Source organism: Pan paniscus, chromosome 8, assembly GCF_029289425.2.
Source record: "Pan paniscus chromosome 8, NHGRI_mPanPan1-v2.0_pri, whole genome shotgun sequence".
NCBI classification, from domain to species: domain Eukaryota; kingdom Metazoa; phylum Chordata; class Mammalia; order Primates; family Hominidae; genus Pan; species Pan paniscus.
The window spans coordinates 25,771,552-25,832,499 of NC_073257.2; the positions used below are offsets into that span (position 1 = coordinate 25,771,552).

The 60,948-nt window shown below is 45.1% G+C and overlaps 2 protein-coding genes and 1 long non-coding RNA gene across 6 annotated transcripts; 1 reads left to right on the forward strand and 2 right to left on the reverse strand.

Annotated features, from left to right (window-relative positions):
- Nucleotides 1–26,819: 26,819 nt before the first annotated feature.
- Nucleotides 26,820–50,460, reverse strand: PHYH (phytanoyl-CoA 2-hydroxylase). Of its 3 annotated transcripts, XM_003806764.6 has the most exons (9): nt 48,970–49,106; nt 47,250–47,308; nt 44,540–44,650; nt 43,471–43,639; nt 40,871–40,952; nt 37,414–37,595; nt 32,721–32,870; nt 29,995–30,129; nt 26,820–27,375 (listed from the first exon to the last, which is right to left on the reverse strand). In XM_003806764.6, exons 1-9 carry the CDS (start codon nt 49,087–49,089, stop codon nt 27,322–27,324), a joined length of 1,062 nt encoding a protein of 353 aa, XP_003806812.2. In that variant the 5' UTR covers nt 49,090–49,106; the 3' UTR covers nt 26,820–27,321. The 3 variants fall into 3 exon arrangements, with proteins under 3 accessions (XP_003806812.2, XP_063463332.1, XP_024786252.1); XM_063607262.1 differs by lacking the exons at nt 47,250–47,308; nt 48,970–49,106 and adding an exon at nt 50,442–50,460; XM_024930484.4 differs by lacking the exons at nt 47,250–47,308; nt 48,970–49,106 and adding an exon at nt 48,422–48,802.
- Nucleotides 49,135–51,963, forward strand: LOC129393182 (uncharacterized). Its single transcript, XR_010113157.1, has 2 exons — nt 49,135–49,408; nt 51,058–51,963. It is a non-coding gene; the product is annotated as an uncharacterized LOC129393182 (long non-coding RNA).
- Nucleotides 51,964–57,158: 5,195 nt separating this feature from the next.
- Nucleotides 57,159–57,620, reverse strand: LOC129393155 (ribosomal biogenesis factor-like). Of its 2 annotated transcripts, XM_055092338.1 has the most exons (2): nt 57,324–57,620; nt 57,159–57,233 (listed from the first exon to the last, which is right to left on the reverse strand). In XM_055092338.1, the coding sequence occupies exons 1-2, from the start codon at nt 57,513–57,515 to the stop codon at nt 57,159–57,161; spliced, it is 267 nt and encodes an 88-aa protein (XP_054948313.1). In that variant the 5' UTR covers nt 57,516–57,620. The 2 variants fall into 2 exon arrangements, with proteins under 2 accessions (XP_054948313.1, XP_054948312.1); XM_055092337.1 differs by having other exon boundaries at nt 57,159–57,620.
- Between the last annotated feature and the right edge of the window lie 3,328 nt (nt 57,621–60,948).

Genomic DNA, 60,948 nt, shown 5'->3' on the forward strand with positions numbered 1-60,948 from the left:
ACAGTCCAATCAGAGAGCTAATTCTCACTGGGAACAGTGCTTTTTGTTTTTTTGGTTTTTTTCTTAAGAAGTTTCACTCTTTTCACCCAGGCTGCAGTGCAGTGGCACGATCTCGGCTCACTGCAACCTCCGCCTCCTGGGTTCAAGCGATTCTCCTGCCTCAGCCTCCCGAGTAGCTGGGATTACAGGCACCTGCCACCACGCCTGGCTAATTTTTCTATTTTTAATAGAGGTGGGGTTTCGCCATGTTGGCCAGGCTGGCCTTGAACTCCTGACCTCAGGTGATCCACCTGCCTTGACCTCCCAAAGTGCTGGGATTACAGGCATAAGCCACTGCACCCGGCCTGGGAACAATGTTTTTTATGACATTATGGCATCCTGTGGGCACCAAAATCATTAATATAGAAAACTGTCTAAGGAAGAGAGAGGCAGGAAAACTGAGTGAGTTCTGGTGTAAATGCTGACTCAAGGATGAACTCACAGTTCAAGGAAGGATGAACACAACGTGCCTCCGGAGTGAGACCAGGGACGCTTCTTAAACTAGGGCTATTGGTCTGATCCTTTTTTTTTTTTTTTTTTTTTGAGACAGAGTCTGGCTCTATCGCCCAGGCTGGAGTGCAGTAGTGCGATCTCAGCTCACTGCAATCTCGGCCTCCTGGGTTCAAGCGATTCTCCTGCCTCACCCTCCCAAGTAGTTGGGATTACAGGCATGTGCCACCATACCCGGTTAATTTAGTATTTTTAGTAGAGATGAGGTTTCACCAGGTTGGCCAAGCTGATCTAGAAATCCTGACCTCAAGTGATCTGCTTGCCTTGGCCTCCCAAAGTGCTTGGATTACAGGTGTGAGCCACCACACCCAGCTGGTCTGATCTTTAAAAAATGCAAAAAATCCAAGAAAAGAAGGAAAGATGTGGATATAGATATACAAAAGAAGGAAGGTCATCTCCCTCATGCGTCCGACTTGGGGTCAAATTGGAAAGATTGTAAATTCAAGTCCATTTATTCTGAGCAGAGGAAACTTCAGGGAAAAATGGCTTCTTGTCCCATGACCTAGTTAGGCTTTGATTGGCACCTTCGTGAAAAACAGCCCAACTTACGGCACAACAAAGGCTGGTTGCTTTCTAGCTGAGGAGCTCAGCCTTTGTTTTGTTTTTATTTGTCTTTTGTTTTTGCCGAAGGAAAAAAGGAATTGGCAACTCCAGAATCTTAATGTGTCTTAACAGCATGAGATTCTGGTAAAATTATTGTAAATTTAACAAATGTTTTTACCTGTGTGCAGTGGCTCACACCCGTAATCCTAGCACTTTGAAAGGCCGAGGTAGGCGGATCACTTGAGGTCAGGAGCTCAAGACCAACCTGGCTAACATGGTGGAACCCCATCTCTGCTAAAAATACAAACAAATTAACTGAGTGTGGTGGTGTGCACCTGTAGTCCCAGCTACTTGGGAGGCAGAGGCATGAGAATCGCTGGAACCCAGGAGGTTGCAGTGAGCCGAGATTGCGCCATTGCTCCCCACCCTGGGAGTGCAATGTCTCAAAAAAAAAAAAACAGAGAAGACTCTGTCTCAAAAGACCAAAAAAAAAAAAATTTTTTTTTTTTTTTTTTTTTTTTGGAGACAGGGTCTCCCTATGTTGCCCAGGCTCGTCTCAAACTCCTGGTCTCAAGCAATCCTTTTCCCTCAGTCTTGCAAAATACTAGGATTACAGGCAGGAGCCACTGCACCCAGTCTTCTTGTAAGTTTTAAAGAGAAAAGAAAAAGGCCCTGAAATCCTTACTACTTGCACTTTTTGTCAGGGCTAGATAGGGGCAGGGCAGTGACCGATGGACAGGGCAGAGAAACAACCATAGACAGGCTGGGCAGGGGTGACACCGGCCTGTGAGTCTCTGGACCTTCTGGCAATAGCTGGGGAGAGGGAAAGGCAGAGACTGGCCGTTGTGGGGCATGAAGAGTGTGGGGAGAGAACTTTCTAAACTACCAGGGTGAGCTGTCTGAGAAAAGTGATGAGAAGGGAGCTCGCGTAGGGATTGGTTGCCTACAAGGTCTCAGGATGCCATTACCACATTTGGTTTCTAGTATAATCCCAAGGGACAATTATAACCATTTCAGAGATGAAAGAATTGTTGGAGGACCTCTTCTTTTCACTGGAATCTTGAACAAATTAAAGAATAAAGCAGAAAGAAGGATGAAGGTTAAGATGCCACCTTTATACTCAAAAGCTGACATGTGGGCCAGGTATGGTGCTCACACCTGTAATCCTAACACTTTGGGATGCCAAGGCAGGAGGATGACGTGAGCCCAGGAGTTCAAGACCAGCATGGGCAACATGGCAAAACCCTGTCTCAATCAATCAATCAATCAATAGCTGGACATGGTGGTACGTGCCTGAAATAGCTACTCAGGAGGCTAAGGTGGGAAGATCACTTGAGCCTGGGAGGTCAAGGCTACAGTGCTTCATGATCATGACATTGTGCTCCAGCCTGGGCGACAGAGTGAGATCCTGTCAAAAAAAAAAAAAAAAACAACAACAACAAAAAACAGGCCATGCACAGTGGCTCAAGCCTGGAATCCTGGCACTTTGGGAGGCCAAGGCAGGCATATCACTTGAGGCCAGGAGTTCGAGACCACACTGGGCAACATGGTGAAACCCCGTCTCTACTAAAAATACAAAAATTAGCTGGGTGTGGTGGCGCATGCCTATAATCCTAGCTACTTAAGTAGCTGAGGCACTAGAAGTGCTTGAGATCAGGAGGTAGAGGTTGCAATGATCTGAGATCATGCCACTGCACTCCAGCCTGGGCAACAGAGCAAGATTCTGTCTCAAACAAACAAACAAATCAACAAAAAAATGCTGGAGTCTGAGGAGCCGGCAATGTGTTAATGTTATTACATTATGTTTTTTGCATTTCTCTGATGACGAATAATACAAAGAAATAGACCATAAGATTCCTTATGTGTGAAATACCTACCCATTTATTTTGATCTTAATTTCTCTCTGGAATGTTTTGTTCCTTTTTTAGGATGCTTATGGTCCATTTCTTTGTATTTCTTTGTAAAGCTTCTGTTCATCTTTTGTCCATTATTTATTGGGTTGTCTTTTGATTACAGATTTTCCATGTTCCTCATACAACCCTTTGTCAGATGTAGGAATTGCTAAGAATTTTCTCTAGGTCTGTAGCTTGCCTGCTTATTTTCTTAACTGTCTTTTAACAATCAGCAGTTCTGTATGTGTTAGATTAGTGGGTTTTTAAAAAATTATTATCATTATTATTTTTGGAGACAGGGTCTCACTCTGTCACACAGGCTGGAGTGCAGTGGCATGATCTTGGCTCAATGCAACCTCCTACCTCCCAGGCTCAAGTGATCCTCCTACCTTAGCTTCCGAAATAGCTGGGACTCTAGGTGCATGCCACCATGCCCCTACTATTTTTTTTTTTTTTGTATTTTTTGTAGAGATGGGGCTTTGCCATGTTTTCCAAGCTGATCTTGAACTCCTGGACTCAAGCAATCTGCTTGCCTTGTCCTCCCAAAGTGCTGGGTTACAGGTGTGAGCTACCACACCTGGTCTATAGTCTATTTTCTCATGTAAGTTTTATATTTAGATCTATGAGCCATCTTGAATTGATTTTTATGTATAGTATGAACTAGGGATCAGAGTTTTTTTTTTCTTGTATATATTTAATTATTCCAGCACCAGTTGACAAAAAAAATTTCCTTTTTCCGAAAGACTGCTTTGATGCTTTTGTAAAAAATCAGTCGAGCATACATTTGTGGTCTTTGAGGTTCAACTTTCTAAGGGCTCTATGCTCAGTCAGGATCAGCTTGGAAATCAGACAAGCCCAGAGAAGGCCCACACAACACATCTCCAGGAGCGTAGGACTGGAAAGGTAACTGTTTCTTCCCCAAGTGGTGTGTGCTCTGAGATGGCCAACAAGGCTGCCTCTTGGTCCCTGGAACTACTCCTTTGGTCTCAGTTCCATTGACCTTTTTGTTGCTCCTTATGTCAATATCACACTGTCTTGACTTCTTTAGTTTTATAGTAAGTCTTAAAATCAGGTGGTCTAAGACCTCTAATTTTGTTCTTCCTTTTGCTATTCTAGGTTCCTTCTGCTATTCTAGGTTCTTCTGCACTTCTTTTTCTTTTTTTTTTTTTTTTGGAGGCAGAGTCTCCCTCTGTCCCCCAGGCTGGAGTGCAGTGGTATGATCTCGGCTCACTGACTGCAACCTCCGCCTCCCAGATTCAAGCAATTTTCCTCCTCAGCCTCCTGAGTATCTGGGATTACAGGAGCCTGCCAGCACGCCCAGCTAATTTTTTTGTATTTTTAATAGATACGGAGTTTCGCCATGTTGGGCAGGCTGGTCTCGAACTCCTGACCTCAGGTGATCTGCCTGCCTCGGCCTCCCAAAGTGCTGGGATTACAGGTGAGAGCCACCATGCCTGACCTCTTCTGCACTTCTAAAAATACATATATTTTAGAAACAGATTAGGGAGAATTATCATCTTAACAGTGGTAAGTTTTCCAATCAATGAGCATCAAATACCTACCCATTTATTTTGATCTTAATTTCTCTCTGGAATGTTTTATCCTGTTTTGTGTTGGTCCTGCATATCTTTTGTTGAATTTATTTTTTAAGTATTTCATTTTTTCCTAAGTGAAATATTTAAAAATTATATTTTCCAACCATTTGTGGCTACTATGTAGAAATGCTATTTATTTTTGCATATTGACCTTTTATCCTGTAGTCTTGCTGAATTCTCTTATTAGTTGTAGTAGGTTTTTTGTAGGTGCTTTAGGATTTTCTACATATGTACACAATCGTGTCATTTGTGAATAGAACAGTTTTCCTCCTTTCTTTCTAACCTGTGTGCTTTTTATTTATCTTCCCTTTTGCAACAGCTAAATAATCTAATGCAATGCTGAGTAGTAGTGAGAAGGCACTGTCTTGGGGGAAAGTGTTCATTCTCCCATCACAAAGTATGATGTTAGCTGTTGATATTTTGTAGATGTCCGTTATCAGACAAGATAGTCTTCTCTTCCTAACGTGCTGAGAGACTTGTTTTTGTTGAATTTTGTCAAATGCTTTTACTGAATCTATTGACAAAATCATATGATTTTTCTCTTTTCTTCTGTTAATGTAAAGAAGTACATGGATTGACTTTCAGATGTTAAACCAACCTGGTGTTCCTGGGGGTGGGGGGTAAACCCTACTTAGTTATGCTCAATTACTCTTATTATTTACCTCTGAATTCTATGGCTTATATTTTGTTTAGAATTTTTGTATCTGTATTCAAGAATAATGGCTTGTGGTTTTCTTGTAATATCTTCTATGGATTTTGACATTAGGGTAATTCTAGTCTCATAAAATGAATTGAGGAGTATTCCTCTACTCTGTTGTCTCAAAGAGTTTGTGTAAGATTTATTAGCCTCAAACTCTCAGGCTCAAGCAGTCCTCCCCTTTCATCCTCCTGAGTAGGTGGGACTACAGGCATGTGCCATCATGTCTGGCTAATTTTTAAAAAAATATTTTGGTAAAGCAGCATCACACTACATTGCCCAAGCCGGTCTTGAACTCCCGGGCTCAAGTGCTCCTTCTGCCTTGGCCTCCCAAAGTGCTGGGATTACAGGCATCAGCCATCACATCCAGCCTTATTTCTTCTTTCAATGTTTGATAATATTTGCCAGTGAAGCCATCTCAATCTGGAGTTTTCTTTGTCCGAAGTTTTAAGTTACAGCTGTAATTTCTTTAACAGATATAGGACTATTTGGATTTTCTACTACAGCTTGTGTAAGTTTCAGTAACTTGTATCTTCCAAAGAATTTCATTTCATCTAAGCTGTCAAATGTATTGGCATAAAGCTGCACACAGTTCTCTGATTAACCTTTTTGTGTTTGCATGATGTATATAAATGGCCACTCTTTCCTTCCTAAGACTGAACATTTGCATTCCTTTTTTTTCTTCATCAGCCTTGCTAGGTGTTTATCAGCTTTATTAATCTTTCCAAAGAACCAACTTTTTCTGTCAGTCTTGTTTTCTGTTTAAATAAAGAACAAACTTTTGGCCAGGTGCAGTGGCTCACATCTGTAATCTCAGCACTTTGGGAGGCTGAGGTGGGTAAATTGCTTGAGGCCAGGAGTTGGAGACCAGCCTGGGGAACATCGTGAAACCCTGTCTCTACTAAAAATACAAAAATTAGTCAGGCATGGTGGTGCATGCTTGTAATCCTAGCTACTCGGGAGGCTGAGGTGGGAGAATTGCTTGAACCTGGGATGTGGAGGTTGCAGTGAGCCAAGATCATGCCACTGTACTCCAGCCTGGGTGACAGAGCAAGACTCTGTCTCAAAAAAAAAAAAAAAGAAAAAGAAAAAAATTTTTGTTTTTATTGTTTTTCCCGCCCTGTCAATTGTCCATTTTCTATTCAATTGATTTATACACTTTTCTGTATTATTTCTTTTCTTTTACTTATTTTTGGCTTAATTTATTTTATTATTTTCTAGCTTTTTCCCGTGATTTCTTTCACCCATGATTTATTTAAAAGTATGTTGCTTAATTTCCAAATTAAGTATGTTATTAAGCAACATTAAGTGTGTTAAGTATATTAATTATGTTATTAAGCAACATACTTAATTTGGAAATTAAGTATGTAATTTCCAAATTAAGTATGTTGCTTACTTTCCAAATTTGGGGACTTTTCAGACATCTTCTCCTGATAAATGTTATGGTCAGAGAACATAGTATGTGTCTTAGTCTGTTTTGTGCTGCTATAACAGAATACTACTGCCTGGGTAATTTACAATAAACAGAAATTAATTTCTCACAGTTCTAGATGCTGGCAAATCCAAGATCAACATGTGGGCATCTGGTGAGGACCTTCTGCTGCTGGATCCCCTGGTGGTACAGCAGTAGAGCACATGTGAGAGAGGGAAGGGGGCCAAACTTATTCTTTTATAAGGGGTTTTCTCCTTCTGCAATAATGAACCCATTTCCTCAATAACAGCATTAATCCATTCATGAGGCAGAGCCCTTGTGACATAATGACCTCTTAAAAGTCCCACCTCTTAACAATGTTGCATTGGGGATTTAGTTTCCAACACATGAAGTTTTGGGGGCACAAATCACATTTATCTTAATTTATCTTACTTTTAATTTATCTTAATCTATCTCACATAGCAGTATGATTTTAGTCCTTTGAAATTTATTGAAGATTTGTTTTATGGTCAGCATGTGGTGTCTCTTGATAAAGGTTTAGGTTCACTTGTTGCTGTTGTTGTTGCTTTTTTTTTTTTTAAGTGTATTCTGCAGTCGTTGAGCATAATGTTCTGTGTTAATTGAACAGAGTAGCCTCTAAAAGAAAACACAAAATTCCGATTCTTCTCAAACATTTTAAGTTGAGATCTACAGTTTTGTTGTAAGTTTAAACAATTATAAATAATTTTAGGCATATTGTACGCATCAACATTTTTAAGTAAAATTGCTACATTGCTCTTCTGAATGCATCAAATGGAATCCAAATACAACAGTAGGTTTACAGCCACCATCATCCATTTTTTATAAACACATGAATAGGCTCTTCTTTAACAGTTCAAAATTTGACATATTTTTCTCTTTCTCCCTGATCTCTTATTTCCAGTCCACTGGATGAAATATCAAGGGCCTTTCTGTTCCACTTCTTCCCAAAATATTTTCCTAATGTAATCAATGTTTAAGCTTGTAAGTCTGATTTATCACCTTGTCATACTTCTCTGCCAGTACATATTTTTTTTCTGAGGCCATAATTCCTAATGTTAGATGTTTTCTTTTGGAGTGAGTTGTCATTACAATTAATATTAGTGCATAACTAATCAAAAAACCTAATGGTTATGTATTAAGTGACAAACAACAAATGAGTATTTATACATGTTAAGTAATCATTAGACAATCTTCATAAAATGAAGGCAGTTGTTTGTGAATTAGATTATGTATCAGTAGACAGCTATTCCTTCTTAATAGATTGAGAGAAGACTCAGCAACAATATTCTTCCAATTTTTTTGTCTTATTTGAATAGAAGAGCTGAGGAAGCTTTTTCTCAGAAATAAGTAGATTGTGAGGCCAAAAAATTTATTATAGCAATGTCACTCAATTCTTTGAAAGCTTTTCAGTTATATTTCAAAAACCATATAGTGATCTATCATCAAATATTTACTTTCAGTAAAATTAAAAGATCTAATAGAACTGTCAAATAATATAATAATAATATTCATTATTATATTATTTTATAATACCATATGTTATATAATTTTATATTATTATTTAAATATAAATAATAAATATATTAATTTTAATATTATAATTTATATTATTTGATAGGTCTATTAGATCTTCTTTCAATTTTACTGAAAGCAAAGAATGGGAAACAACAAAGTTGGAAAAGGATTTGTTAACTGTTTTTGTTTTTTGAGACAGGGTCTCACCCTGTCACCTAGGCTGGAGTACAGTGGCACAATCACGGCTCACTGAAGTCTTGACTTCCTAGCCTCAAGTAATCCTTTCACCTCTGCCTTCTGAGTAGCTGGGACTACAGGCATGCACCACCACACCCGGGTAATTTTTAAAAAATTTTTATTAGAGGTGAGGTCTCGCTTCATTGTCCAGGCTGATCTTGAACTCTGGCCTCAACTGAACCTCCCACCCTGGCCTCCCAAAGTGCTGGGATTACAGGCATGAGCCACCGTGCCCAGCCCCTGTTAACTGTCATTTGTTTTCCTAGATTCTGGAAAATTAAACAAGGAGGATAACTTCAAGTCTTCTAAAATTACAATCAAACACTTGCTAATAAAATATTCTTTTTTTTTTTTTTTTTTTGAGACGGAGTCTCGCTCTGTCACCCAGGCTGGAGTGCAGTGGCGTGATCTCGGCTCACTGCAGCCTCCACCTTCCGAGTTCAAGCAATTCTCGTGCCTCAGCCTCCTGAATAGCTGGGACTACAGACACACACCACCACGCCCTGCTAATTTTTGTATTTTTAGTGGTGATGGGGTTTCACCATTTTGGCCAGGCTGGTCTCGAACTCCTGACCTCAGGTGATCCACCTGCCTCGGCCTCCCAAAGTGCTGGGATTACAGGTGTGAGCCACTGTGCCTGGCTCTTAACAAAAATTTTATCGCAATTATGCTTTAAATATATTTTATCAAACACTGAAGCTGCATGTTTTGCTGACTACTTTAGAGGAAATCTTGTCACCTAACCACATTGCAAAGCCCTTTTTATCTTCTCATCATAAAGTCAAATCAGCCCACACCGACTTTCTGTCCTCAGAAGTCTGCCTTTATTTTTTAGACTAAATAAATCTGCGAATACATCTCCTGTGACATCCATCTCACTTCTGACTTCTGAGATAAATGGGTAAGGCACAGAGTCCTGCCGTGAGTTTGTCTTTGAAATGAAATCAGATCTCTTGCCTACAACTTTCCCCTGATGCTCTCTTTGCTTTGCTCTCACCAGACTTTATTCTGAAGCAGATACTCCTGGAGGTTTTTACTCCCTTGAGGAATGGACCTCAATAAGGTTCAGAAATTTAAGGGGCAATGCTTGTCTCTTTTTACAATTATTTTTATTGTGGTCAAATACACATAACCTAAAATTTACCATCTTAATCATTTTTTTTTTCTTGACACAGAGTTTCACTTTGTCACCCAGGCTGGAGTGCAGTGGCACGATCATGGCTCACCGCGAACTCTGTCTCCCGGGTTCAAGCGATTCTCCTGCCTCAGCCTCCCGAATAGCTGGGACTACAGGTGCACCCCACCATGCCCGTGTAATTTTTGTATTTTTTTTAAGTAGAGATAGGGTTTCACCATGTTGGCCAGGCTGGTCTTGAACTCCTGACCTCAGGTGATCCGCCTGCCCCAGCCTCCCAAAGTGCTGGGATTACAGGCGTGAGCCATGGCACCTGGCCTTAACCATTTTCAAGTGGACAATTGGGTGGCTTTCAGTATATTCACATTGTGTTGGGCAACCACCACCACCATCCATCTCCAGAACTCTTTCTTCTTGCAAAACTGAAACTCTGCACACATTAAACACTAACTCCTCATTTCTCCATCACCATTCTATTCTCTGTCCCCATTAATTTGACTATTATAGGGACCTCATATAATTGGAATCACACAGTAATTGTCCTTTTGTGTCTGGTTTAGTTTGCTTAGCACAATGTTCTCAAGGATTATCATGTTGTAGCATGTGTCAGAATTTCCTTTCTTGACCAGGCACAGTGGCTCATGTCTGTAAATCCCAGCACTTTGGGAGGCTGAGACGGGAGGATCGCTTGAGCCCAGGAGTTTGAGACCAGCCTGGGCAACATGGCAAAAACTCATCTCTACAAAAAATAAAAAACAATTAACCAGGCATGGTGATGCATGACTGTGGTCCTAGCTACTCAGGAGGCGGATGTGGGAGGATCACTTGAGCCCAGGAGGTTGAGGCTGTGGTGAGCTGTGATTGAGCCACTGCACTCCAGCCTGGGTGTCAGAGCAAGACCTTATCTCAATTTTTTTTTTTAAAGATCACTTTTCTCGCTGCTTCCCTGAATGCATGTGACTGATTGAGGCTATCATTCATCTCCACCCCTGCTACAGCAGTTTTCCTGTGTTGCGTCTCATTCTTCTCTGTCATCATTCTACAAGCTATTGTCATATTCATCTTTCCACAATGCAGCCAGGCACTGTGGCTCACGCCTGTAATCCCAGCACTTTGGGCGGCAGAAGTGGGTAGATCACCTGAGGTCAGGAGTTCGAGACCAGCCTGACCAACATGGTGAAACCCTGTCTCTACTAAAAATACAAAATTAGCCGGGCGTAGCAGTACATGCTTGTAATCCCAGCTACTTGGGAGGCTGAGGCAGGAGAATCGTATGAACCTGGGAGGCAGAGATTGCTATGAGCCAAGGTCGCGCCATTGCACTCCAGCCTGGGCAACAAGAGTTAAAACTCCATCTCAAAAAAAAAAAAAAAAAAAATGGAGTCTCAATCTGTCACCCAGGCTGGAGTGGCAATGGTGTGATCTCGGCTCACTGCAACCTCTGCCTCCCAGGTTCAAGCAATTCTCCTGCCTCAGCCTCCTGAGTAGCTGGGATTAGCATGCACCATCATGCCCGGCTATTTTTTTTTTGTATTTTTAATAGAGATGGGGTTTCACCATGTTGGTCAGGCTGGTCTCAAACTCCTGACCTCATGATCCACCTGCCTCAGCCTCCCAAAGTGCTGGGATTACAGGCGAGAGGCACCACACCTGGCCAAAACCATCTTCCCGCAATGCAAATTTGATCATATGACAATACCACCTACAATCCCCCAATGATGCACAGCACCCTACCACCCCCTTCTTTGACAACAGAGCTGAGATTCTGTCCAGTTCTCCGCCATCCATGTGCTTCAGAGACACCTGGACCCATCTCCTCATTGATCTTGATTGGTTAAGCCAGTCAAGGCAATCCCTTGCTAATCATTGACTTAAGAAGGGGTTTACAAACTTGAGGCAGGGAGGAAGACTACAGTAGTGCAGAAGATTCTGGAAAAGGATTCTTAACTTTTAAAAAGAGCACAAGAAAAGGATCCCTAGTCCTTAAAAGGAGACACAAGGAAAGGATAGAATTCTATTTTGCCTCTGGACGGTGTGTAGAGACACAATGCCTGGGGCCACTGCAGTCATTTTGTGATCATGAGAAGAATGACTGATCTGATGAGGACAGAATGTGCCCTACTCTGGGCTTCCAGTTATATGAGGTAATGCATTTTCTTTATTGGTTAAGCCTGTAGAGTTGAATTTTTCTGTTACTCACCACCAAAAGCATCCTGAGTTATTTACCATTGAACATGTTTTTTTCTTTTTTTGAAAAGGAGTCTCGCTCTGTTGCCCAGGCTGAAGTGCAGTGGTGTGATCTCAGCACACTGCAACCTCCACCTTCTGGGTTCAAGCAATTCTCCTGCCTTGGCCTCCCCAGTAGCTGGGATTACAGGTGTGCACCACCACGCCTGGCTATTTTTTTTATTTTTAGTAGAGACAGGGTTTCACCATGTTGGCCAGGCTGTTCTCAAACTCCTGACCTCAGGTGATCCACCCGCCTTGACCTCCCAAAGTGCTGGGATTACAGATGTGAGCCACTGCACCTGGCCTACCATTGAACATTGAATAAACTCCAAATTACTATGTGTGGTGTAACAGGATGTTCATTATCCATCCCTGTTGACCTCTCCAGTTGTCTCTCCCTCTATCTCACCCTCTGTGCTCTGAACTAACACACTCCTGCCATGCTGTGTGGATTTACCCTTTCTTGACATTCTCTCTCTGGTGAGCAGCCCTCTACTCCCTTGCCTATTGGACAAAGACTTTCTAATTCTTCCAGATTATGACTGAGCACCCTCTTCTCCTCAATGCCTCTCTCCTTTCACCTCTCCTGGTAGAAGTGACCTTCTCTTTCTTGTGTGCCCCACCCCATTCTCTCCCTTTTGCCCTCACTTTTCCTCGTACATGACCCCACTTCTAGGTTCAGCCTTACTCCATGCACATAGATTTGTAGGAGATTGCTCTCCCTCTGCTGCCCACTTCTCCAGTAGACTCTGAGCTCCTTGGGAGCAAAGACTATGTCTTATTCAGTTCTGTTTCTCCCAGGGGTTGTGATAGTGCCCGGAACATCATGGTCACTCAGTAAATATTTACTAAAGGGTATTGATGTGGAGAGCTTGGTTGAAAGCTGGGAGAAGTGGGAAGGGTGGCCAGGCAACTGTGAGGGGACAAGGGCTGGAGTGCCGGTGCGAGGTGTGTGGTGTGAGTGTGTGCACACATGTGTTGGCCGGTGTCTGGGTCTCTCTGTTGAGGGAACGCATGAAAGGGTGTCTGTGTGATGGTACAAGAGCGACCCAGTGGGTGAATGTGGGCTTGTGTGAGGCAAGTCTCCTGTGCAAGGAGGTATGAAAAGGGGGTTTGTTCCAGTGACTGGGGGCATCTGTGAGACTGTTGGGAGTGAAATTCTGAGGACTGGATCAGAAGTGCAGAAGGAACACATGTAAACTTTTCTGATCACTCGAAATTTTGGTCCGCTTAAGATCTTTTCCTAAAGCCATATTTGTCATTTTTGAAGCCCTAGCTTCTAACCCTTTAATTATTTTCATTCCTACTCAACCTGCCCATGTTTTCCACACCTCTTTTTAGTAACCAGAATGGAATGAGGCAGACTGTCCCAATAATAAGCAGATCATCACCTATTATGTATGAAACCCAGGGTTTTTTGGTTTGTTTGTTTGTTTGTTAGAGACAGGGTCTCACTTTGTCATCCAGGGTAGAGTGCTGTGGTGCAGTCATGACTCACTGCAGCCTCAACCTCCTGGGCTCAAGCAATCCTTCTGCCTCAGCCTCCCAAGTAGCTGGGGCTACAAATGCATGCCACCACACCCGGCTAATTTTTAAATTTTTTGTAGAGACAGTGTCTCACCATATTGCCCAGGCTGGTCTCGAACTCCTAGCCTCAAGCAGATCTTCCCACCTCAGCATCCCAAAGCTCTGGGATTACAGCGTAAGCCACTGTGCTCAGCCCAGGTGTTTTTTTAAAAAAACATTTGTTTTATACATTCACTCTTGTAAAATAGGCAGTGTATAGGAATTACCTGAGATCCTCCAGGCCACAGGATGATGGAAGATAACATGTGTGATTTTGTCTTTTTCTTGTTTTGGAGGAAGACACAGGAGCCCATCGGGGTAACGAGGAATCAACACAAGATTATGGGTGGTCTGGAGCTCTCCCCCTCCTGCCAGTTTCCAGCAACATCCGAGGCATAGCCGTGACTGATTTGGGGGTGAGTTTTGTCATATTCATTGATAAATACATCCTTATTTTTTGAGACAGGGTCTCCAGCCCAGGCTGGAGTGCACTGGTGCGATCATTCTCACTGCAGTCTCAACCTCCTGGGCTCAAGTGATCTTCCTGCTTCAGCCTCCTGTGTATCTGGGACCACAGGTGCACACCACTATGTCCAGATAGTTGTATTGTCTTTTGTAGAGATGGGTCTCACTATGTTATCCAGGCTGGTTTTGAACTCCTGAGGCCAAGTGATCCTCCTGCCTCAGCCTCCCAAAGTTCTGGGATTCCAGGTGTGAGCTACTGTGCCCAGCTCTAGACCCAATTTTAAGATCTTTTTTACCAAGTGAAGTCTGAATGGGTTTCTCCACAAATGATAAGAACCAAAGAGAAAAATATCCAGTACTCTTATTTACTTTGCAAAAGCACTCCATGCAGCCCTATTTTATAAATGAAGAAGCTAAGGTCTAGAGATGTTCAGTGACTTGTATAGGAAGGTACATAGAGCAGCCGGGGTTTCTCCTGAGGCCTGGCTGCGGGGAGCATTCGAGGGACTCTCCAAGGAGAGCTGGGGACTGAGTGTGGGGTTTGGTCCTTTTTTTTTTTTTTTTTTTTAATTGGCTCTGTCATTGGTCTAGGAAAAGACTGCAGACCAGGAAATGCAGGTTTCAGACCAGGAAGAGATTCTGCAAATCATGTGGTGGAGAGAAAGCTGTGTTTCCTGGGGGGTTAGCTGCAGCTCCAATGACCATACCCCCAGGGTCAAGTCACAAAACCCCCCAGGATCAATGTTGAACTGTGTCCAGGAAGAAGCAAGAAATGAAGAGTGTGGCCGGTTGCAGACACTCACTCCTGTAATTCCAGCACTTTGGGAGGCTGAGGCGGGTGGATCATGAGTTCAAGAGATTGAGACCATCCTGGCTAACACGGTGAAACCCCGTCTCTACTAAAAATACAAAAAATTAGCGTGGCGTAGTGGTGGGCGCCTGTAGTCCCAGCTACTCGGGAGGCTGAGGCAGGAGAATGGCGTGAACCTGGCAGGCGGAGGTTGTGGTGAGCCGAGATCGTGCCGTTGCACTCCAGCCTGGGCGACAAGAGTGAAACTCCGTCTCAAAAAAAGACTTTATGAGGTGCTCACACAAGGCACAAACAAAACAAACAGGAAAGATTCCCCTTCTGTGAATTTCAGGACTAACAGGAAAACCAGAGACCTTTTTTCCTCGGGCTTAGAGTTCCCGTCATCCTTTTAACAATCTTATGTTCTTTAAAAAAAAAAAAAATTGTGGTTAAATACACATAACATAAAATTTGGCGTCTTAGCCACTTTTAGGTGTACATTTGAGTGGCATCAAGCACAGTCACACTGTTGTGCGATCTTCGCCACCATTCATCTCCAGAACACTTTCCACCCTGCAAATCTGAACCTCTTTCCCCATTAAACAACAACTCCCCATTCTTCCTCCGTCCTGCCCCTGAGAACCACCATCCTACCTTCTGTCTCTATGAATTTGACTACTCTAGGGATGTCCGTTCCACGTAAGTGGAATCAGACCGTAATTATCCTTTTGCATCTGGCTTATTTCACTTAGCATAATGTCCTCAAGGATCTCCATGTTTGAGCATGGATCAAAATTTCCTTTTTTTTTTGAGACAGAGTCTTACCCTGTCACCCAGGCTGGAGTGCAGTGGCGCTATTTCGGCTCACTGCAACCTCCATCTCCCAGGTTCAAGCGATTCTCCTACCTCAGCCTCCTGAGTTGCTGGGATTATAGGCACGTGCCACTACGCCCAGCTAATTTTTGTATTTTTAGTAGAGACGGGGGATTTCACCATGTTTGCCAGCCTGGTCTCGAACTCCTGACCTCAGGCAATCCTCCTGCCTCAGACTCCCAAAGTGCCGGGATTACAGGCGTGAGCTACCTGCTCTGCTTTTTAAGGAACTGAGGCTAAGATAGACATTTCCTGTCGCATGTCTGCTGAAGTTCTACCAAGGAAGATAAACCACAGCTTGTGAATTTCTTTGCAATTATAAGCAAAAAGCATCAGCAAGTGATCTGCCTGTGGTATGATAGAAACACCTGCTCCAGAAATTAGAACTCCTGGATCTACAAACTTCATCTCTTACTCAAAGCAACTAAATTATTCTTCAAACAATAGGTAACCAGGCCAGGCGCAGTGGCTCATGCCTGTAATCCCAGCACTTTGGGAGGCCAAGGCAGGTGGATCACTTGAAGTCAGTAGTTCAAAACCAACCTGGCCAACATGGTGAAACTCTGTCTCAGCTAAAAATACAAAAAATTAGCTAGACATAGTGACGGGTGCCTGTAATCCCAGCTACTCGGGAGTCTGAGGCAGGAGAATTGCTTGAACCCAGGAGGTGCAGGTTGCAGTAAGCTGAGATCACTCCACTGCACTTTAGCCTGACCGATAGAGTGAGACTCGGCCTCAAAAAAAAAAAAAAAGAAAGAAAGTATAACCAAAAATGGAGCAAAACATACTTACCCTGCCTCACATTTGTGAAGATTAACAAGCATTACAACACTTTACAGCACTTACGGAATGCTTGCTCTACCATATGATCTCTTTCGATGTTCTGCCAACAAGCTAGATGTTTTCACTTTTGATTGAAGATAAACCTTGTTTTCCTTCTTTTGTTGCGATCATGGCTCACTGCAACCCCCACCTCCTGGGTTCCGGCAATTCTCGTGCCTCAGCCTCCCAAGTAGCTGGGATTACAGATGCTCGCCACCATGCCTGGCTAATTTTTTGTATTTTTAGTAGAGACAGGGTATCACCATGTTGGCCAGGCTGGTCTTGAACTCCTGGCCTCAACTAACCTGCCCACCTCAGCCTCCCAAAGTGCTAGGATTACAGGCGTAAGCCACTGTGCCCAGCTAAGCCTTGTTACTTCCATTTTTCAAATGAGCACTCTGAGACCCAGAGAAGTCAAGTAATTTACCCAAGAGCGCACAGCTGGTTAGTACGAGAGTCAGAAATTAAGCGCAGGTTTGTCTGACCTCAAACTCGGCATTGCTCCACTGTATTGTTCAGCCTGTCTGATTAGGTAATACAGGGAGGGATGTTCAGCTCCATAAAGCATAGTAAGATGTACCCTGGGAGCTGAAGACACAGCTAACTACATTTTTCCTAAGAAAGCCTGTGTTCTTTGAGGCCTTTTGTTCTGGAGGTGAAGCACAAAAATCAGTGACTCAGGGGGACAAAAATTGGGCTTTTTAATTTCTGTTCTGTCGGCCCGCAATTCCCTGAACCCCCTTTTTCCACTAGAGAGATCTCCAAACTCCATCCTTGCCATAATTGTTTAGATAGAGTTGGGGATGAGAGGGGCTGGCAGGAGGGATTACCCTTGCCGTGATGTTTCAAGTTGTCTCAAGCCCATGACAAAGGCTGGCTCTCTCTTATAAGAGGTATAGATTGTATCAAGGAATAGCAACTTTACCGAGAAAAAGGGATTAGAATGTTGGAACAATGAAGGCATATTAATAAAACTGTAATCATGCTTGGATAGGCATTACCAACCATAGAAGAAGTAAGTCTGAAAATCCCAAACCTTCATCGGCTGCTCAAAAGTTCCAAAGTGTCATTGCAGCACTACTGACAAGAGCAAAGATGTAGAACCAGTCCAGGAGTTCATCAGCAGTGGATTGGATAAAGAAAATGTGGTATATATACACCATGGAATACTATACAGCCACAAAAAAAGAACTAAATCATGTTCTTTGCAGCAACTTGGATGCAGCTGGAGGCCATTATCCTAAAGGAATTAACCCAAGAACAGAAAAACAAACACCGCCCACATGTTTTCACTTATAAATAGGAGCTAAGTACTGGGCACACGTGGGCATGAAGATGTGAACACTAGACAATGGGGACTCCTAGAGGTGGAGAGGGAGGAGGGGAAGCAAGGGCTCAAAAACTACCTCCTGGGTACTATGCTCAGTACCTGGGTGATGGGATTGCAGCGGCATAATTAAGGAATCAGAGAGACCGAGGTGTTGAGGAGGAATTATTTAATTATTTAGGTGCACCGACCCAGTCGGATTAACATCCAAAGGACTGAGCCCCGAACAGAGTCAAGTTACCTTTTAAGCATTTTGTGGGGCTGGGGGGAGATCTCTGCAGGGGGAAGCATATTACAGAAGCGAGAAGCAAAGACAGTTATTCAATTGAGACATGATTTACATCGTTTCTTACTTTTTAAGGAACATGTTTTATGACTTGAGATTATCTGCCTAGTGACCTTGCAGCTGCACTGCTAGAGAAGCAGAGTCTTCACAATGCCTGGGAAGGGAGGAGAGATAAGGCTCACCAGCCACAGAAAAACAAGCAGTTAATTTGAAAGGACTCCAGCTGTTTCTCTTCTTCAGGGGGAATTGGGTTTTCTTACATACAGCTGAGTTTTTGCTTACACATTCTTTATTTTCTTTCAATTCCTGTTTCAGGATCCATTGCACCCCAAACATCAGCATCATGGAAATATATCAAAACTGCATATGTACACCGTGAATCTAAAACAAAAGTTGAAATTTAAAAATTTAAAGAAAAGGCCGGGCGTGGTGGCTCACGCCTGGAATCCCAGTGCTTTGGGAGGCCAAGGTAGGCAGATCACGAGGTTAGGAGATCGAGACCATCCTGGCCAACATGGTGAAATCCCATCTCTGCTAAAAATACAAAAATTAGCCAGGCGTGGTGGCACGTGCCTGTAATCCCACCTACTCGGGAGGGTGAGGCAGAAGAATTGCTTGAACCAGGGAGTCAGAAGTTGCAGTGAGCTGAAGTCACACCACTACACTCCAGCCTGGTGAGAGAATGAGACTCCGTCTCAAAAAAAAAAAAAATTTAAAGAAAAAAGATCCAACGTGTGTGTTATGAACTGTGTCCCCCCAATTACAAGTCCCTAGTACCTCAGAATGTGATGTATGTGAAGACAGCATCTTTAAAGAGGTAATGAAGGTAAAATAAAGTCATTGGATGTATTCATTCGTTCTCACACTACTATAAAGAAATACCTGAGACTGGGTGAGGTGGCTCCCGCCTCACTTTGGGAGCACTTTGGGAGGCCGAGGCGGGTGAATCGCCTGAGGTCAGGAGTTCGAAACCAGCCTGACCAACATGGTGAAACCCCATCTCTACTAAAGATGTACAAAATTAGCTGGAAATAGTGGCAGGTGGCTGTAATGCCAGCTACTTGGGAGTCTGAGGCAGGAGAATCGCTTGAACCTGGGAGGTGGAGGTTGCAGTGAGCCGAGATTGTGCCACTGCATTCCAGCCTGGGTGACAGAGTGAGATTCCGTCTCAAAAACAACAACAACAACAAAAAAACAACGACAAGAAATAACTGAGACTGGGTAATTTATAAAGAAAAGAGGTTTAATTGGCTCACAGTTCCACAGGCTATACAGAAATCACTGTGACATCGGCTTTTAGGGAGGCCTTAAGGAGCTTTAACTCATGGTGGAAGGCAAAGTGGGAATAGAAAGTTCACATGGTTGGCCGGGCACAGTGGCTCATGCTTGGAATCCCAGCATGATTTTTGGGAGGCCAAGGCAGGTGGATCACCTGAGGTTGGGAGTTCAAAACCAGCCTGGCCAACATGGTGAAACCCCGTTTCTACTAAAAATACAAAAATCAGCCGGGCTTGATGGCAGACACCTGTAAACCCAGCTACTCAGGAGACTGAGGCAGTATAATCACTTGGGCCCAGGAGGTGGAGGTTGCAGTGAGCTAAGATCACACCACTGCACTCCAGCCTGGGTGACAGAGCGAGACTCCATCTCAAAAAAAAAAAAATAATAAAGTTCACATGGCAAAAGCAGGAACAAGAGGGAGAGTGAGGTGCAACGCACTTTTAAACAACCAGATCTCAGGAGAAATCACTCACTGGCACGAGAACAGCACCAAGGGGATGGTGCTAAACCACTCGTGAACTCGGCCTCCATGATCCAATTGCCTTGCTCCAGGCCCATCTCCGACACTGGGGATTACAATTCAACATGAGATTTGGTGGGGACACAGATCCAAACCATATCACTGGGATAGGCCCTAATCCAATATGACTGATGTCCTATAAGAAAGGAAATTTGGACCCAGACACAGAGGGAAGATGATGTGAAGACACAGACAGGAGACAGCCATCTACAAACCCAGGAGAGAGGCCTCAGAAGGAACCCACTGTGCCAACACCTTGATCTTGGACTTCCAGCCTCCAGAAAGTTGAGAAAATAAATGTCTGTTGTTAAAGCCACTCAGTCTGCGGTATTTTTTATGACAGCCTGAGCCAACTCCTACTGTGTGAGTCATGATCTAGACTAGTGGACTTCATACTTTTTGACTACACCCAACAGTAACAAATTTATTTTGCACTGTGATCCCAAATGAGCATGCACATTGGAAACCGAAGCATCACTTTCTCTTACGATGTGCAAGTCTCTCTCATCTTTTGCATTTTTTTCATTTTATTCTATTTTGTTCTTTTTTTCAAAACTGACGTTGTGACTCACTAAATTAATATCAATGATGGGTCACCACCGGGTGGGTCCCAGAGTTTGACCTAACACCAGGTGATGAGTCTGTGTCATGTAGGAGCCGAGACAGGGTGACAGGCCAGGACTGGGGAAGTGGACGTTTGCTCAGGGAAGACTCCCTTCTCCTAGTGCAGTGACCTTCATCACAGCCCTTCCCTTCTTTCTTCTCAGAATTGATTTTACCCTCTCCATGCAGCTAAACTATGAAATTCAGGTGTGTGGGTCAATGCTCGGTGCACCTGTGTTGCAGTGGACACAGCATTTGGGGCTATCTTCTTCCTTTTTGTAACCTGATCTTGCTTTGGGGCAATCTCGTTTCCTCTGATGTGTGATTTGGGGGGAGGTGGTGGCATATTCTCACCCATATTCCCTCTCCCCACCTCTGCGGCCACCAGGAGGCAGCATGTGGCTCTCACTGCCTGAAAGAGCCTGTCCCCGGTGCTTTGACTACAAATCAGGAGGCCCAGGGACAGGGGTGGGGGTAGAGGTCATCTCATCCCCAAAGCCACCGGCCTAGCCTGCCCCTTTGTGCTGTGCCCTGCCCCCCAGCGCCACTCATAGCACGTCCCCGAGCCCCAGAGAGCCTGCTGACACCATCTGTTTTCTGTTTCTCACAGTCAAGGGCAGTTTCTGTTGCTCGCAACCGAGATTCTGACTGCTACTGATAGGTACATTTAAATGGAATCCATGAAAATATCAACATCTCCCACCACACCCCAAAGTAGGTCCTTCGTGGGTTGCAAGTTACACTAGAGAGATCTGGTGGGGTGGTGGGGTGGGCTTAACATGTTGCCCTAAACTTAATCCAGATTAAACACTGGCCACATCAAGAAAACAAAACAAACAGCTGCGTATCACAGGTAAGCAAGCTCTTCTCCGCACCAAGGAAGGGAGGATAGCAGAAACTTCCTGCCCGTCTGTCAGAAGCTGTGAGGTGTGAGGCCCCCAAAGCATCGCTTCAGTGGTGCAGGGTGCCTCTTGCTAAGAGCCAAGGCACGTGTTGGCTTTACTGAATTTGTGCATTCATCTAGAGCGGAGTGGGCAAACTAGCGCCTCCGAGCCACATCTGGCAGGATGCCTGTTTTTGTAAATAGAGCTTTATTGGGTCCCAGCCACGCATGTTGGATTACATGTTGTCTCTGGACGCCTTCCTGCCCCAGCGGCACAGTTGAGCAGCTGCCTCAGAGATGGCCCAGCTGCAAAGCTGAAAATATTTACTATCTGGCTCTTGACAGGAAAAAGGTTGCATCTTCTGACTGAAGGCAGAAATACCCAAACAGGCTGGGAGACAGTGTGGCCTGTCCTGCTGGGTATCCAGCCCCCAAATCACTCCCAATTTTTTCCTGTCCGTTATTTTATTTTAAAATTTTATTTTAGCTTCTAAACGAGTAGTAAATTTCATGTGCTTCAAATCAAAATTAAATCAATGCAAAAAGTCCTGTTTCTTTGCCTCCCCAACAAACACCGTGTTCCAAGAAATGCCAAGCCTGAAGAAGAATGAAGGTAAGTCTGAAATTTTCAGAGGCCCAAGCAAGACTCTGGAATCTCTCGGAGCAAATATAAACCTCCCCAGGCTAGAGCACTATTGTCTCTGAATGACTGTGACTTTCCGGAGATGCTGGGCCAGGGGATCGCCAGTTTTGGAGCGCTTTAAGAATCACTGTACGAGCTTGGTAACAATGCACATTGAGAGTGCATCTCAAGCCCAGATCTTGGTTTCCAACAGTTCCCAACAGGTAGAACCAGGGCTCTTTGGAGAAATGGCTCATTATAGGACAAAGGGCAGGAAGATACAAAATAATCCTGGAGCACCTTGTAGTGCCAGAAAGTAAGGAAATAATAAAAATAAAATAAAACAATAAAAAAGCAAAAACCGTGTGGGTAGCTCATGCCTGTAATCCCAGCACTTCGGGAGGCTGAGGCAGGAGGATCGCTTGAGCCCAGAAGTTTGAGACCAGCCTGGGCAGCATAGGGAGACGCTGTCTCTACAAAAAAATAAGTAAATAAACAAAATTAGCTGAGCATGGTGGTGTGCATCTGTGGTCCCAGCTACTCAGGAGGCTGAGGTGGGAGGATAGCTTGAGCCAAAGAGGTCAAGGCTGCGGTGAGCTATGATGACACCAGCCTGGGTGACAGGGTGAGAGCCTGTTTCTAAAAACAATAAAGGGCAGGGAGAGAAAAGAAATATCCGATCATCAATTCCTGTCCCAGAGTGGCAGAGAAGGGGAGGGGAAATTGTCTGGGATTAAAAGATGGTTTAGATGACTCACGCAGTCATTTGCCGACAACTGTTTGAATACGTAGCAGAATCTCTTTTGATTTGTTTTACGATCAATGAGACCACTCTTGGAAGCAGTGATATTAAAATTTAGAATGGGTTGGGCGTGGTGGCTCACGCCTGTAATCCCAGCACTTTGGGAGGCCAAGGCCGGTGGATCACTTGATGTCAGGAGTTCAAGACCAGCCTGGCCAACATGGTAAAACCCCGTCTCTACTAAAAATACAAAAATTAGCCAGGTGTGGTGGCACGCACCAGTAATCCCAGCTACTCGGGAGGCTGAGGCAGGAGAATTGCTTGAACCCGGGAGGCGGAGGTTGCAGTGAGCCGAGATTGCACCATTGCTCTCCAGCCTGGGTGACAGAGCAAGACTCCGTCTCAAAATAAAATAAAACAAAACAAAATAAAATGTAGAACGGCCAGTGAGGCTTAGAGCAAGTGTCTACAACGCCAGGACAGGTCCTGGAGGCTCCTGGGCAGCCTGGCATTACCAGTTGGGTTGCTGGACTTGGGGAGGGAGGGGAGGAATCTCAGGAGAGGGGCTGGAGCAGGTGGGAAGGAGGGGCAGCACTTCAGGGACTGAGGAGCTCAAGATGAAGGCTACTTACCAGCCATGACAGCCCTTCTTTTTTTTTTTTTTTTTTTTTGAGACGAAGTCTCGCTCTGTCGCCCAGGCTGGAGTGCAGTGACGCGATCTCGGCTCACCGCAACCTCCGCCTCCCGGGTTCACGCCATACTCCTGCCTCAGCCTCCCGAGTACCTGGGACTACAGGCGCCCGCCACCATGCCTGGCTAATTTTTTGTATTTTTAGTAGAGACGGGGTTTCACCGTGTTAGCCAGGATGGTCTCGATCTCCTGACCTCGTGATCCGCCCTCCTTGGCCTCCCAAAGTGCTGGGATTTTAGGCGTGAGCCACCGCGCCCGGCCTAAGAGTCTATCAATGTGTTGGCGGCGGATGTAGCAGCCATGCTCCCAAGCTCAGCGCCAGCTCTGGGGAAAGCCAACTTCAGCTGAGGATACTTTGCAGCGCTGTCCTACAGCTCCTGTGACCCTCTTGTCTTTTGCTTTTCTGCACCCATTTTTCATCCTTCCCTTGTTCCCAAAGCCTGCTTTATTTCTTCTCTGGATGAAGAAGAAATGTCTTCACGAAGATATTAGGATCCAGTGCTGTCATTCCAGAGGTACTTGCATCTTAAAAGACAGTGTTGGCTGAGGCAGGAGAATCGCTTGAACCCGGGAGGCGGAGCTTGCAGTGAGTCAAGATTACACCACTGCACTCCAGCCTGGGCAACAGAGCGAGAATCCGTCTCAAAAAAAAAAGAAAAAGAGAATGTCTAGAAAGAGGCTTGGTCCTCAAACTCATGGTGAGTGATGGAATCTCAGACATGGGTGGGAACCTTCTCAACCCTCTTCCAAACATGCTGAGGAGGGGCCACCTGTGGGACCTGCCTTGCTCAGGACAATGCTGTTATCAACTGAAGTGCCACATTCCTGTACTCATGGTATCTGACTGATGGTCCCTCTGTTACATATTTTGAACATCATCAGGTACAAACCCTTGGCTTTTTCTTCCCCTCCCTTACAGGACACCTAACAAAGGCCTTCAGTGGGCTTCAGACTTGACATCAGGCGGCTTCAGGCTTGAAATGAATGAGATGGAAAAATAAGCTAAATCTCTCCAGACATTCCAGCTATATACGGCTAGTTGAAATCTGTTCTCTGGCTTTTCTACCACAAGGTATCCTCTTGGGCCTAAGAGACCAGCATTCAGCAAGTCGGCCACAGAACGCCCATAGCGATATGAAAACTCCTCTATCTCATTATGATCAAATAAATGCAAATTACAATAATCATATATACCGCTTTTCTATTAGATAGTAAAAAATAAGACCAGGCATAGTGGCTTACAGCTGTAATCTCAGCACTTTGGGAGGCAGAGGTGGGAGGATTGCTGGAAGTCAAAAGTTTGAGACTAGCCTACACAAAAAAGTAAGACTCCATCTCTTAAAAAAAAAAAAGAAAGTAGGCCGGGTGCAGTGGCTCACGCCTGTAATCGCAGCACTCTGGGAGGCCGAGGCGGGCGGATCATGAGGTCAGGAGATCAAGACCATCCTGGCTAACATCGTGAAACCCCGTCTCTACTAAAAATAAAAAAAATTAGCCAGGCGTGGTGGCGGGCGCCTGTAGTCCCAGCTACTCGGGAGGCTGAGGCAGGAGAATGGCGCCAACCCAGGAGGCAGAGCTTGCAGTGAGCCGAGATCGCATCACTGCACTCCAGCCTGGGTGCAGAGCAAGACTCTGTCTCAAAAACAAAACAAAACAAAACAAACAAACAAACAAACATCTCCCCCCCCAAAAAAAAACCAAAGAAAAAAGAGTGGGGAAGGCGGAGGTTCCAAGCACACACAAGGAGCAAAGGCCTCCGGTTTTCCCAAGCTATTAGTCTCAAAATTCACAGAAGAGGATCCTTGCAATTTGTTTTGTTTTGTGATTTGTTCGAGCACCTTATAAAGTCCTTTTAGACTAGACTCTGGTGAAATGGACATGAGCCCAGGACAAATCCCTTCCCACCTCCCCTCAGTCTGATGAAATCTGGTGGAATTCCTTCCCTGACTCTTCATTTTCCAGCCAACCCTGACTGCCACCTTTCACAGGACAGGTCCGCGTGGACAGTTTGAGGCACCCTACCTCATCCTGACATCTAGTCCCACTTCATAGAGTAGGTGCTTGGATATTTTAGCCGGGCGCGGTGGCTCACGCCTGTAATCGCAGCACTTTGGGAGGCCTAGGTGGGTGGATCACTTGAGGCCAGGAGTTTGAGATCAGCCTGGCCAACATGGTGAAACCTCGTCTCTACTAAAACTACAAAAATTAGCTGGGTGTGGTGGCGTGCACCTTTAGTCCCAGCTACTTGGGAGGCTGAGGCGGGAGAATCACTGGAACCTGGGAGGCAGAGTTTGCTGTGAGCTGAGATCACACCACAGCACTCCAGCCTGGGTGACAGAGCAAGACCGTGTCTCCAAAAAAATTAAAAAAAAAAAAAAAGAGTGGGTGCTTGAATATTTCTTACATGCACTAATGGACAAAAGGGACATGGATCAGATGGGAAATGAATGTTTCCTGATGGCAACCAGTTGGTTTTCACTCACAAAGGCACACAGGAAATAACAAATTGCTCTTCAATATTCCTACTGAAGTTTAGTTTTTCATATTCACTTTAAATTTGAAACAATTTAGAGTTTATTCCATAACAAAGCAGGGCTCCCCACATGTTGTTTACACAGGCATTCCTTTATTACGTTTTATTTCCAATCAGCCCATAATCTAATTCCCTTAGAGCCTGTCAGTGATCTGCCTTCTCCAGTTCCCAGCGGGAGCTGAGCTTCACTTGGCTGTCCTCACAAACAAAACGGCACTCATGGCAACACTAGATTTAGGAAAACTTGTGCTTAGCAGATTGACAAGAAAGGTACTCTGTTATTTCTTTCTTACTAAAGCCCTAACTAAAATTTGTAAAAATAAGGACTATGTCTCCTTGCTGCCCTCAGCTGGTACCGAAAATATGGTGCTGTCTTGAAATAAGTTTGTTCAGTCCATGCTCACTCCAAATCCAGGGAAAAGTATCTAAAAATTTCCCTATAGCTTGAAGGAGGTTAGGCTTCATTCATAAATGTGGAAAGTTTCCAGCAGCCCTACCCAATAAGATACATCAAATGAAGTCACCCTCATCTTCGTTCTTTTTATTTATTTTTCATTCCTTTTTTTTTTTTTTTGAGACAGGGTCTTGCTCTGTCACCCAAGCTGGAGTGCAGTGGTGTGATCTCAGCTCACTGCAACCTCTGCCTCCCAGGTTCAAGTAATTCTTCTGCCTCAGCCTCCTGAGTAGCTGGGATTACAGGTGCATGCCACCATGCTCGGCATTTTTTTTTTTTTTTTTTTTTGTATTTTTGGTAGAGATGGGGTTTTGCCATGTTGGCCAGGCTGGTCTTGAACTCCTGACCTCAGGTGATCCACCCACCTCGGCCTCCCGAAGTGCTAGGATTACAGGCGTGAGCCACTGCACCTGGCCCTTGTCTTCATTCTTCAGGAACAGAGGAAAGGACTGGAAAGAACAAGTCTTCTTCTTAAGGGAATGGTTGGGTTGAAGAAATCACAGGAGAAAGCCCTTGTCCGAGCAGGAATATCCACTTTATTTGGACTCCATGACACCCTTCCTATGCCCTTGACTAAATGTGAATGTATTATACATTGTTCCAGATTTGGGGGGAAAAAAATCTCTTATGACATAAAATTGGTAGGGAATGGGTTTATCAGAAAGGGGATACAAAACATACCCTAAGCTCCAAATCATTCACTTCTTCTTGGGTAAAGAGCTAACTGAATGAAAGAAATTGATTTAACACTTAAATTAGACACCAACCACCTTTATTGGCTGCCACCCTAAATTAGTTTTCCTTAAAACAGTAATATTTCACTTTTACTGTTTTTTTTTCCATTAAAGCAACACCATTGTGCTGCAAAACTAACACTATGCAATTAAGTACCTGATACATGTTTTCTGCTTTTAACAAGTGATAGAAAAGGTTACATCATCTCATTAAGAAAACATTTTCCTTAGACATTTTGTTTGGTTTTGGTTTTCTGTTGAAAGAGTTACAGCAGATGGCTATTTCAAAGATTGGTTCTTTCTCCTTTCACAAGTCGAGCTCGAAACATCCAAATATCCTGGAAATAATATCAAACAGAGTGAGTTTATGGAACACTTCAATCTGCCCTCCATTTACCTTCAATTTCACCATAACACAAAATTGATTTCTAGCTTCTATGAAAGGTTACATAGGGAAAATAATCCCTGTAAGTTATATTGATTAGTAAACAAAACAACTCAACTTAAGCTACTTACTCAACTCTTTTTTAAAAATTTTTTGGGGACACAGTCTCACCCCACTGCCCAGGCTGGAGTGCAGCGGCTCACTGCAACCTCTGCCTCCCGGGTTCAAGTGACTCTCCTGCCTCAGCCTCCCGAGTAGCTGGGATTACAGGTGTGCACCACCACGCCCAGCTAACTCTTTGTATTTTTAGTAGAGACAGGGTTTCGCTACATTGGCCAGACTGATCTCAAACTCCTGGCCTCAAGTGATCTGTCCGCCTTGGCCTCGCAAAGCCTCCCAAGTGCTGGGATTACAGGTATGAGCCACCACTCCTGGTCTACTTAACCGACTTCTAAAACAGTGTTAACTAAATTAAGTCAGTGGGTCCCCCAGCTGCTGTCAGTTCTGTTTTATTCAGGATATTTGTTGGTGCCAGCTAACATAACTGGGTCAATGTCATGTCAGGTTACAGAACAAACAGTTCACTGCCGTTTTTCTGCATAATTTTTTTTTTTGAGACAGAATTTTGCTCTTGTTGCCCAGGCTGGAGTGCAAATGGTACCATCTTGGCTCATTGCAACCTCTGCCTCCTGGGTTCAAATGATTCTCCCGCCTCAGCCTCCCAAGTAGCTAGGATTAAGAGGCATGTGCCACCACACCCGGCTAATTTTATATTTTTAGTAGAGACAGGGTTTCACCATGTTGGTAAGGCTGGTCTCAAACTCCTGACCTCAGGTGATCCACCCACCTCAAACACCCAAAGTGCTGGGATTACAGGAGTGAGCCACTGCACCTGGCCTGATGACTCTTATGTTACTTGTCTGAGCCTTTTTGAGTGTTCTACTCTTGATGAGATGATAATAGTGAACATGGTATCAAGGATTACTGCTTTGTTTGGTGGGTTTCTTCCCCCTCTGCCCTTAATAAAATAATTTAGATGTTCTTATTTCTTGTTTCTTGTTTATTTTTGAGCAAACAGCAAGGTATGGTGGAAAGAATAATTTTCAGATTTGACCTGACTCTGAAATCAAGCTTTGTCGCTTAGCTAGCTTAGATCAGCCTCTGGGATTTGTTTTCTTGTCATTGACAGCATGGAGTTTATACTGCCCCACTGGGTTTTGGTGAAGAAAATAAGAAAATGAATATGAATGTGCTTTTGTACTTTACAGAGAACTATGTAGCAGAGTTAATATTGTTATTCTAAATATAACTTACAGAGTAATTAAACTAAACGTGGGAGGTATTCATTTAGCACAACCTTGACAAACCTCAAACATAATGTACATATATTTGTTCTCCCTTAAAATTTAGGATGTTAGCTCAAAGCTCCAGTTGACAAAATGTATAGGCATTTTAGGTACTGAACAAAAAGTGAGGAAGGACAAGAATTTCTAGGACCTGCAAATGCAAAATCAGAGCATTTTCAGAGATGCGACACATTTCCAGGTTCTAAAGGGAGAAGCAAAATTCCTTTTGTTGTTGTTGAGACAGAGTCTCGCTCTGTTGCCCAGGCTGGAGTGCAGTGGCTTGATCTCGGCTCACTGCAAGCTCCGCCTCCTGGGTTCACGCCATTCTCCTGCCTCGGCCTCCCGAGTAGCTGGGACTACAGGCATGTGCCACCAGACCCAGCTAATTTTTGTATTTTTAGTAGAGACGGGGTTTCACCATGTTGGCCAGGAAGGTCTCGATCTCCTGACCTTGTGATCTGCCTGCTTTGGCCTCCCAAAGTGCTGGGATTACAGGCGTGAGCCACCTCGCCCAGCCATAAATACTCTATTCTATATTAATAAACATGGCCTATGATTGGATCTCAAACCTATAACTTTCCTTCTATCCCTTCAGAAGGCTTTTTTTTTTGACACATGGTCTCACTCTGTCACCCAGGCTGGAGTGCAGTAGTGCAATCAGCTCACTGCAGCCTTGACCTCAAGCTCCAAGTGAGCCTTTCAACTCAGCCTTCGAGTAGCTGGGACTACAGCTATGCTCCACCCAACCTGACTAATTTTTATTTTTATTTCTTTTTTAGTAGAGATGGAGTCTCACTGTGTTTCTCAGGCTGGTCTCCAACTCCTGAGCTCAAGTGATTCTCCTGCTTTGGCTTCCCAAAGTGTTGGGATTACAGGCATGAGCCACCATGCCCAGCCAGAAGGCAAGGTTTTGTCTTTGATTTTCTCTCATCTCAATCTGTAGTTTTGTTTTCCTTTACTGTCCTGTGTGAAACAGGACGGCTTGCACACCTCTGGACAGCCCCAAGACATAAAGAAGCAGCAGGAAGTTCTCAAGCCTCCTGCACGGGGGCACAAGTGTAAATGGAAATTCCATTGTCATTTTTGGTGGGGGCTCAGTGATGTCCCTAAAATGAATCTAAACCCAAGCACTATATACTGTCAAATAAACTAGGTATGAGAATTATGAAGCATCTGAAGAAAAGAAAAACCTGAGATTTTTACCTTGCTATCGTATACAAACATACCTTCAAGTCCACGCTATTTTCAGCTCCAAAGAATTTATGTGCTATTCCTACAACTTCCTTCTCGATGTTTTCTTGACTGGTGCCCTTCACGTCAATGTAGTGGCAATCGGCACTGGCGAAATGGCAGGAAATTGCCTGTGCAAAGTGAACAAATTGATATTGGAGAAAAACATCCCATGAATACCAGCGACCAAGCAGGGAGTCTTTCTTTTAGAAAGTCGTTTATTTCACTCAGTATTTGATTTCTAAGTGGAAAGTCAGGTCCATTGCATCCCGTGTCAATCTCTTTGTAACTAAGCCTGTTTTTGTTTCCAGCTAGAAGTTAATTGAGAAATTTCAAAAGATCGTTAACCAGATGTGACATGTATTTTTGAAAGGTATATATGGGAGAGGGAATGGAATTACGTCAGTAAGAGGTATTTAGTTTTTTTTTTTTTTTTAGCATTTTATTTTCCTAATGAATGAATATCCCAAAGTCTTAAGAAGGACTGCATTCCACGGCAGTTTATCTCATAAGTTAGTTACCTGGTCCAATTTGGGATGAATTGTTATTTCAGTGGCAATAGATTATGAAAAGAACTAAAAATACCTTGAGAAAGAAAATAATGCAGACACCTTCTCTCAAATCAAAAGGACATTTAAAAGCCAATACCAGTGACATATATTACCCCTCTTGCTTCCTTCTGAGGGTAAGGATGAAATTACTTGGTTCTCCCTATTTTAGAAAAAGTTATAAACAGATCTAAGCTGCAAGGCAATCGTTAAAACTTACCTTTTTTGTCACAAGTGATCACACTTGTCAGAAAGACTTTCTACTTTGCCCCAAACAACAAATTTCTAGGGAGTGGAGTCACAAACTCCATTGCCTCTGTAAGCCCTGGTGCCATACGGCACTGTAACAGAGCCCAAGGCAAAGGGAAAACACGCACCCCTATATCTGTATCTTTATGAAATTATAGTAATATTTTTCCAGAACATTAAAGTCATTAAGCCTGGGCACGGTGGCTCATGCCTGTAATTCCAGTACTCTGGGAGGCCAAGGCAGGAGGATCACTTGAGGCCAGGAGTTCAAGACTCGCCTGGGCAACATAGCAAGACCATGTCTGTACAAAAAATGAAAAAGTAAAATTAGCCAGGTGTGGTCGTGCATGCCTGTAGTCCCAGCTACTTGAGAGGTTGAGGTGGGAGGATGGCTTGAGCCTCAGTGTTCCAAGACGCAGTGAGCTATGACTGCACCACTGCACTCCAGCCTGGGCAAAAGAGCAAGATGCTGTCTCAAATAAATATATAAACAAATAATAAAATTTTTTAAAATAAAAGCATTAAAAAACATTGGGCCAGGCGAGATGGCTCACATCTGTCATCCTAGCATTTTGGGAGGCCAAGGTGAGACGATCACTCAAGGCCAGGAGTTCGAGACCAGATTGGCCAACCTGGTGAAACCCTATCTCTACTAAAAAATACAAAAATTAGCTGGGCGTAGTGGCGTGTGCCTGTAGTCTCAGCTACTCACGAGGCTGAGGCAGGAGAATTGCTTGAAGCTGGGAGGCCAAGGTGGCAGTCAGCTGAGATCGCATCACTGCAATCCAGCCTGGGCAACAGAGTGAGACTCCACCTCAAAAAAAAAAAAAAAAAAAGGAAAATTGCCAAGTCTATATATTAAAACCCACAACATGATTTGTGTTGTTGTGCCTGCACCTCGCTACTTGCACAGCTCTGAAGGTTGTGCTAGTGTGGGGTCCAATGGTGTCTTTTATTTAAACTTTTGGCATTGTGCGCAGCCAATACATTGGGTATTTTGCATTAATTTTGATTTTTTTAAATTTCGCATTAAAATGTTACTAAACTCGATTGCAGAGTCTTTTTTTGGCATCCCCTTACATTTTACCCCTGGAGAGAGTGCCCCAACTTGTCCCACCCTAATCCTGACCCTGATGAGGCTGGTGGAAATATGAATGAATGGAAGATGAAATTTGGCCCCTAACCCATGGCCTCAGGAGACAACAGTGATTTTTTTTTTTTTTTTAGTAGAGGTGGGGTCTCGCCATGTTGCCCAGACTGGTCTAGAGCTCTTGGTCCCAAGTGATCCTCCCGCCTCAGCCTCTGGAAGTGCTGGAATTACAGGCATAAGCCACTGCACCTGGCTTTCATAATCAATTTTTTTTTTTTTTTTTTTTTTTTTTTTGAGACGGAGTCTCGCTGTCGCCCAGGCTGGAGTGCAGTGGCGCGATCTCGGCTCACTGCAGACTCCGCCCCCTGGGGTTCACGCCATTCTCCTGCCTCAGCCTCCCGAGTAGCTGGGACTACAGGCGCCCGCCACCTCGCCCAGCTAATTTTTTGTATTTTTAGTAGAGATGGGGTTTCACTGTGTTAGCCAGGATAGTCTCGATCTCCTGACCTCGTGATCCACCCGCCTTGGCCTCCCAAAGTGCTGGGATTACAGGCATGAACCACCGCGCCCGGCCCATAATCAATATTGACAAGGTTAGGATCCTGAGGTCACCTGGCTTCTTACTGATAAGAGCACAGAAAGCCCAAGGTAAGCAAATATATTTCCTGGTAAATAAACTGGACTAAAGTCCAGGTTGGTTAAAAGCCACAAATCTTTAAAATGTTAATGCAATTAAATTAAAATTTTATTCAATTAATTTGAATTCAATGAATTGAATACAATTTTTGTTTCTAACCCACACTTCTGCAGCAGGTGCAGCAATGTGAATGCTTACCTTCCGGAATCCCTGGGTTTTGTTCTGACCAGATCCGTGGATGAGCAAAGGATGGAAGAAAACAGTGTCGCCCTTCTCCATCACCAGGTGCACCCGGGCCTTGTTTTCCTCGTAGTCCTGGATCCCGTGGAACATTTTGTTAACTCCCCCCTAGAACAAGAGGCAAGTGAAGTCTACATTTGAGGGAGTACCATAATTAAAAACATTGTCAGTGGTTCATCAGGGAAAGCAAACATCAGGGAAAGAAAGCATTTCTTTCTCCCAAGAGAAATAAGTGTCTAAATTAAATGCTTACATTTTTTTCAGTATACAAAAGCCTCTCAGATATCTGGTTTTTAAGAGTCACATGTTGGCCAGGCATGGTGGTTCATGCCTGTAATCCCATCTCTTTGGGAGGCCAAGTTGGGAGAATTGCTTATGCTCAGGAGTTTGAGATCAGCCTGGGCAACATGGCAAAACCCCATCTCTACAAAAACTGCAAAAATTAGCTGGGCGTGGTGGTGCCAGCCTGTGGTCCCAGCTACTCAGGAGGCTGAGGTGGGAGGATCGATTGAGCCGGGAGGGGGAGGTTCCAGTGAGCCATGATCACACCACTGCCCTCCAGCCTGGACAACAGAGCAAGACTCTGTCTCGAAAAATAATGGTAATAAAAAAAAAGAAGTCACATGTTGATATTAAAATCACTGATTTTTTGGAGCAAATGAACAGTGTGGAATTTCCACCTGCCCTTCATGACTGCATTATACATGAAGATCTAGCTTAGCTTTGCCTTTTGTGGTTAATGCAGGCAACCACCTATCTCTTGGGCATTTCCAGCCTGAAACTGTGAGTGTTCCCAGTGTGTTCTCCTCCTCTCCCAGAACTTTAAATAAATCCTTCATCTCTTACTCAGGAGTGTCTCTGAGAAGCTATTTCCCCAAAATAGGGGGGAGAAAATGCTTAATTTTTCTGAGCTCAAAGGCACTTATGTTACATCCAGAATAATGAAAGAATAGTAAATTAAAACACTGTGTTTGTTTGTAACTATTTCCCAAATTAGTTACTACTTTAGGTAATGCGGTTATGTCTTTATTAAAGAAATTGACATGAGAAGCACCTTAGGAGTCAGGGTAAGGGAAGCAGCCCATTCCTCTTCCTAAGAGCATCCCCAGTTCCTTCTGGGAATGACGACATCCCTCTTAGACAGTGCTGAGACTCTGACCCAGAGCCCTTCTCTCCTGGCCAGGGTGAATGTGCGACCCACACTAAGCTAATCATACCTCCCACTCTGCATCTGAGCAGGGTATCTGAGACTCCACACGCTCTGGAAGCCCTGCAAACTTTTCCCTTTGCCTTCTGTCAGCCAAAGCCCACTGCAGTTGCATGCACCAAACTTTAAACCTTGGCTTCACTGATGAGTTTCACATTAAATGGTTTTATATCAGGATCCAGACACTCACATATTTTCATTTGACACTAATCATTGGTGCAAGAAATCTGAGACGTTCTATTATTATTATTATTGTTATTACTGAGATGGAGTCTTACTCTGTCACCCAGGCTGGAGTGCAGTGGTGCGATCTCAGCTCACTGCAACCTCCATCTCCCAGGTTCAGGCAATTCTCCTACCTCAGCCTCCCGAATAGCTGGGACTACAGGCACACACCACCATGCCTGGCTAATTTTTGTATTTTTAGTAGAAATAGGGCTTCACTATGTTGGCCATGCTGGTCTCAAACTCCTGACCTCAAGTGATCCACCCGCCACGGCCTCCCAAAGTGCTAAGATTACAGGCGTGAGCCACTGTGTCCAGACGAGTTAGGAGTTCCTAAAACCATGTTCCTCATTTCCTATCGAACTACAACTCATTCTCCCTGCTTTAACAATTGGGGGGGGGGTGCTCTTTCCATTCGCAGCATCATGGGATTCCAGGATCTTTTCTTTTCTTTTTTTTTTTTGAGATGGAGTCTTGCTTTGTCGCCCAGGCTGGAATGCAGTGGCGCGATCTCAGCTCACTGCAAACTCCACCTCCCGGGTTCAAGCTATTCTCCTGCCTCAGCCTCCCGAGTAGCTGGGACTACAGGCGCATGCCACCACACCAGGCTGATTTTGTATTTTTAGTAGAGACAGGGTTGCTCCATGTTGGTCAGGCTGGTCTCGAACTCCCGACCTCAGGTGATCCGCCCACCTCGGCCTCCCTAAGTGCTAGGATTACAGGCATGAGCCACTGCGCCCAGCCCAGGATCTTTTCTTTTTCTTTTGATACAAGAACTTGCTCTGTCACCCAGGCTGGAGTGCAGTGGCACCAGCATAGCCCACTGCAGCCTCGAACTCCTGGGCTCAAGTAATCCTCCTGCCTCAGCCTCTGGAATAGCTGGGACTACATGCATGCGCCACCATGCCCAGCTAATTATTATTATTATTATTATTATTATTATTATTAGAAATGAGACCTCACCGTGTTGCCCAGGCTGGTCCTGAACTCCTGGGCTCAAGCGATCCTCCCACTTTGGCTCCCACAGGGTCTTTTCACCTTAGACCTAACGCGTTAATAGTCATCTCTCTGGTTTCTTTGCTTCTAGACGCCTATACCTCCAACGCGTCCTGCACCAGAACGTGACATTACTGTCCTTGAAGAGCCGATTTGATCCCATCACTCATGAGCTCAAATGCATTTAACATTTCCAAGCATCAGCAGCTGAATGGATGAACAAACCATGGTTCACGGTGCAGCCATGCAATGGAATACCACTCAGCAAGGGAAGGGAAAGCACTACTGTTGGCCGGGCGCGGTGAGCCCAGCACTTTGGGAGGCCGAGGCAGGCAGATCACGAAGTCAGGAGATCGAGACCATCCTGGCCAACATAGTGAAAACTCGTCTCTACTAAAAAATATAAAAATTAGCTGAGCATGGTGGCTTGTGCCTGTAGTCCCAGCTACTCGGGAGGCTGAGGCAGGAAAATTGCTGGACCAAGGGAGTCGGAGGTTGCAGTGAGCCAAGATCGTGCCACTGCACTCCAGCCTGGTGACAGAGTGAGACTCTGTCTCAAAAAAAAAAAAAAAAAACAACAAAAAACTACTATCATACACAACAGCATCAATGAACCTCAAAATCACTACGCTGAGTGAAGGAAGCCAGAACGGGACAAAAAAATCTATACTATGTGATTACATGTCTATGACATTTTAGAAAATGCAAACTAACCTGCAGTAACAGAAAGCAGCTCAGTGGTTGCCAAGAGCAGGGAGAAGGATGGAGTATCTTGATTGTGGTGATGATTTCACAGGTATGTGTGTGTGGAAAATGATCAAATTATACATGCAAAATATGTACAATTTACATGACAATTATACCTCAATAAAACTGTTTATTTGTTTGTTTTAATTGTTTGTTTTTTAATTAAAAGCTCTTCAGCCAGGTGTGGTGGCTCACGCCTGTAATCCTAGCACTTTGGGAGGCAGAGGTGGGCGGATCACGAGTTCAAGAGATCAGGACCATCCTGGCCAACATAGTGAAATCCCGTCTCTACTAAAAATACAAAAATTAGCTGGGTGTGGTGGTGCGTGCCTATAATCCCAGCTACTCGGGAGTCTGAGGCAGGAGAATCACCTGAACCCAGGAGGCAGAGGTTGCAGTGAGCCGAGAACGTGCCATTGCACTCCAGCCTGGTGACAGAGTGAGACTCCTCAAAAACAAAACAAAACAAAACACAACAAAAAAACAAAAAGGGTCTTCGATCTTCCTAAAAAGTTTGAACTAAAAAGTTCCCATTCTTCCCCCAAATAAACTGCAGACTTGTTAGTATAACAGTCTTTTCTAGTCCGGTCCTAATGTACCTTTTTGGGCTCACCTCCTCTGCTGCTCCCCAAAATACACCCCCAGCGCCCAGCCCATCTAGACTGCAAGCTCCCTGGGTCTTTCCTGTTCTTTGGTCAAGTTCAGGCTTGCCCTTGACCTTGTGCCTTCCTATATCGACTCTTCCCTATGGGACATTGTACACTGTCCTGCAAGGCTCAGGTCAGACACCAGCCTCCCCAGATCCTTTGCTGGTCTCTGCAGTTGCAAGGAGACAATCTCTCCTTCCTTACTCTGAGAGCCATCAGTTAGTGAGTAAGACTGACTTGGTGTCTACCACACACATCTGGGGTCGAAGGGTTTATGTCTTACCTCTGCAGCTAGGACTTACAATCTCGGATCCTATACAGTACCTACCCAAGGTCCCCACCTTGGCTGGCTTTCAAACACGTGTTAAGGGCAGGTACAGTGGCTCATGCCTTTAATCCCAGCACTTAAGGAGGCCGAGGTGAACAGATCACCTGAGGTCAGGAGTTCAAGACCACCCTGGCCAACATGGCAAAACCCTGTCTTTACTAAAACCACAAAAATTAGCCGGGCGTGGTGGTGCACACCCGTAGTCCCAGCTACTAGGGCGACTGAGGCGGGAGGATGGCTTGAACCTGGGAGTTGGAGGTTGCAGTGAGTTGAGCAAGACCCTGTCTCAAAAACAAACAACAAAAAAAGTGTTGAAAATAGGTGTGATGAATGTTTTCTCTGACATCCTTGAACTTTCTCTGATCCTCACTGCAAATCTTAGGACAATGTTTTGCTCAGAAAGGAAATGCCACCTCATTTGTAAGCTCTTTATAGGTACTGCTGTGAAATAGAAACTGCGAAGGAGATTCGGATCAAGACTCAGCCGCCGGGCAGACCTACCTCCCACTTGGGGTAATCGTGGGGCTTCAGGGAGCCCTTGTGTGTGCCTGGGAGCACAACGAGACAGCCATTGTTCCGGTTGATGTGCTCCATCGCCGTCCAGGCGCAAACGATGAGATCGCTGGGCCTGAAGGGGAAATAGTGCAGGTCCTGGTGCAGGGGATGACGGGACGTCTTCTTGCCTGAAAAGAAAAGCTGCTACTAAAGGATGCTCGAGGCCGAGTGCAGTGGCTCACGCCTGTAACCCCAGCACTTTGGGATATAAAAATATATCCCAAAGTGGGAGGCTGAGGCAGATGGATGGCTTGAGCCTGGGAGTTCAAAACCATCCCGGGAAACACAGTGAGACTCCGTTTCTACAGAAAACAAAACAACAAAACAAAACAAAACAAAACAAAAACAACTAGCCGGGTGTGGTGGCATGCACCTGTAGTCACAGCTACTTGGGAGGCTGAGGTGGGAGGATCACCTGAGCCTGGAGGTCGAGGCTGCAGTGAGCTGTGATTGCACTGCTGCATTACAGCCTGGGTGACAGAGAGCGAGTCCCTGTCCCCCACCCCCACCAAAAAAAAAAAAAAAAAAAAAAAAAGCTGGTCTCAGAATTCTTATCCTTTGCCTGAAAAAACAATGACCTGTCCCCAGAAGAACCAAACAAATGAAATAATGCTACAGAAAATCAGCCCCGGAGAGATAAACACCAAATTGGAAATCAACACACTGGCTCCACATCTTCAAATCCTGCACTCCCTTCTTCCGGGTTGCTGGTAGCTGAGTACTTATGCACACTATTTTCCAGCAAGCGGTATAACATCATCATCTCTGTTGTGCTTTATTCTTTGTTGTTATTGTTTTTTGAGACGGAGTCTTGTTCTCTTGCCCAGGCTGGAGTGCAGTGGCGTGATCTCGACTCACTGCAAGCTCCGCCTCCCGGGTTCACGCCATTCTCCTGCCTCAGTCTCCCGAGTAGCTGGGACTACAGGCGCCCGCCACCACGCCCGGCTAATTTTTTGTATTTTTAGTAGAGACGGGGTTTCACTGTGTTAGCCAGGATGGTCTTGATCTCCTGACCTCGTGATCCGCCCACCTCGGCCTCCCAAAGTGCTGGGATTCCAGGCGTGAGCCACCGCGCCCGGCCTTGTGCTTTATTCTTTTGTGACCCTGGATTGGGCACAGTACCTAGCGTGCAGTAATGCATGTTCAAAAACCAGTTGCATTAATTACATTGAAGAGAGTGATATGGAGTCAAGTCTGAAATCCCCTTCGAAGTGGCTGATGTCAAAAAAAGTTCTAAGCTACGTGTAGTGGCTCACACCTGTAATCCCAGCACCTTGGGAGGCTGAGGCAGGCAGCTCTCTTGAGGTCAGGAATTTGAGACCAGCCTGGCCAACATGATGAAACCTCGTCTCTACAAAAATAGAAAAATTAACTGGGCATGGTGGTGCACGCCAGTACTCCCAGCTACTTGGAAGGCTGAGGGCTGAGGCAGGAGAATCGCTTGAACCCAGGAGGCAGCAGGTTGCAGTGAGTCAAGATCGCGCCACTGCACTCCAGCCTGGGCAACAGAGTGAGACTCCGTCTCAAAAAAAAAAAAAGAAAAAGAAAAAAAATCACACAAAACAGGACGGGCACGGTGGCTCACGCCGGTAATCCCAGCACTTTGGGAGGCTGAGCCGGGTAGATTGCCTGAGGTCAGGAGTTCGAGACCAGCCTGACCAACATGGTGAAACCCTGTCTCTACTAAAAATACCAAAAAAAAAAAAAAAAATTTAGCTGGGTGTGGTGGTGGGCACCTGTAATCCCAGCTATTCAAGAGGATGAGGCAGGAGAATCACTCAAACCCCAGAGGCAGAGGTTGCAGTAAGCCAAGATTGAGCCACTGCACTCCAGCCTGGGCAACAGAGCAAGACTCCATTTCAAAAAAAATAAAAATAAAAAAAGTTATCTAAGAGGTCCTCACCCCCCACAACTATAGTCATTCCGTGCTGTGTCCACTCGGAGTGCCCATGACCACACTGACATTTTCCCCTGGTTTGCTCCCTGAGTGTGGCTCCCGAACACCTGCTCTCCTCAGGGAGGGAGAGACCTGGTAATGCTAAGCTGCCTTCTATCACATAAACCCCTCCTGCAGATCAGAAGGAAGAAAAGGCAGAAAGGATAGGGGACTCTCTCATGGCTGATTTTTGCTGCAGGCATAGAGGAATTTCCCAGCGTAGTCCAAGTGATCTGCACTACAATCTCTGGACTTGAACTCCTGGGCTCAAGCGATCCTCCCCCCGCAGCCTCCTGAATAGTTGGGACCACAGGTGCACATCCACGCCCAGCTTGAGGAAGGTTATTAAAATACAGAAACCTGGGTTATATTTCTCAATCAGTCTGTCTGCCAATGAGGTCTTAGATTCTACATTTTAGCAAGCACAAGACATTTTAAAGACAACTATAGGCTGGGCGCGGTGGCTCACACCTGTAATCCCAGCACTTTGGGAGGCCAAGGCAGGTGGATCATCTGAAGTCAGGAGTTCGAGACCAGCCTGACCAACATGGCGAAACCCTGTCTCTACTAAGAATACAAAAATTAGCCAGGCTTGGTGGCACATGCCTGTAATCCCAGTTACTTGGGAGACTGAGGCAGGAGAATCAGGAATTGTTTGAACCTGGGAGGTGGGGGTTGCAGTGAGCCAAGATCACGCTATCGCACTCCAGCCTGGGCAACAAGAGCAAAACTCCGTCTCAAAAAAAAAAAAAAAAAAAAAAAAAGACCACTATAGTTTGTGACTCATAGTAACAATTTTAATTGTGTTAGTAATAATAATGTCTTCCTATCAGGAATGCAAGAATCCACACTATCACAGCTAAAAAGAGCTGATCAAGCTTAGAGACGTCGAATGGCAGGAACCTTTGATATATGAACAGTTATGTCAGTTAAACTGCATTTTGGGGGAGCCAGTCGTCTGAAAATTCAGCAACAGTCCTACAGTTAATATCTGAAATAATTACCACATTTCACTGTTGTTATAGTGTAAGTTATTTTAAGACTTCCTCATCCAAAGTTTGACAGTTGTACACATGATTATAGTCAGACATCAGCTATTTTATTATTTTGTTTTGTTTTATTTTATTTATTATGTAGAGATAGGGTCTCACTGTGTCACGCAGGCTGCAGAGCATGCCATTATAGGTTCACTGCAGCCTTCAACTCCTGGGCTCAAGTGATCCTCCCACCTCAGCCTTCCAATAGCAGGGACTACAAGTGCATACCACCATGCCTGGATATTTTTAAATTTTATTTTTAGAGACAGAGCCTCACTATGTTGCCCAGGCCACTCTCAAACTCCTGGCCTCAGAGATCTTCCTCCTTCAGTCTCCTAAAATGCTGGGATTACAGGCATGAGTTACTGCGCCTAGCCAACCTTACACATTTTAATGAAACCATTTTTTTTTTCTTCTCCCTTACAATTACCAGAATCTGGAGGTTTGTTTATCAACATTGTGTGCATGGCCATAATATTAGGTCCAGTGAAGCACTCCACATATTTCAGAATCTAGGAAAACACAAAAACAAAAACAAACCTTGTGGGAAATCAGAAGTATTGACAACTGGTACAAAGTACAGTAGCTATCCACACAAGAACCAAGAAGGCAATAGTTTAAGAACCAAGCGGTATTTCACAACATGGCAAACAAAGCATGAAAAACCCAGCCATTGGAAATCATTCTAAATCTATAACACGGAATGAAATGGGCTTTTTCTGAGCTAGCTGGGAACGAAACCATTTTTTTTCTACAAGAAACATAGGAGTTTCGATGAGATATTAATATAGCTTTCTTGTCAACCCAAGCTACAGAAGGTTGCTCAGTGGGAGGGCAGTTTCCTCTTCCTCATTGGAGCCTCTGCATATGAAGAGTCCCATACAATTCGCAGCTGTCATGAATAGCCCGGAAGAAAGCAGAACGGTGGCTTGGAGGACATTTGACAATCGGGGATGCTTGGTACTTGACAACTCATTACTGAGATCTGGGAACCAGGAGGTGACGGGAAATGGGGAAGCAAGAGTGAACAAGCAAAGCAGGTCCCAGGCGTTAGATGAAAAATGTTAACCCAGTAATGACATGGGTCAGAGTGGCCGAGGGACACTGCATTATGAAGAAAAGGCTAACATGGGGAACCGTGACAGGGAGAGCTGGTTTAGTCGTGGGGCCTGGGAGCTGGGCTGCTGCTACCTTGTGTGCAGAACCCAGCAACGGAGGGGGGAAAAGCAGAAAGGGCTCAACACTGAGGTCGGGTGCGTTAGGGCACACCTGTAATCCTAGCACTTTGGGCGGCCGAGGCGGGCGGATCACCTGAGGTCAGGAGTTCGAAACCAGCTTGGCCAACATGGCAAAACCATATCTCTACTAAAAATACAAAAATTCGCCGGGCATGGTGGCACGCGTCTGTAATCCCAGCTACTTGGGAAGCTGAGGCAGGAGAATCACTTGAACCCAGGAGGCAGAGGTTGCAGTGAGCCGAGATCATACCACTGCAGTCCAGCCTGGGCAACAAGAGTGAGACTCTGTCTCAAAAAAAAAAAAAAAAAAAAGAAGAAGAAGAAAATAAAACAACCCATGATATTCAAATTTTGATTCTGCAAAAAAAAAAAAAAAGACTCCAGAAAATAAGCCACCTTCTACTGCTTCCTCACTTTTTGATCTCTTGTGTATAAGGAATATTGGCAATTTGAGTATGAAACCCTGGAAAGGTTATTAAAAGCCTAGCAGTCAGGCACACACTTGCTTTTTATAAAGCCTGGTATTTTTTTGCATTCATCTAGGCTGGGATTTTCTGAATGCCAGCCATTCAAGAGCCATCCTCACAACTTCTGACATAACTTGTACTGTTATTTAGCCAATGATTTCCCTACCCTTAGTTAGCTCACTTGTTTTTTGTTTTTTGTTTTTGTTTTTGTTTTTTTGAGATGGAGTCTCGCTCTGTCGCCCAGGCTAGAGTGCAATGACGTGATCTCGGCTCACTGCAACCTCTGCCTCCCAGGTTTAAGCGATTCTCCTGCCTCAGCCTACTGAGTAGCTGGGATTACAGGCGCCCACCACCACGCCCGGCTAATTTTTGTATTTTTAGTAGAGACAGGGTTTCACCATGTGTCTCAGGCTGGTCTCAAACTTCTGACCTCGTGATCTGCCCACGTTGGCCTCCCAAAGTGCTGGGATTACAGGCATGAGCCACCGCGCCCGGCAGTTAGCTCACTTCTTTTATTCAATCTTTGTTTTTTTTTTTTTTTCCAATACAGACAGTGGTCTCACTATGTTGCCAGACTGGTCTTGAACTCCTGGCCTCAAGTGATTCTCCTGTTTCAGCCTCCCAAAGTACCACTTCGCCTGGCCTTTTTATTTAATCTTGTCCTAATTAACAACATTTTTGAAATCATGAGTTTGGTAGACTGTTGAGTTTTTTTCCAATACCTTTAAAAATAAATATCTATTAAAATAATTTATACCTCCTAAAATCATGGCATAGACCACCAGATACTGGTCCCATTCTTCAGAAATGTAGGACATTGGCCAGGTGCAGTGACTCATGCCTGTAATCCCAGCACTTTGGGAGGCCGAGGTGGGTGGATCACGAGGTCAGAAGTTCGAGACCAGCCTGAGCAATATGGTGAAACACTTTCTCTACTAAAAATACAAAAATTAGCCAGGTGTGGTGGCAGGCGCCTGTAAACCTAGCTACTCGGGAGGCTGAGGCAGGATAATCACTTGAACCTGGGAGGCAGAGGTTGCAGTGAGCCGAGATCACACCACTGCACTCCAGCGTGGGCAACAGAGCGAGACTCTGTTTCCAGAAAAGAAAACAAAATAAAACCCACTGATTTTACTCAATTCAACTCCTTTCCATATCCAGCTCTAAGAGCAGTGGTTCCTGGGCTCAAGCGATCCACCTGCCTCAGCCTGCCACAGTGCTCGGATTACAGGAGTGAGCCACTGCGCCCGGCCAAATCAGCGGGTTTTACAGGCAGACATACACACTGGCAATTAAGCCGACGCAAAGCAAGGGTGGTCTCTGACCTCGGGGAGAGTGCAGTATCTGAAGAGCTCCTTATCTTCCTGGAAATCCTGGACCTTCGTGATCATCTTCTCACTTGGAGCATATTCGGATTTCGAAATGGTCACATCTCTCATTACTGTTAATCCTAATGGTTTCACCTCCTTTCTGCAGATTTTTTCAAACTCATTCCTAGAAAATTAAATTTGCAAATGATGTCGTTACCGCTGGCTCCAAGCACCTGCCCTGCCCTCCTCTGTGGAAAGGGTTGCAGACTTGAGGGGTGGTTTCTCTGCACTAAGTTGGCCTCCAGCTTGAGGTAGAATAATTCCAATGAAAGGGAGGAGAAACTGTCCGGCTAGAATCCATTCCCAGAATTAAATTATTCCCTAATTTAGCATACCAGTAGGGAAGTCTTTTTATAATTTGGTTACATTGTAATAATAATAACAGCAAACATTTCTGTAACACTTACCATGTGCCCAGCTCTCTTCAAAGTGGTTTCCATATATTTCACCATATTTAGTCCTAATAACAACACTAGGACATAAGTGCTATTATTATCCCCATTTTACAGATGAGGAAACAGAGGCATGGGATGTGAAGTAAATTGCCCCAGGACACATGATATTAAGTGGTGGAGCTGAGACTGAAGCCCAGGCATGGTGGCTCCCGACTGTAATCCCAGCAACTCAGGAGGGTGAGGCCAGGAGTTCAAGACCAGCCTGGGCAACATAGTGAGACTCCCTGTCTCTAAAAACAAAGAAATAAAAAATTAGCTGGGTATGGTGGTGCACAACTGTGGTCCCAGCTACTCAGGAGGCTGAGGCAAGAGGATTGCTTGAGCCCAGGAACTTGAGGCCGCAGTAAGCTATGATCGCACCACTGCACTCCAGCCTACACAACAGAGTGAGACCCTTTCTCTACAAAAAATAAAAAGCCAGTCTGGCACCAGAGCCCATGCTTCTAAACACTTCCCAACAAACCAAATCATTAAAAAACATCTGTAAAGCCAGGAGCGAATCCACCTTGTATTCTCATTACATGCACACAATACATACTATTGTAAAATAACAAATAGTGTTACTGTACCGAAAGCGTTGAATATCGGCATCAGGTACAAGATTTTTGATTACTAGAAACCCATTTTCTTCATAAAATTTTCTCTGTTCCAGGGTTAGAACATTATTATCCAGAGTATACCTAAAGGAGAAAAAGAATCCCAAAATAAGTTATATTTTTAAATTACAGGCTAGGCACAATGGCTCACACCTCTAATACTAGCACTTTAGCAGGCCGAGGCAAGTGGATCACTTGAGGTCAGGAGTTTGAGACTAGCCCAGGCAACATGATGAAACCCTGTCTCTAAAAAAATACTGGTCGTGCCACTCCACTCCAGCATGGGTGACAGAGTGAGACCCTGTCTCAAAAAAAAAAAAAAAAAAAAAAAAAAATTTAAATTACATCCTAAAAATATGTATCAAGAACCTGAGGCTAGGCGTGGGGGCTCATGCCTATAATCCCAGCACTTTGGGAGGCTGAGGCAGGTGGATCGCCTGAGGTCAGGAGTCTGAGACGAACCTGACCAACATGGTGAAACCCCATGTTTACTGAAAACACAAAGTTTAGCCAGGCATGGTAGTGGGCACCTGTAATCCCAGCTACCCGGGAGGCTGAGGCAGGAAAATCGCTTGAACTTGGGAGGCGGAGGTTGCAGTGAGCTCTGATCATGGCACTGCACTCCAGCCTGGGCGACAGAGCCCGACTCCATCTCAAAAAACAAAAACAAAGACAAAAACAAGAACCTAAGAAACGTTCATGCTCTTCAATTCAGCATTTCTAAGACCAAGGAAATAATTTGAAAACTTACGCTTTATGTTCAAAATGTTAACTATGGTCACCAAAACAAGTGCATTAGTGGGCCGGGCACAGTGGCTCATGCCTGTAATCCCAGCTTTTTGGGAGGCTGAGGCAGGTGGATCACCTGAGGTCGGGAGTTCGAGACCAGCCTGACTCACATGATGAAACCCCATCTCTACTAAAAATACAAAAATTAGCGTGCCTGTAATCCCAGCTACTCAGGAGGATGAGGCAGGAGAATCGCTAGAACCTGTAGGGGTGGAGATTGCAGTGAGCCAGGATTGTACCAGTGCACTCCAGCCTGGGTGACACAGCAAGGCTCCGTCTCAGAAAAAAAAAAAAAAAAAGTGCATTAGTGGAAGAAAAATTAGTGACGCTATGTTCACTCAGTGGAATATGACTCAGACATTAAAAATTAAGGCCATATAATAGTATGGACGGCGGGCATGGTGGCTCATACCTGTAATCCTAGCTTTGGGAGGCTGAGGTGGGCGGATCACGAGGTCAGGAGATCGGGACCAACCTGGCTAACATGGTGAAACCCGTCTCTACTAAAAATGCAAAAAATTAGCCCGGCGTGGTGTCTGGCGCCTGTAGTCCAGCTACTGGAGAGGCTGAGGCAGGAGAATGGCGTGAACCCGGGAGGCGGAGCTTGCAGTGAAGCAAGATGGCACCACTGCACTCCAGCCTGGGCGACAGAGCCAGACTCGGTCTCAAAATAAAATAAAATATAATAAAATATAATAAAATAAAAAATAGTATGGACAATGCTTATTATAATAAAATATTATTACAATTATGTAAAACCAAGACACTATATGAAAAAAAGAAAAGCCTGCAAAGAAATACACCAAAGCAATTTTTAACAGTGATTGCCTTTAGAAATGGAATTAGGGATGACTTTTTAAAATTCCTTCTATTTCTCTGATGTTTCTGTAATGAATACATATGATTTTTCAGATGGGAAACAAATTCAATAAATTGTATATTTTTAACTGTCCAGTTGATGCATTCCAAGAAGGTAAAGTAACAAAATCCAAATAAATGTACAGCATACCCATAAACTCAAATCACCCAACCTATTCCTTAAGATTGGAATTGTGGTTGTAGGAGAATATTTAGGAAGGTCAAGATCTTCCCCTTTAAAGGTGATTTAAGATAAACTAAAGATGCTAGCTATTATGTCCATATAACCAAATTACAAGCTAATTTTTTTTTTTTTTTTTGAGATGGAGTCTGGCTCTATCACCCAGGCTGGAGTTCAGTGGCGTGATCTCAGCTCACTGCAACCTTGACTTCCAAGGTTCAAGCGATTCTCCCACTTCAGCCTCCTGAGTAGCTGGGATTATAGGTGCACACCACCATGCCCAGCTAATTTTTGTATTTTTTCATTTTGTAGAGGTGGGGTTTGTAGAGATGTTGGCCAGGCTGGTCTTGAACTCCTGACCTCAAGTGATCCACCTGCCTTGGCCTCCCAAAGTGCTGGGATTACAGGCATGAGCCACGGTGCCCGGCCACAAGTTAATTTAAATGTGATGTTTAACTGAATTTTTAAAAGTCAGATGATAAGCCTGGTGTGATGGCTCAGGCCTGTAATCCCAGCACTTTGGGAGGCCAAGGCAGGAGGATTGCTTTAGCCCAGGAGTTCAACACCAGCCTGGGCAACATAGGAAGGGCCCATCTCTATTAAAAATAAATAAATAAATGTCAGATTATGTATTTTCTGGTATTTTTCCTTCTTTCTGAATCTTAAAATACATACAGAAAATTAATCGGTCTTCAAAATTTTCCACAAGTGCACTAATTAGAATAAGTCCTGGAAACAGCGGATTTGTATAATAAAATTCTAATCAGGTAACATATTATGTGGTATATCTTCATTACCACTCAAGAAACTTTTATATACATAATATATTTCAAAATTAAAACTCAAACTACTTACTGGAATTGTTGAGGATGGAAACTGGCAGAGGAAATAGTCCCTGAAATGGGATGAGCTACCTAGGATGTGAATTAAGGCAAATAAAGTAAAATATAGAAGGCCAGGCGCGGTGGCTCATGCCTGTAATTCCCGCACTTTGGGAGGCTGAGGCAGGCGGATCACTTGAGCTCAGGAGTTCGAGACCAGCCTGGCCAACATGGTGAAACCCCATCTCTACTAAAAATACAAATTAGGCTGGGGGCGGTGGCTCACGTTTGTAATCCTAGCACTTTGGAAGGCCGAGGCGGGTGGATCACCTGAGGTCGAGATTTCGAGACCAGCCTGACCAATATGGTGAAACCCCATCTCTACTAAAAATACAAAAATTAGCCAGGCGTGGTGGCATTCATTTGTAATCCCAGCTACTGGAGAGGCTAAGACAGGAGAATTGCTTGAACCTGGGAGGCGGAGATTGCAGTGAGCTGAGATCAGGCCACTGCACTCCAGGCTGGGCAACAGAGAGAGACTCCATCTCAGAAAAAAAACACTACTACTGCTACTACTACTACTACTACTACTACTACTAATACAAATTACACTTGGGAGGCTGAGGCAGGGGAATGGCTTGAACCTGGGAGGCGGAGGTTGCAGTGGGCCGACATTGCGGCACTGCACTCCAGCCTGGCCACAGAGCAAGACTCCGTCTCAAAATAATAATCATCATCATAATAATAGTAATAATAACAACAACATAAATTCGCCTGGCATCGTGGCGCAACCCTGTAGTCCCAACTACTTAGGAGGCTGAAGTGGGAGGATCTCTTGAGCCCAGGAGTGAGCCGAGATCGTACCACTACTGCACTCCAGCCTGGGTGACAGAGTGAGGCCCTGTTTCAAAAAAAAAAAAAAAAAAAAAAACCAAAAAAGCAAAACCCTAGAAATTCCTTTTAAAGATCTCTTTTCTATCCGGTAACTGCAGAGAGTTGACATAGAATTGCATTGTTTCTTCAGCTTAATCGGTTACTTTCGGAATGTCACTCTCATCAATTAACATGTTATCCTTTCTTTCTCTCTGTTTCTCTCTTTTGGAACGCACTGGCCATCACGGCTCACTGCAACCCTGGATTCCTGGCCTTGGCCCCCAGAAGAGCTGAGACAACAGGCAAGGCGTGTGCCGCCGCGCCAGTCCTCACCCGCTGTCCTTCCCCAAATAGTGTCTTTATATAACTCAGTGGCAATGCCGTAGTCCAGCAGGGAGGCCGCCCTGGGCAGCGCCTGCCTGGCCAGCTCCTGCCCGGGAGGGCACCGTCCTCTCCCCTCCGGAGAGGGCCCGGTCACTGCCTGCCTGGGCCCGTTCCAGGCAGCCCTGCGCGCCTGTGCACCGTGCGCCTCTGATTGGACATCTCTGGGTCTCTGGACAGCTGCGGGGGTCACGCGCCGCCGGTGAAACGACGTCTCCACAAAGAGAGGAGCAGAGGCCCCCAGGGATCCCGGAGGGCAGGGCAACGCGGCAATTGCCCCGACCCCAGGGCGGCCGCGCGTGTCCTCGGGGGACGCAGCCTCTTCCCCGCTCCCCGGCTCCGGGAAGAGACGCGACCCAGGCGGGGACCCGGCGCTGAGCGAGGAGGCGCTGGGGCTGCGAAGCGTGCGACCCCGAGGCCTCCACCCGGACCGGGGCCACCACTCAGGCGGCGGCGCCGGCGCCGGATCCAGCCCGAGCCCCGCGCAGCCCAAAGGATACGACAGCCCCGGCCGAGGGGCGGCCGAGGTGGCCCAGAACAATCTGCAGACGGGCGGCGGCGCGAGGCTGCTCCATGGCTGCGGCGCGGGGAACCCCCACCCCTCCCGGCCTCTGCCCCATTTAGCCCAGCGGGCGGCTCCGCCTCCAGGCGCCGCCCCGGACTGGACGTAAGCGGGATTCCGGGCGGTGCCAGCTCGCGGGCCGGGCTGCTGGGGAGCCCTAGTCTGCTAGAGTCCGCGCGCCGGGCAACCGCGCGGGGCTGAAGTCCTCCCCACACCATGATCCTTCCGTCCTTTATTTTCTTTCTTTTTAAAAAGAAACAAGATCTTGCTCTGTCGCCCAGGTTGGAGTGCAGTGCGCGATCATAGCTCACTGCAGCCTTGAACTCTTGGGCTAATTTTTATTTTTTGTAGAGATGGGGTCTCGCTACGTTGCCCAGGTGGGTCTCAAACTCCTCCCCGCCTCCCGTCTCGACCTCCCAAAGTGCTGGGACTACAGGCGTGAGTCATCACCCCTGCCCCGCACCCTGTTTCTATTCCATCACCAGGACCCTCCCTGCCGCACTGAAGCTCGGGGGCCCAGTGACCAGGCCGAGGTCACACAGTGACAAGTGGCTGGGTTGGGACCTCACTCACTCTCCTAACTTCATGGCTTCCATCTGTTTAACCCCACGTGACTGCTCCTTCCACTGACAGCTGAAAGAATAAAATCTCCGATTTAAACAAAAAGTTTGCCGGGCGCGGTGGCTCACGCCTGTAATCCCAGCACTTTGGGAGGCCAAGGCAGGCGGATCACGGGGTCAGGAGTTCGAGACCAGCCTGGCCAACTTGGTGAAAACCCGTCTCTACTGAAGATACAAAAATTAGCTGGGTGTTGTGGCGCACGCCTGTAATCCCAGCTACTGGGGAGGCTGAGGCAAGAGAATCACTTGCAACCGGGAGGCGGAGGATGCAGTCAGCGAGATGGCGCCACTGCATTCCAGCCTGGGCGACAGGGCAAGACTCCGTCTCTAAACAAACAAACAAACAAACAGGTTTTTAGCCGGGTGCGGTGGCTCACGCCCGTAACTCCAACACTTTGGGAGGCCGAGGCAGGAGGATCGCTTGAGCTCAGGATCGCTATAGATCGAAACCAGCCCGGGTAACATAGTGAGAACACCTGATCTACAAAAAAATTTGCCGGGCGTGGTGGCGGGCGCCTGTAGTCCCAGCTACTCAGGAGGCTGAGGCAGGAGAACGGTGTAAACCCAGGAGGCGGACCTTGCAGTGAGCGAGATGGCGCCACCGCACTCCAGCCTGGGCGACAGAGCAAGACTCCGTCTCAAAAAATAAAAAATAAAAAATAAATAAATTAATTAAATAAATAAAAATTCCAGACATTGTATGAGGAAGCATTGCAAAACTTTCTGTTCTGTTAGCTGTTGCATGTAGCCCCCAGTCATGTTCCCCACGCTTGCTCGATCTCTCACTAACCTTTCACGTAGACCCTTAGAGTTGCAAGCCCTTAAAAGGGCCAAGAATTTCTTTTTCAGGGACCTCGGTTGCAAGTCTGCCGAAGTTCCCGGCCTAATAAAGCCCTTCTTTAATCCGGGGTCTGAGTTTTGTCTGCGGCTCGTCCTGCTGCAGGAGGATCACCTGAGCCCGGGAGTTTGAAGTTGCAGTGAGCCCAGATCGTGCCTCTGCACTCCAGCCTGGGCGACAGAGTGAGGCCATGTCCAAAAAACACAAAAACAAAAAACAAACAAAACTCCAAAACATCAATGAAGTTTTGAAAATAAAAATAAAAAAATAAAAATGCTAAGATTCATCCCTAAAAGTCATATGTGCCATTCAAAAGGGGTATTTCATTTAGTGGGACTCCAGCCCAAAATATTAGAAAGTTCGGTTGGTCATAAGAAAAAAAAAAGTGAATAAAATAAATGACCTCCAGAAAAGTCTGATGCACACAGGCCAGTATGGTGTAAATTTCTTAGATAACTCCAGCATCTCTTTGTAAGATTTATTTTCCATTCCATAACTACGGATATTGACATAGCATCTCATTGTTTCTTTAGTTTCATTTTTTCATTGATTTTTTGTTCTTTTTTAGCTTCGAGTTACTTCCAGAACGTCGCAGCACACGTTATCACTTCCTGCATGACGTCTTTATAGAATTTGGTGACAATGTCGCAGTCCAGGAGGGAGGCCTGCAGCCAGCATCACCAGCCCCTTCCTGTTTGCACAGGCAGGGAGGAGAACCGCAGCTCCCGGGCTTCCCCTGGGGAGTCCCTCCGGCTTTCTCCGGGATTCCGCCCGCCCCAGGGTCTCAGACCAACAGAAGGACCCGGGATCCCTCAGCAGCTCCGGACCTCATCTGCCCCACTTCGGCATCCCGCGCGGGAATATGACCATGTAGGAGTAACCCGGGGCTCTCAAGGACTCTACAGTTTGTCACGGTTTGAACGCAAGCGCAGGGCCTGGAGCGGGTGCAGGTGGAGGGTCGGCCTCTTTCTGCCCTTGGGAACGCCCCTTTCTGGATGTGGACCGGCGAGGCGGTCTCTCCTTTCTGCCCTCGCCTGGTGAAATGTGGGCACTGCTGCCAGGAGAAAAAAAAACTGAAGATGTGAATTCAGTTCATCACCCTTCCCTTGTTTATTAAAAAATCGGACCTTGGCCGGGCGCGGTGGCTCACGCCTGTAATCCCAGCACTTTGGGAGGCCGAGGCAGGCAGATTAGGAGGTCAGGAGATCGAGACCATCTTGGTTAACACGGTGAAGCCCGGTCTCTACTAAAAATACAAAAAAGCAGGGTGGTGGCGGTCGCCTGTAGTCCCAGCTGCTCGGGAGGCTGAGGCAGGAGAATGGCGTGAACCCGGGAGGCGGAGCTTGCAGTGAGCCGAGGTCGTGCCACTGCACTCCAGCCTGGGTGAAAAAAAAAAAAAAAAAAAAAAAAGATCAGGACCTTTACCCGCGCTGACGGTGATTGGTTTTCGTGACCAATAAAGAAATTCGAATGAGATGAAGCTACTTACACCTGTGTTTTTACTGTTCCTTTAAAATGCCCTAATTTCACAACCATGTGAAAATTCCTGCCATCTCTCCCCCAAGGCATTTATACAAGGATGTACTTAGATATTTAGATGTATTTAAATTTATGCTTTTCTTTTCTTTTTTTCGAGACGGAGTCTGACTCTGTTGCCCAGGCTGGAGTGCACGGCGTGATCTCGGCTCACTGCGACCTCTGCCTTCCGGGTTCAAGAGATTCTCCTGACTCAGCCTCCTGAGTAGCTGGGATTACAGGCGCGCCATCAAGCTCAGCTAATTTTTTGTATTTTTAGTAGAGCCAGTTTCACCATTTTGGCCAGGCTGGTCTCGAACTTATGACCTCAAGTGATCCGCCCGCCTCAACCTCCCAAAGTGCTGGGATTACAGGCGTAAACCACCGCACCCGGCCCAAACTGATGCTTTTTACCGACAGATGAAGGAAATTCTTAAATGCTCACAATTGTTATCTGCCTTTTTAAAATTAGAGGGATGCTGGGTTTAACATTTTTCATTTAAGATCCCACGGAGAATTAACATGATAATTTCTCCGTAGGTAAAGAGGTAATTTGTGGAATGTTACTAGTTTTCTTTCAAATAGCTATTTGGATTATTGGAAAATTCCCTAAGTAGGCATCTTTAATAATTATGTTATTAAAATAAAAATATTTTAGAACAATTGAAGCAGAACATTAATGGAATGTAAACATTATCACAAGAATGAAAATTTCTTTCCCCTTTGGTATTAGGCATTTATTCATTTCTTATTAAAGTTGACCTTTTGAAGATTACTTCAAAATTAGCTTCCCCCCACTTCAAGTAATGTGCTTGGTTACTTATGTATTGAAAGTAACCTTGCAGACAAGTTTTGAAACGCAATTTTCAAAATGATCTAAGGAATAGTTTTCCCCATATATATAAATTAAATGATTTGTTAAATAATAGCCATATTTGAACAGCTAAGTAAAATGTTTGAGTTTTAAAATCTTGGATTAAATTGTTCAAACTGGCTAGGGGAAGTGGGTCACGCCTGTAATCCCAGCACTTTGAGAGGCTGAGGCAGGTGGATCACCTGAGGTCAGGAGCTCGAGACCAGTCTGGCTAACATGTTAAAAACCCGTCTCTACTAAAAATACAAAAATAAAAAATAAAAAAATAAAAAAATTAGCTGGGCGTGGTGGCACATGCCTGTAATCCCAGCTACTCAGGAGGCCGGGGCAGGAGAATCGCTTGAACCCGGGAGGTGGAGGTTGCAGTGAGCCGAGATAGCGTCATTGCACTCCAGCTTGGGCAACACGAGTGAAACTCCATCTCAAACAAAGAAACAAACACAAAAACGATAACCAGAAAACAAACAAACAAACAAAAACCCCAGAAAATTAGCTGAGTGTGGCGCACCTGTAGTACCAGCCACTTGAGAGGCTGATGTGGGAGGATCGCTTGAGCCCAGGAGGTGGAGGTTGAAGTGAGCCAATATTGTGCCACTGCACTCCAGCCTGGGCGACAGAGCAAGACTGTGTTTCAAAAACAAAATAATAAATTAAATAAATAAATAAATAAATAGTTCAAGCCAGGCATGGTGGCTCCCGCCTGTAATGTCAGCACTTTGGCAGGTCGAGGCAGAGGATTGCTTGAAGCAAGAGGCTCGAGACCAGCCTGGGCAACATAGCAAGACTTCGCCTCTACAAAAAATTTTAAAAAGAAATAGCGGGGTGCAGTGGCGCACGTGTAGTCCTAGCTACTCCAGAGTCTGAGGCAGGAGGATTGCTTGAGCTCAGGGTTCTAGGCTGCAGTGAGCCATAATCCCCTACTGTACTCCAGCCTGAGTGATAGAGATCCTATCTCTAAAATTTATTTTAAAAAATTTAAAAAGTTAGCTGGGTGTGGTGGCTTATGCCTGTAATCCAGCATTTTGGGAGGCTGAGGCGGGTGGATCAAAAGGTCAGGAGTTTGAGACCAGCCTGGCCAAAATGGTGAAACCCTGTCTCTACTAAAAAAATTAAAAAATTAGCCAGGCATGGTGGTGGGCGCCTGTGGTCCCAGCTACTCAGGAGGCTGAGGCAGGAGAATCGCTTGAACCCGGGAGGCAAAGGTTGCAGTGAGGTGAGATTGCACCACCGTATTCCAGCCTGGGCAACAGAGAGAGATTCCAAAAATAATAATAATAACAGTAATAAGTTGTTCAAGCATTGTACACACTTAAGGAAATGTCATTATATGAATAAAAAAAATCTGCAATCAACGCCAGATTCAAAAACTCTGAGAATAGATATTACTGTAGGTGAGGACATTTGGTTACAAGTTTTAAAGTTCGTTTAGAATATAGTGGCTCACACCTGTAATCCCAGCATTTTCAGAGGCTAAGGCAGAAGGATCACTTCAGGCCAGGAGTTCAAAACCAGCCTGGGCAACATTGCAAGACCCCATCTCTGCAAAAAGTTTAAAAATTAGCCAGGTATGTAGGCTGGGTGCGGTAGCTCACGCCTGTAATCCCAGCACTTTGGGAGGCTGAGGTGGGCGGATCACCTGAAGACAGGAGTCTGAAACCAGCCTGGCCAACACCCTGTCTCTACTAAAAATACAAAAACTAGCTGGGCATGGTGACGCATGCCTGCAGTCCTGGCTACTCAGGAGGCTGAGGCAGGAGAATCGCTTGAACCTGGGAAGGGGAAGTTGCAGTGAGCTGAGATCGCGCCACTGCACTCCAGCTTGGGCAACAGAGCGAGACTTCGTCTCAAAAAAAAATAGCCAGTTGTGGTGGTACGCACCTGTAGTCCCAGCTATTCAGGAGGCTGAAGCGAGAGGATCTGCTTTTCTCGAAGCCCATTTCTGATGTCAGCTATAATGAAAACAAGTCTGAAGAGTGGAGACATCTGTGGTGCAAAGAAATATCTCATCTTCCAACCTAAATTAGAAACTAAAAAATATAGGTGTGTAAATCTGGGAGAAGAGGAAAGAATAAAATTATCACTTATGGAATTATTTGGATTGAGAAATATCTAGAGGCCCGGGGTAAATGATCTGCCATGAAATAAACACAAATCAACCAGCAAACCTCTACACAATTATTGGGTACCTAATTTGTACCGAGCTGTCTAAAAGAAACAGGGAAACATAGGAGGGGGTACAGCAATGATCCACGTAAGCAGAGGGAGAGGCAGTGCCATGCCCAGGCTCTAAACGACACAGGCCAGGGGACAAGGCAGCAGGTGCAGGAAGAGTGAGGGCTAAGGTATGTTAGGGTGAAGGAGGGCAGAAAGGAAGGAAATAGGGAAAGAAATCACACACACACACTCATACACACACACATATACACATACATGCACACACACACACATATGCACGCATGCACACATACACCTTCCATTCTGTGTGTCAGTTCCCCATGGATATGAATGGAACACGTGTGTGTGTGCAGGGAGGCTGGAATCAGAGAGGCTGCTTGAGAGCAAAGGGAAGGTGGTGTTTTAATTCTAAATTGTCCAAAATGCAGAAAGAAAGAAACTTCTCATTGGAAACTGTTGTATTTCCATGGCCCTTTATGTATTCTTTTTTTTTTTTTCCAACAGAGTTTCGATCTTGTTGCCCAGGCTGGAGTGCAATGGCGCAATCTTGGCTCACCACAACCTCCGCCTCCCGGGTTCAAGTGATTCTCCTGCCTCAGCCTCCCAAGTAGCTGGGATTACAGGCATGCACCACCATGCCCGGCTAATTTTGTATTTTTAGTAGAGATGGGGTTTCTCCATGTTGATCAGGCTGGTCTCGAACTCCCGACCTCAGGTGATCTGCCCGCCTCGGCCTCCCAAAGTGCTGGGATTTATGTATACTTTCATGTTGGCATTAATCATTTCATGTTGGCACTACAGAAAAGTTGATTCTGCCACAGTCTGCCTGGTGGGCGAGGCTTGCTTTGTGCACAAAGCTTGGCAGCCAGCGGTGAACTGACCTTCCCCACTGCTGGCCCCCACTTTGTATGGCTATGTGATCATATTAATTTGGCCAGCCGTGGTGGCTCAGGCCTGTAATCCCAGCACTTTGGGAAGCCAAGAGTTTGAGACCATCTTGGGAAACACAGCAAGACCCCATCTCTATGAAAAAAAGCTAAAAAACTAGCCGGACGTGATCGTGGTTTGCCTGTAGTCCCAGGTACTCAGGAGGCTGAGGCGGGAGGATCACTTGAGCCTGGGAATCAGAGGCTACAGTGAGCCATGATCACACCACTGCACTCCCACCTGGGCAACAGAGTGAGACCTTGTCTCAAAAAATTTTTTAAAAATCATATTAGTTTACATTATATATTACATATATATTTAAATGACCCAATGTTTTGTGATCAATAATAATACACATATATTGTAGAATATTTGAAAAAATATAGGGAAAAAACCCCTAAAATTCACCTATGTGGCTGCTCTTTGCTAGAAAACCATTGTTAAAATTCATTCTATTTTTCCCATTCACATTTAGTTGAAATATATACATTTTATACAGGTATATACATATATATGTATATATTTTTTCAAAGTTAATATCACACTGAATATACTACATTGCATCTTTTTTTGTATAAAACACTTAATTTAGGCCAGGAGCAGTGGCTTATGCCTGTAATCTCAGCACTTTGGGAGGCCAAGGCAGGCGGATCACCTGAGGTCAGGAGTTCAAGACCAGCCTGACCAACGTGGAGAAACCCCATCTCTACTAAAAATACAAAATTAGCCGGGCATGGTGGTGCATGCCTGTAATCCCAGCTACTTGGGAGGCTGAGGCAGGAGAATTGCTTGAACCCAGAAGGTGGAGGTTGCAGTGAGCCGAGATAGCGCCACTGCACTCCAGCCTGGGCAACAAGAGCAAAACTCCATCTCAAAAAAAAAAAAAAAAAAAGAAAAGAAAGAAAGAAAAAAGAAAAAATACAGGGAAAAAAACCTCTAAAATTAACTCATGTGGCTGCTCTTCACAAGAAAACCATTGTTACAATTCAATGTATTTTTTCCCATTCACATTTAGTTGAAAAATATACATTTTATACAGGTACATACATACATACGTATATATTTTTTCAAAGTTGGTATCACACTGAATACACTGAATAGACTGCATTGCATCTGTTTTTGGTAGAAAACACTTAATTTATTGGTCTTTGTGGAGAATTAGGTGCGTCACCAGTGTGTTACAGCTGAGCCATTAGTTTTGTAGCTTCATCAACATTAACTGGTTTGATCTCATGACGCTGCTGAGGAATCAGCTCTTTCTGCAGAAGATCAAGAGAAAGGCCTTTTGAGAAATGTGGAGGTTCCTCTTGTACACTTCCAAAAGCTTTGTTTACTCTGCTGACTTTTTCATCATTCATAATGTGTATCTTCTTAAGATTAGCGGTAATTGGTTTTACTCTGTTTTTAGCCTTAAAGCTTTTTTGGCTAGCTATGCGAAATACGTTCCTGGACTTCTGCCCTCTAAATTTGTTCTTGGCCGTTGTCAGGAATTCAATACTTGCGTGAAGCTTCTTAAACTCCAGGTGACGCCGCATCTTTTTTTCACCTTAGATTACAGCATAGACATTTTACCATGAATACATGGTCTCCAAAAATGTGACTTTTGAGGTAGAATTACAGATAATTTTTTTTTTTTTGAAACAGAGTCTCAAAAAGAAACATATAAAAAACTGATGGGTGTGGGCTGGGCGCGGTGGCTCACGCCTGTAATCGCAGCACTTTGGGAGGCCGAGGTGGGTGGATCACTTGAAGTCAGGAGATTGAGACCATCCTGGCTAACACGGTGAGACCCCGTCTCTACTAAAAATACAAAAAATCAGCCGGGCGTGGTGGCGAGTGCCTGTAGTCCCAGCTACTCGGGAGGCTGAGGCAGGAGAATGGCGTGAACCCAGGAGGTGGAGCTTGCAGTAAGCCGAGATTGCGCCACTGCACTCCCCCCGGGTGACAGAGCAAGACTCCGTCTCAAAAAAAAAAAAAACCAAGAAACAAAAAAATTAGCCGGACATATGGCGTGCACCTGTACTCCCAGTTACTCTGGAGGCTGAGGCAGGAGAATGGCTTGAGCCTGGGAGGCAGAGGTTGCAGTGAGCCGAGATTGCATCACTGCACTCCAGCCTGGGTGATAGAGTGAGACCCTGTCTCAAAACAAAACAAACAAACAACAACAACAAAAAAACTGCTGGGTGCGGTGGCTCACACCTGTAATCGCAACACTTTGGGAGGCCAGAGTGGGACGATCACTTGAGCCCAGGATTTCAAGACTAGCCTGGGAAACAAAGTGAGACCCCCATCTCTACAATAATTTTTTTTTAAATTAGCCCAGGCGTGGTGGTGTGCCTGTAGTCATAGCCACTCAGGAAGCTGAGGTGGGAAGATGTCTTGAGCCTGGAAGGTCAAAGCTGCAGTAAGCCATGATCATGCCACTGCACTCCAGCCTGGGTGACAGAATGAGACTGTCTCAATAAAAACACACTTACTTACATACATAAATACATAAATTGGAATCATACTGCATATAGAGTTGTTTTTCAAAACTCATTATTACATTGTGAATATTTCCTTATTTTAAATGCCATAAGACCTGATTTTTTTTTTTTTTTTTTTGAGACACAGTTTCATTCTGTCACCCAGGTTGGAGGGCAGTGGCACTGTCTGAGCTCACTGCAACCTCTGCCTCTGGGGTTCAAGAGATTCTTGTGCCTCAGCCTCCTGAGTAGCTGGGATTACAGGTGTGCGCCACTACGCCTGGCCAATTTTTTTATTATTAGTAGAGACGGAGTTTTGCCATGTTGGCCAGGCTAGTCTCGAACTCCTGACCTCAGGTGATCCGCCCGCCTCAGCATCCCAAAGTGCTGGTATTACAGGTGTGAGTCACTGTGCCCGGCCTAAGACCTGATTTTTGATGACTTCATAGCATTCTAGCCTGTGGATTTTTCTATATTCATTGAACCAATGTCCTATTACTATATGTAAGTTTATGTTTTCTTTTCCTTTCTTTCTTTTTTGCTTACAATTGTAAATAATTTGATGAATGTGCTGATTTTCAGTGTTGGGTAGTCCCATGGATATTTCCTTAGGATAAATTATTGACATAGAGTTGCTAGTCAAAGGCTATTAAACATTTCAATATTGCCAAACAAGTCTCAAAATGCTGTTATCAATGAGCATTGAGCATTGACAAAACCTGGGCCTTACCCCCTTTTTTTTAAAATTTTTTTGAGATGGAGTTTTACTCTTGTTGCCCAGGCTGGAGTGCAATGGCACGATATTGGCTCACTGCAACCTCCGCCTCCCGGGTTCAAGCGATTCTCCTGCCTCAGCCTCCTGAGTAGCTGGGATTAGAAAGAAGCATGCATCACCACGCCCTGCTAATTTTGTATTTTTAGTAGAGACGGGGTTTCTCCATGTTGGTCAGACTGCTCTCCAACTCCCGACCTCAGGTGATCCACCCACCTCGGCCTTCCAAAGTGTTAGGATTATAGGTGTGAGCCACCGTGCCTGGCCACCTTACCCTTTTTAAATTCTTGCCAATTAGGTAGGCAAAAAATAAAAAGACTTCGTATTGTTTAAATTTGCCTGTCTAGTAAGATTGAACAAGTTTTGAGCTCTACATTGGTCATTTGTGTATTTGTGAATTGCCTGTCGATTTCTATGTTAGGGTAGGTTAAGCTATGCTGTGGTAATAAGTAAACCCTGAACTGTTAATGCCTCAACCAAATGAAAGTTTACTTGTCAATGATTCTCCAGCAATGACTGAGAGATCCGCAAGTCCATTTTGTGATGCTGTCACCTTAGACCTGCATCCTCTGAGGGTGTCAACGGAAGGCAGTCACAGTATAGGTGGCCCCAACAGATTTCAAGAGACTACAGCAAGGCAGTGCCCAACCCACTGAAAACTGGGACTCAAGTGAAAGGGTAAAATAATGAGACTCTGGAAGCTGGTGACTCAGAGAGAAATACTACAGAGCAGGGGTCCCCAACTCCCATGCCGGGGACCCTTACCAGTCTGTGCCCTGTTAGGAACCGAGCCACACAGGATGGGGTGAGCAAGCATTCCCACCTGACCTCTGCCTCCTGTCAGATCAGCAGTGGCACTGGATTCTCACAGGAGCGGGAACTGTTGTGAACTGCATGTGAGGGATCTAGGTTGTCTGCTCCTTATGAGAATCTAATGCCTGATAATCCATCACTGTCTCCCATCACCCCCAGATGGGATCGTCTAGTGGCAGGAAAACAAGCTCAGGGCTCCCACTGATTCTACGTTATCGTGGGTTGCAGTTGTTTCATTACATATTACAATGTAATAATAGTAGAAATAAAGTACAAAATAAATGTAATTTGCTTGAATCATACTGAAACCTTCCCCGGGCACTGTGCCCCAGTCTGTGGAAAAATTGCTTCCACAAAACCAGTCCCTTGTGCCAAAAAGGTTGGGGACCACTCCTACAGAGGAAGACACTTAGAAGATGAATCATGTACAGAATTTCTCTGCTGTTGTATAATGCAAGTATTTGGGATAGGATGTTCTCTAAAACATTGGTCAGAAACTGCTAGGTTATCCTTGCACTATAGAAAAGTCAATTCCGCCGGGCACGGTGGCTCACGCCTGTAATCCCAGCACTTTGGGAGGCTGAGGCAGGCAGATCACGAGGTCAGGAGTTTGAGACCAGCCTGACCAACATGGTGAAACCCCATCTCAACTAAAAACACAAAAATTAGCTGGGCCTAGTGGCGCGCACCTGTAATCCCAGCTACTCAGGAGACTGAGGTAGGAGAATCACTTGAACCCGGGAGGCAGAGGTTGCAGTGAGCCAAGATTGCACCACTGCACTCCAGCCTCGGCGACAGAGTGAGACTCTGTCTCAGAAAAAAATAAATAAGTAAAAAGAAAAGAAAAGTCAATTCCAGCTGGGTGCGATGACTCATGCCTGTAATCCCATCACTTTGGGAGGCCAAGGTGGGCAGATC

Bases quoted from the DNA above. Each gene is read 5' to 3' on its own strand.
- LOC129393155 (XM_055092337.1), bottom strand. From the start codon at position 57,515: ATGCGGCGTCACCTGGAGTTTAAGAAGCTTCACGCAAGTATTGAATTC.
- PHYH (XM_003806764.6), bottom strand. From the start codon at position 49,089: ATGGGGCAGAGGCCGGGAGGGGTGGGGGTTCCCCGCGCCGCAGCCATG. The intron at 44,651-47,249 runs GTAAGTAGTTTG...TTTCTCCTTTAG, and splicing joins TTCCATCCTCAACAATTCCA to GTATACTCTGGATAATAATG. The intron at 43,640-44,539 runs GTACAGTAACAC...TTAATTTTCTAG, and splicing joins GCCGATATTCAACGCTTTCG to GAATGAGTTTGAAAAAATCT.